This window comes from Schistocerca gregaria, unplaced genomic scaffold, assembly GCF_023897955.1.
Source record: "Schistocerca gregaria isolate iqSchGreg1 unplaced genomic scaffold, iqSchGreg1.2 ptg000169l, whole genome shotgun sequence".
Lineage (NCBI taxonomy): Eukaryota > Metazoa > Arthropoda > Insecta > Orthoptera > Acrididae > Schistocerca > Schistocerca gregaria.
In genome coordinates, this window is record NW_026061724.1 from 9,163,583 (window position 1) to 9,235,671 (window position 72,089).

Consider the following 72,089-nt stretch of genomic DNA (forward strand, 5'->3'; position numbering starts at 1 on the left):
GACGAAGTACCCAAGTGTACCGCTAGGCCGCGCCTCTTTAGCTCAGTGGTAGAGCACTGGTCTAATAAACCAGGGGTTGTAAGTTCCATCCTCACAGGAGAAAGATGAATTTTGGAAATCAGTTGCGCGTCGTGGCCGTATAGCAAACAGTACCTGTGATGACGAACAATTAGCGACAGGCGTTTTTTTAAGATTTACTCTCAGATGTGATTAAGGCGAATGGCGCAGATAAAGCATTTGCCAAAGCGGTACAGCATAAGGTGGGACGAGGCAGTCTGAATTACATTTTATAGATGTATTTCTCACATATCTCAGAGTCTCTCGCGATCTTCGTCGTCGTCGTCGTCGTCGGCGCCGCGTCGGCGCCGCCGCCGCTTCTGCAGAAGTAGCAAATGGCCATCGTAGCAAATGCGGCGAGGGACGGCCTGCCTTCGATTCCGAATGCACAAATTGTGTGGTCTTGTTTCTCAGTCTATATTTGGTCGGTCTTGTCAGAGGTTGAATGTAACGAATGGGTGGGAAAGAGCAAGGGGCAGCGGCTGTGTAGAACGAAAACACAAATCCTCAGGGGTGTGAGCGTTTCGAGATGAGTCGTATACATGTAAATGTTGATCGTCAGTGACCGTGTGGTCTAATGGATAAGGCGTCGGACTTCGGCTCTGAAGATTACAGGTTCGAATGCTGTCACGCTTGTGTTTTTCCAGTTCTGAAAAAGAAACATACCGTTTTAATGTAGCAATTGAGCAGTACGAAACCGTCTGAATGTTGCTGTTGACCATTTTTTGCTTGGAGATGCTCTTGAGCTTGAAACACACACAGCAAGACCGGTGTTAACTAACGAAATGGTCGGCAGAGTGCCGACACCGCGAGTTTTGACTGGCACTTGCACATCTAAAACAACGTCGGAAAGTAACTCGTTCGGCTCCTGAGTCACATAAAGTATGTGTGTTAATTTTGACGCCACTAGCTCTGCTTGTTGTCATGCAATTTCTTTGCCTCTCAGAAATGATTATGACATAAAAGTGAAGTACGTGACGAGTGTGACGTTAGGAAAACATTAGGCAGCATGGAGAGATTCTGTATGGGACCACCCAACCCAAACGAGTACTGTGTGACGTGCTACCCGGCAAGTATTCACCGAGGTAGCCGGCTATCTCAGTCGGTAGAGCGTCAGACTCTTAATCCCAGGGTCGTGGGTTCGAGCCAGACGCTGGGCGGAACGGAATTTTGTTCCGCTGCAGGTGTAAATTACCGTTATCTGATTAACGAGATTTAATGGAAATAGCAACTTTAAACTTTGGCTACGTCTCTGTCAGTCGCAAGGAAACTGTATTTGAAGGTGAAGGTGATTTTGTAGACATGTGTGAAAGACATGTTCTGAAAAGCAAGTGTTGTGGTTTGGAGAGCACATCGGTTACGTGTCAGATGTGTAGCCAAGCAGTAATTTGTCGCCATAGCTGCAAATATTAGCCGGTAATATGAAGTGTTGTCAGCTAAAGTCTGATGGTGCAGACGACCGTAAGGACGAAGTACCCAAGAGTACCGCTAGGCCGCGCCTCTTTAGCTCAGTGGTAGAGCACTGGTCTAATAAACCAGGGGTTGTAAGTTCCATCCTCACAGGAGAAAGATGAATTTTGGAAATCAGTTGCGCGTCGTGGCCGTATAGCAAACAGTACCTGTGATGACGAACAATTAGCGACAGGCGTTTTTTTAAGATTTACTCTCAGATGTGATTAAGGCGAATGGCGCAGATAAAGCATTTGCCAAAGCGGTACAGCATAAGGTGGGACGAGGCAGTCTGAATTACATTTTATAGATGTATTTCTCACATATCTCAGAGTCTCTCGCGATCTTCGTCGTCGTCGTCGTCGTCGGCGCCGCGTCGGCGCCGCCGCCGCTTCTGCAGAAGTAGCAAATGGCCATCGTAGCAAATGCGGCGAGGGACGGCCTGCCTTCGATTCCGAATGCACAAATTGTGTGGTCTTGTTTCTCAGTCTATATTTGGTCGGTCTTGTCAGAGGTTGAATGTAACGAATGGGTGGGAAAGAGCAAGGGGCAGCGGCTGTGTAGAACGAAAACACAAATCCTCAGGGGTGTGAGCGTTTCGAGATGAGTCGTATACATGTAAATGTTGATCGTCAGTGAGCGTGTGGTCTAATGGATAAGGCGTCGGACTTCGTATCTGAAGATTACAGGTTCGAATGCTGTCACGCTTGTGTTTTTCCAGTTCTGAAAAAGAAACATACCGTTTTAATGTAGCAATTGAGCAGTACGAAACCGTCTGAATGTTGCTGTTGACCATTTTTTGCTTGGAGATGCTCTTGAGCTTGAAACACACACAGCAAGACCGGTGTTAACTAACGAAATGGTCGGCAGAGTGCCGACACCGCGAGTTTTGACTGGCACTTGCACATCTAAAACAACGTCGGAAAGTAACTCGTTCGGCTTTTGAGTCACATAAAGTATGTGTGTTAATTTTGACGCCACTAGCTCTGCTTGTTGTCATGCAATTTCTTTGCCTCTCAGAAATGATTATGACATAAAAGTGAAGTACGTGACGAGTGTGACGTTAGGAAAACATTAGGCAGCATGGAGAGATTCTGTATGGGACCACCCAACCAAAACGAGTACTGTGTGACGTGCTACCCGGCAAGTATTCACCGAGGTAGCCGGCTATCTCAGTCGGTAGAGCGTCAGACTCTTAATCCCAGGGTCGTGGGTTCGAGCCAGACGCTGGGCGGAACGGAATTTTGTTCCGCTGCAGGTGTAAATTACCGTTTTTCTGATTAACGAGATTTAATGGAAATAGCAACTTTAAACTTTGCCTACGTCTCTGTCAGTCGCAAGGAAACTGTATTTGAAGGTGAAGGTGATTTTGTAGACATGTGTGAAAGACATGTTCTGAAAAGCAAGTGTTGTGGTTTGGAGAGCACATCGGTTACGTGTCAGATGTGTAGCCAAGCAGTAATTTGTCGCCATAGCTGCAAATATTAGCCGGTAATATGAAGTGTTGTCAGCTAAAGTCTGATGGTGCAGACGACCGTAAGGACGAAGTACCCAAGAGTACCGCTAGGCCGCGCCTCTTTAGCTCAGTGGTAGAGCACTGGTCTAATAAACCAGGGGTTGTAAGTTCCATCCTCACAGGAGAAAGATGAATTTTGGAAATCAGTTGCGCGTCGTGGCCGTATAGCAAACAGTACCTGTGATGACGAACAATTAGCGACAGGCGTTTTTTTAAGATTTACTCTCAGATGTTATTAAGGCGAATGGCGCAGATAAAGCATTTGCCAAAGCGGTACAGCATAAGGTGGGACGAGGCAGTCTGAATTACATTTTATAGATGTATTTCTCACATATCTCAGAGTCTCTCGCGATCGTCGTCGTCGTCGTCGTCGTCGTCGTCGTCGTCGTCGTCGCCGCCGCCGCCGCCGCCGCCGCTTCTGCAGAAGTAGCAAATGGCCATCGTAGCAAATGCGGCGAGGGACGGCCTGCCTTCGATTCCGAATGCACAAATTGTGTGGTCTTGTTTCTCAGTCTATATTTGGTCGGTCTCGTCAGAGGTTGAATGTAACGAATGGGTGGGAAAGAGCAAGGGGCAGCGGCTGTGTAGAACGAAAACACAAATTCTCAGGGGTGTGAGCGTTTCGAGATGAGTCGTATACATGTAAATGTTGATCGTCAGTGACCGTGTGGTCTAATGGATAAGGCGTCGGACTTAGTATCTGAAGATTACAGGTTCGAATGCTGTCACGCTTGTGTTTTTTCAGTTCTGAAAAAGAAACATACCGTTTTAATGTAGCAATTGAGCAGTACGAAACAGTCTGAATGTTGCTGTTGACCATTTTTTGCTTGGAGATGCTCTTGAGCTTGAAACACACACAGCAAGACCGGTGTTAACTAACGAAATGGTCGGCAGAGTGCCGACACCGCGAGTTTTGACTGACACTTGCACATCTAAAACAACGTCGGAAAGTAACTCGTTCGGCTTTTGAGTCACATAAAGTATGTGTGTTAATTTTGACGCCACTAGCTCTGCTTGTTGTCATGCAATTTCTTTGCCTCTCAGAAATGATTATGACATAAAAGTGAAGTACGTGACGAGTGTGACGTTAGGAAAACATTAGGCAGCATGGAGAGATTCTGTATGGGACCACCCAACCAAAACGAGTACTGTGTGACGTGCTACCCGGCAAGTATTCACCGAGGTAGCCGGCTATCTCAGTCGGTAGAGCGTCAGACTCTTAATCCCAGGGTCGTGGGTTCGAGCCAGACGCTGGGCGGAACCGAATTTTGTTCCGCTGCAGGTGTAAATTACCGTTTTTCTGATTAACGAGATTTAATGGAAATAGCAACTTTAAACTTTGCCTACGTCTCTGTCAGTCGCAAGGAAACTGTATTTGAAGGTGAAGGTGATTTTGTAGACATGTGTGAAAGACATGTTCTGAAAAGCAAGTGTTGTGGTTTGGAGAGCACATCGGTTACGTGTCAGATGTGTAGCCAAGCAGTAATTTGTCGCCATAGCTGCAAATATTAGCCGGTAATATGAAGTGTTGTCAGCTAAAGTCTGATGGTGCAGACGACCGTAAGGACGAAGTACCCAAGAGTACCGCTAGGCCGCGCCTCTTTAGCTCAGTGGTAGAGCACTGGTCTAATAAACCAGGGGTTGTAAGTTCCATCCTCACAGGAGAAAGATGAATTTTGGAAATCAGTTGCGCGTCGTGGCCGTATAGCAAACAGTACCTGTGATGACGAACAATTAGCGACAGGCGTTTTTTTAAGATTTACTCTCAGATGTGATTAAGGCGAATGGCGCAGATAAAGCATTTGCCAAAGCGATACAGCATAAGGTGGGACGAGGCAGTCTGAATTACATTTTATAGATGTATTTCTCACATATCTCAGAGTCTCTCGCGATCTTCGTCGTCGTCGTCGTCGTCGTCGTCGCCGCCGCCGCTTCTGCAGAAGTAGCAAATGGCCATCGTAGCAAATGCGGCGAGGGACGGCCTGCCTTCGATTCCGAATGCACAAATTGTGTGGTCTTGTTTCTCAGTCTATATTTGGTCGGTCTTGTCAGAGGTTGAATGTAACGAATGGGTGGGAAAGAGCAAGGGGCAGCGGCTGTGTAGAACGAAAACACAAATCCTCAGGGGTGTGAGCGTTTCGAGATGAGTCGTATACATGTAAATGTTGATCGTCAGTGACCGTGTGGTCTAATGGATAAGGCGTCGGACTTCGTATCTGAAGATTACAGGTTCGAATGCTGTCACGCTTGTGTTTTTCCAGTTCTGAAAAAGAAACATACCGTTTTAATGTAGCAATTGAGCAGTACGAAACCGTCTGAATGTTGCTGTTGACCATTTTTTGCTTGGAGATGCTCTTGAGCTTGAAACACACACAGCAAGACCGGTGTTAACTAACGAAATGGTCGGCAGAGTGCCGACACCGCGAGTTTTGACTGGCACTTGCACATCTAAAACAACGTCGGAAAGTAACTCGTTCGGCTTTTGAGTCACATAAAGTATGTGTGTTAATTTTGACGCCACTAGCTCTGCTTGTTGTCATGCAATTTCTTTGCCTCTCAGAAATGATTATGACATAAAAGTGAAGTACGTGACGAGTGTGACGTTAGGAAAACATTAGGCAGCATGGAGAGATTCTGTATGGGACCACCCAACCCAAACGAGTACTGTGTGACGTGCTACCCGGCAAGTATTCACCGAGGTAGCCGGCTATCTCAGTCGGTAGAGCGTCAGACTCTTAATCCCAGGGTCGTGGGTTCGAGCCAGACGCTGGGCGGAACGGAATTTTGTTCCGCTGCAGGTGTAAATTACCGTTTTTCTGATTAACGAGATTTAATGGAAATAGCAACTTTAAACTTTGCCTACGTCTCTGTCAGTCGCAAGGAAACTGTATTTGAAGGTGAAGGTGATTTTGTAGACATGTGTGAAAGACATGTTCTGAAAAGCAAGTGTTGTGGTTTGGAGAGCACATCGGTTACGTGTCAGATGTGTAGCCAAGCAGTAATTTGTCGCCATAGCTGCAAATATTAGCCGGTAATATGAAGTGTTGTCAGCTAAAGTCTGATGGTGCAGACGACCGTAAGGACGAAGTACCCAAGAGTACCGCTAGGCCGCGCCTCTTTAGCTCAGTGGTAGAGCACTGGTCTAATAAACCAGGGGTTGTAAGTTCCATCCTCACAGGAGAAAGATGAATTTTGGAAATCAGTTGCGCGTCGTGGCCGTATAGCAAACAGTACCTGTGATGACGAACAATTAGCGACAGGCGTTTTTTTAAGATTTACTCTCAGATGTGATTAAGGCGAATGGCGCAGATAAAGCATTTGCCAAAGCGGTACAGCATAAGGTGGGACGAGGCAGTCTGAATTACATTTTATAGATGTATTTCTCACATATCTCAGAGTCTCTCGCGATCTTCGTCGTCGTCGTCGTCGTCGTCGTCGTCGTCGTCGTCGTCGTCGTCGCCGCCGCCGCCGCTTCTGCAGAAGTAGCAAATGGCCATCGTAGCAAATGCGGCGAGGGACGGCCTGCCTTCGATTCCGAATGCACAAATTGTGTGGTCTTGTTTCTCAGTCTATATTTGGTCGGTCTCGTCAGAGGTTGAATGTAACGAATGGGTGGGAAAGAGCAAGGGGCAGCGGCTGTGTAGAACGAAAACACAAATTCTCAGGGGTGTGAGCGTTTCGAGATGAGTCGTATACATGTAAATGTTGATCGTCAGTGACCGTGTGGTCTAATGGATAAGGCGTCGGACTTAGTATCTGAAGATTACAGGTTCGAATGCTGTCACGCTTGTGTTTTTTCAGTTCTGAAAAAGAAACATACCGTTTTAATGTAGCAATTGAGCAGTACGAAACCGTCTGAATGTTGCTGTTGACCATTTTTTGCTTGGAGATGCTCTTGAGCTTGAAACACACACAGCAAGACCGGTGTTAACTAACGAAATGGTCGGCAGAGTGCCGACACCGCGAGTTTTGACTGACACTTGCACATCTAAAACAACGTCGGAAAGTAACTCGTTCGGCTTTTGAGTCACATAAAGTATGTGTGTTAATTTTGACGCCACTAGCTCTGGTTGTTGTCATGCAATTTCTTTGCCTCTCAGAAATGATTATGACATAAAAGTGAAGTACGTGACGAGTGTGACGTTAGGAAAACATTAGGCAGCATGGAGAGATTCTGTATGGGACCACCCAACCAAAACGAGTACTGTGTGACGTGCTACCCGGCAAGTATTCACCGAGGTAGCCGGCTATCTCAGTCGGTAGAGCGTCAGACTCTTAATCCCAGGGTCGTGGGTTCGAGCCAGACGCTGGGCGGAACGGAATTTTGTTCCGCTGCAGGTGTAAATTACCGTTTTTCTGATTAACGAGATTTAATGGAAATAGCAACTTTAAACTTTGCCTACGTCTCTGTCAGTCGCAAGGAAACTGTATTTGAAGGTGAAGGTGATTTTGTAGACATGTGTGAAAGACATGTTCTGAAAAGCAAGTGTTGTGGTTTGGAGAGCACATCGGTTACGTGTCAGATGTGTAGCCAAGCAGTAATTTGTCGCCATAGCTGCAAATATTAGCCGGTAATATGAAGTGTTGTCAGCTAAAGTCTGATGGTGCAGACGACCGTAAGGACGAAGTACCCAAGAGTACCGCTAGGCCGCGCCTCTTTAGCTCAGTGGTAGAGCACTGGTCTAATAAACCAGGGGTTGTAAGTTCCATCCTCACAGGAGAAAGATGAATTTTGGAAATCAGTTGCGCGTCGTGGCCGTATAGCAAACAGTACCTGTGATGACGAACAATTAGCGACAGGCGTTTTTTTAAGATTTACTCTCAGATGTGATTAAGGCGAATGGCGCAGATAAAGCATTTGCCAAAGCGATACAGCATAAGGTGGGACGAGGCAGTCTGAATTACATTTTATAGATGTATTTCTCACATTTCTCAGAGTCTCTCGCGATCTTCGTCGTCGTCGTCGTCGTCGTCGTCGTCGTCGTCGCCGCCGCCGCTTCTGCAGAAGTAGCAAATGGCCATCGTAGCAAATGCGGCGAGGGACGGCCTGCCTTCGATTCCGAATGCACAAATTGTGTGGTCTTGTTTCTCAGTCTATATTTGGTCGGTCTTGTCAGAGGTTGAATGTAACGAATGGGTGGGAAAGAGCAAGGGGCAGCGGCTGTGTAGAACGAAAACACAAATCCTCAGGGGTGTGAGCGTTTCGAGATGAGTCGTATACATGTAAATGTTGATCGTCAGTGACCGTGTGGTGTAATGGATAAGGCGTCGGACTTCGTATCTGAAGATTACAGGTTCGAATGCTGTCACGCTTGTGTTTTTCCAGTTCTGAAAAAGAAACATACCGTTTTAATGTAGCAATTGAGCAGTACGAAACCGTCTGAATGTTGCTGTTGACCATTTTTTGCTTGGAGATGCTCTTGAGCTTGAAACACACACAGCAAGACCGGTGTTAACTAACGAAATGGTCGGCAGAGTGCCGACACCGCGAGTTTTGACTGGCACTTGCACATCTAAAACAACGTCGGAAAGTAACTCGTTCGGCTTTTGAGTCACATAAAGTATGTGTGTTAATTTTGACGCCACTAGCTCTGCTTGTTGTCATGCAATTTCTTTGCCTCTCAGAAATGATTATGACATAAAAGTGAAGTACGTGACGAGTGTGACGTTAGGAAAACATTAGGCAGCATGGAGAGATTCTGTATGGGACCACCCAACCCAAACGAGTACTGTGTGACGTGCTACCCGGCAAGTATTCACCGAGGTAGCCGGCTATCTCAGTCGGTAGAGCGTCAGACTCTTAATCCCAGGGTCGTGGGTTCGAGCCAGACGCTGGGCGGAACGGAATTTTGTTCCGCTGCAGGTGTAAATTACCGTTTTTCTGATTAACGAGATTTATTGGAAATAGCAACTTTAAACTTTGCCTACGTCTCTGTCAGTCGCAAGGAAACTGTATTTGAAGGTGAAGGTGATTTTGTAGACATGTGTGAAAGACATGTTCTGAAAAGCAAGTGTTGTGGTTTGGAGAGCACATCGGTTACGTGTCAGATGTGTAGCCAAGCAGTAATTTGTCGCCATAGCTGCAAATATTAGCCGGTAATATGAAGTGTTGTCAGCTAAAGTCTGATGGTGCAGACGACCGTAAGGACGAAGTACCCAAGAGTACCGCTAGGCCGCGCCTCTTTAGCTCAGTGGTAGAGCACTGGCCTAATAAACCAGGGGTTGTAAGTTCCATCCTCACAGGAGAAAGATGAATTTTGGAAATCAGTTGCGCGTCGTGGCCGTATAGCAAACAGTACCTGTGATGACGAACAATTAGCGACAGGCGTTTTTTTAAGATTTACTCTCAGATGTGATTAAGGCGAATGGCGCAGATAAAGCATTTGCCAAAGCGGTACAGCATAAGGTGGGACGAGGCAGTCTGAATTACATTTTATAGATGTATTTCTCACATATCTCAGAGTCTCTCGCGATCTTCGTCGTCGTCGTCGTCGTCGTCGTCGTCGTCGTCGCCGCCGCCGCTTCTGCAGAAGTAGCAAATGGCCATCGTAGCAAATGCGGCGAGGGACGGCCTGCCTTCGATTCCGAATGCACAAATTGTGTGGTCTTGTTTCTCAGTCTATATTTGGTCGGTCACGTCAGAGGTTGAATGTAACGAATGGGTGGGAAAGAGCAAGGGGCAGCGGCTGTGTAGAACGAAAACACAAATCCTCAGGGGTGTGAGCGTTTCGAGATGAGTCGTATACATGTAAACGTTGGTCGTCAGTGACCGTGTGGCCTAATGGATAAGGCGTCGGACTTCGGCTCTGAAGATTACAGGTTCGAATGCTGTCACGCTTGTGTTTTTCCAGTTCTGAAAAAGAAACATACCGTTTTAATGTAGCAATTGAGCAGTACGAAACCGTCTGAATGTTGCTGTTGACCATTTTTTGCTTGGAGATGCTCTTGAGCTTGAAACACACACAGCAAGACCGGTGTTAACTAACGAAATGGTCGGCAGAGTGCCGACACCGCGAGTTTTGACTGGCACTTGCACATCTAAAACAACGTCGGAAAGTAACTCGTTCGGCTTTTGAGTCACATAAAGTATGTGTGTTAATTTTGACGCCACTAGCTCTGCTTGTTGTCATGCAATTTCTTTGCCTCTCAGAAATGATTATGACATAAAAGTGAAGTACGTGACGAGTGTGACGTTAGGAAAACATTAGGCAGCATGGAGAGATTCTGTATGGGACCACCCAACCCAAACGAGTACTGTGTGACGTGCTACCCGGCAAGTATTCACCGAGGTAGCCGGCTATCTCAGTCGGTAGAGCGTCAGACTCTTAATCCCAGGGTCGTGGGTTCGAGCCAGACGCTGGGCGGAATGGAATTTTGTTCCGCTGCAGGTGTAAATTACCGTTTTTCTGATTAACGAGATTTAATGGAAATAGCAACTTTAAACTTTGCCTACGTCTCTGTCAGTCGCAAGGAAGCTGTATTTGAAGGTGAAGGTGATTTTGTAGACATGTGTGAAAGACATGTTCTGAAAAGCAAGTGTTGTGGTTTGGAGAGCACATCGGTTACGTGTCAGATGTGTAGCCAAGCAGTAATTTGTCGCCATAGCTGCAAATATTAGCCGGTAATATGAAGTGTTGTCAGCTAAAGTCTGATGGTGCAGACGACCGTAAGGACGAAGTACCCAAGAGTACCGCTAGGCCGCGCCTCTTTAGCTCAGTGGTAGAGCACTGGTCTAATAAACCAGGGGTTGTAAGTTCCATCCTCACAGGAGAAAGATGAACTTTGGAAATCAGTTGCGCGTCGTGGCCGTATAGCAAACAGTACCTGTGATGACGAACAATTAGCGACAGGCGTTTTTTTAAGATTTACTCTCAGATGTGATTAAGGCGAATGGCGCAGATAAAGCATTTGCCAAAGCGATACAGCATAAGGTGGGACGAGGCAGTCTGAATTACATTTTATAGATGTATTTCTCACATATCTCAGAGTCTCTCGCGATCTTCGTCGTCGTCGTCGTCGTCGTCGTCGTCGTCGCCGCCGCCGCTTCTGCAGAAGTAGCAAATGGCCATCGTAGCAAATGCGGCGAGGGACGGCCTGCCTTCGATTCCGAATGCACAAATTGTGTGGTCTTGTTTCTCAGTCTATATTTGGTCGGTCTTGTCAGAGGTTGAATGTAACGAATGGGTGGGAAAGAGCAAGGGGCAGCGGCTGTGTAGAACGAAAACACAAATCCTCAGGGGTGTGAGCGTTTCGAGATGAGTCGTATACATGTAAATGTTGGTCGTCAGTGACCGTGTGGCCTAATGGATAAGGCGTCGGACTTCGGCTCTGAAGATTACAGGTTCGAATGCTGTCACGCTTGTGTTTTTCCAGTTCTGAAAAAGAAACATACCGTTTTAATGTAGCAATTGAGCAGTACGAAACCGTCTGAATGTTGCTGTTGACCATTTTTTGCTTGGAGATGCTCTTGAGCTTGAAACACACACAGCAAGACCGGTGTTAACTAACGAAATGGTCGGCAGAGTGCCGACACCGCGAGTTTTGACTGGCACTTGCACATCTAAAACAACGTCGGAAAGTAACTCGTTCGGCTTTTGAGTCACATAAAGTATGTGTGTTAATTTTGACGCCACTAGCTCTGCTTGTTGTCATGCAATTTCTTTGCCTCTCAGAAATGATTATGACATAAAAGTGAAGTACGTGACGAGTGTGACGTTAGGAAAACATTAGGCAGCATGGAGAGATTCTGTATGGGACCACCCAACCCAAACGAGTACTGTGTGACGTGCTACCCGGCAAGTATTCACCGAGGTAGCCGGCTATCTCAGTCGGTAGAGCGTCAGACTCTTAATCCCAGGGTCGTGGGTTCGAGCCAGACGCTGGGCGGAATGGAATTTTGTTCCGCTGCAGGTGTAAATTACCGTTTTTCTGATTAACGAGATTTAATGGAAATAGCAACTTTAAACTTTGCCTACGTCTCTGTCAGTCGCAAGGAAGCTGTATTTGAAGGTGAAGGTGATTTTGTAGACATGTGTGAAAGACATGTTCTGAAAAGCAAGTGTTGTGGTTTGGAGAGCACATCGGTTACGTGTCAGATGTGTAGCCAAGCAGTAATTTGTCGCCATAGCTGCAAATATTAGCCGGTAATATGAAGTGTTGTCAGCTAAAGTCTGATGGTGCAGACGACCGTAAGGACGAAGTACCCAAGAGTACCGCTAGGCCGCGCCTCTTTAGCTCAGTGGTAGAGCACTGGTCTAATAAACCAGGGGTTGTAAGTTCCATCCTCACAGGAGAAAGATGAACTTTGGAAATCAGTTGCGCGTCGTGGCCGTATAGCAAACAGTACCTGTGATGACGAACAATTAGCGACAGGCGTTTTTTTAAGATTTACTCTCAGATGTGATTAAGGCGAATGGCGCAGATAAAGCATTTGCCAAAGCGATACAGCATAAGGTGGGACGAGGCAGTCTGAATTACATTTTATAGATGTATTTCTCACATATCTCAGAGTCTCTCGCGATCTTCGTCGTCGTCGTCGTCGTCGTCGTCGTCGTCGTCGTCGCCGCCGCCGCTTCTGCAGAAGTAGCAAATGGCCATCGTAGCAAATGCGGCGAGGGACGGCCTGCCTTCGATTCCGAATGCACAAATTGTGTGGTCTTGTTTCTCAGTCTATATTTGGTCGGTCTTGTCAGAGGTTGAATGTAACGAATGGGTGGGAAAGAGCAAGGGGCAGCGGCTGTGTAGAACGAAAACACAAATCCTCAGGGGTGTGAGCGTTTCGAGATGAGTCGTATACATGTAAATGTTGATCGTCAGTGACCGTGTGGTCTAATGGATAAGGCGTCGGACTACGTATCTGAAGATTACAGGTTCGAATGCTGTCACGCTTGTGTTTTTCCAGTTCTGAAAAAGAAACATACCGTTTTAATGTAGCAATTGAGCAGTACGAAACCGTCTGAATGTTGCTGTTGACCATTTTTTGCTTGGAGATGCTCTTGAGCTTGAAACACACACAGCAAGACCGGTGTTAACTAACGAAATGGTCGGCAGAGTGCCGACACCGCGAGTTTTGACTGGCACTTGCACATCTAAAACAACGTCGGAAAGTAACTCGTTCGGCTTTTGAGTCACATAAAGTATGTGTGTTAATTTTGACGCCACTAGCTCTGCTTGTTGTCATGCAATTTCTTTGCCTCTCAGAAATGATTATGACATAAAAGTGAAGTACGTGACGAGTGTGACGTTAGGAAAACATTAGGCAGCATGGAGAGATTCTGTATGGGACCACCCAACCCAAACGAGTACTGTGTGACGTGCTACCCGGCAAGTATTCACCGAGGTAGCCGGCTATCTCAGTCGGTAGAGCGTCAGACTCTTAATCCCAGGGTCGTGGGTTCGTGCCAGACGCTGGGCGGAACGGAATTTTGTTCCGCTGCAGGTGTAAATTACCGTTTTTCTGATTAACGAGATTTAATGGAAATAGCAACTTTAAACTTTGCCTACGTCTCTGTCAGTCGCAAGGAAACTGTATTTGAAGGTGAAGGTGATTTTGTAGACATGTGTGAAAGACATGTTCTGAAAAGCAAGTGTTGTGGTTTGGAGAGCACATCGGTTACGTGTCAGATGTGTAGCCAAGCAGTAATTTGTCGCCATAGCTGCAAATATTAGCCGGTAATATGAAGTGTTGTCAGCTAAAGTCTGATGGTGCAGACGACCGTAAGGACGAAGTACCCAAGAGTACCGCTAGGCCGCGCCTCTTTAGCTCAGTGGTAGAGCACTGGTCTAATAAACCAGGGGTTGTAAGTTCCATCCTCACAGGAGAAAGATGAATTTTGGAAATCAGTTGCGCGTCGTGGCCGTATAGCAAACAGTACCTGTGATGACGAACAATTAGCGACAGGCGTTTTTTTAAGATTTACTCTCAGATGTGATTAAGGCGAATGGCGCAGATAAAGCATTTGCCAAAGCGGTACAGCATAAGGTGGGACGAGGCAGTCTGAATTACATTTTATAGATGTATTTCTCACATATCTCAGAGTCTCTCGCGATCTTCGTCGTCGTCGTCGTCGTCGTCGCCGCCGCCGCCGCTTCTGCAGAAGTAGCAAATGGCCATCGTAGCAAATGCGGCGAGGGACGGCCTGCCTTCGATTCCGAATGCACAAATTGTGTGGTCTTGTTTCTCAGTCTATATTTGGTCGGTCACGTCAGAGGTTGAATGTAACGAATGGGTGGGAAAGAGCAAGGGGCAGCGGCTGTGTAGAACGAAAACACAAATCCTCAGGGGTGTGAGCGTTTCGAGATGAGTCGTATACATGTAAACGTTGGTCGTCAGTGACCGTGTGGCCTAATGGATAAGGCGTCGGACTTCGGCCCTGAAGATTACAGGTTCGAATGCTGTCACGCTTGTGTTTTTCCAGTTCTGAAAAAGAAACATACCGTTTTAATGTAGCAATTGAGCAGTACGAAACCGTCTGAATGTTGCTGTTGACCATTTTTTGCTTGGAGATGCTCTTGAGCTTGAAACACACACAGCAAGACCGGTGTTAACTAACGAAATGGTCGGCAGAGTGCCGACACCGCGAGTTTTGACTGGCACTTGCACATCTAAAACAACGTCGGAAAGTAACTCGTTCGGCTTTTGAGTCACATAAAGTATGTGTGTTAATTTTGACGCCACTAGCTCTGCTTGTTGTCATGCAATTTCTTTGCCTCTCAGAAATGATTATGACATAAAAGTGAAGTACGTGACGAGTGTGACGTTAGGAAAACATTAGGCAGCATGGAGAGATTCTGTATGGGACCACCCAACCCAAACGAGTACTGTGTGACGTGCTACCCGGCAAGTATTCACCGAGGTAGCCGGCTATCTCAGTCGGTAGAGCGTCAGACTCTTAATCCCAGGGTCGTGGGTTCGAGCCAGACGCTGGGCGGAATGGAATTTTGTTCCGCTGCAGGTGTAAATTACCGTTTTTCTGATTAACGAGATTTAATGGAAATAGCAACTTTAAACTTTGCCTACGTCTCTGTCAGTCGCAAGGAAGCTGTATTTGAAGGTGAAGGTGATTTTGTAGACATGTGTGAAAGACATGTTCTGAAAAGCAAGTGTTGTGGTTTGGAGAGCACATCGGTTACGTGTCAGATGTGTAGCCAAGCAGTAATTTGTCGCCATAGCTGCAAATATTAGCCGGTAATATGAAGTGTTGTCAGCTAAAGTCTGATGGTGCAGACGACCGTAAGGACGAAGTACCCAAGAGTACCGCTAGGCCGCGCCTCTTTAGCTCAGTGGTAGAGCACTGGTCTAATAAACCAGGGGTTGTAAGTTCCATCCTCACAGGAGAAAGATGAATTTTGGAAATCAGTTGCGCGTCGTGGCCGTATAGCAAACAGTACCTGTGATGACGAACAATTAGCGACAGGCGTTTTTTTAAGATTTACTCTCAGATGTGATTAAGGCGAATGGCGCAGATAAAGCATTTGCCAAAGCGATACAGCATAAGGTGGGACGAGGCAGTCTGAATTACATTTTATAGATGTATTTCTCACATATCTCAGAGTCTCTCGCGATCTTCGTCGTCGTCGTCGTCGTCGTCGCCGCCGCCGCTTCTGCAGAAGTAGCAAATGGCCATCGTAGCAAATGCGGCGAGGGACGGCCTGCCTTCGATTCCGAATGCACAAATTGTGTGGTCTTGTTTCTCAGTCTATATTTGGTCGGTCTTGTCAGAGGTTGAATGTAACGAATGGGTGGGAAAGAGCAAGGGGCAGCGGCTGTGTAGAACGAAAACACAAATCCTCAGGGGTGTGAGCGTTTCGAGATGAGTCGTATACATGTAAATGTTGATCGTCAGTGACCGTGTGGTCTAATGGATAAGGCGTCGGACTTCGTATCTGAAGATTACAGTTTCGAATGCTGTCACGCTTGTGTTTTTCCAGTTCTGAAAAAGAAACATACCGTTTTAATGTAGCAATTGAGCAGTACGAAACCGTCTGAATGTTGTTGTTGACCATTTTTTGCTTGGAGATGCTCTTGAGCTTGAAACACACACAGCAAGACCGGTGTTAACTAACGAAATGGTCGGCAGAGTGCCGACACCGCGAGTTTTGACTGGCACTTGCACATCTAAAACAACGTCGGAAAGTAACTCGTTCGGCTTTTGAGTCACATAAAGTATGTGTGTTAATTTTGACGCCACTAGCTCTGCTTGTTGTCATGCAATTTCTTTGCCTCTCAGAAATGATTATGACATAAAAGTGAAGTACGTGACGAGTGTGACGTTAGGAAAACATTAGGCAGCATGGAGAGATTCTGTATGGGACCACCCAACCCAAACGAGTACTGTGTGACGTGCTACACTAGATCGCGTGTTCGAGGTAGCCGGCTATCTCAGTCGGTAGAGCGTCAGACTCTTAATCCCAGGGTCGTGGGTTCGAGCCAGACGCTGGGCGGAACGGAATTTTGTTCCGCTGCAGGTGTAAATTACCGTTTTTCTGATTAACGAGATTTAATGGAAATAGCAACTTTAAACTTTGCCTACGTCTCTGTCAGTCGCAAGGAAACTGTATTTGAAGGTGAAGGTGATTTTGTAGACATGTGTGAAAGACATGTTCTGAAAAGCAAGTGTTGTGGTTTGGAGAGCACATCGGTTACGTGTCAGATGTGTAGCCAAGCAGTAATTTGTCGCCATAGCTGCAAATATTAGCCGGTAATATGAAGTGTTGTCAGCTAAAGTCTGATGGTGCAGACGACCGTAAGGACGAAGTACCCAAGAGTACCGCTAGGCCGCGCCTCTTTAGCTCAGTGGTAGAGCACTGGTCTAATAAACCAGGGGTTGTAAGTTCCATCCTCACAGGAGAAAGATGAATTTTGGAAATCAGTTGCGCGTCGTGGCCGTATAGCAAACAGTACCTGTGATGACGAACAATTAGCGACAGGCGTTTTTTTAAGATTTACTCTCAGATGTGATTAAGGCGAATGGCGCAGATAAAGCATTTGCCAAAGCGGTACAGCATAAGGTGGGACGAGGCAGTCTGAATTACATTTTATAGATGTATTTCTCACATATCTCAGAGTCTCTCGCGATCTTCGTCGTCGTCGTCGTCGTCGTCGTCGTCGTCGTCGTCGTCGCCGCCGCCGCTTCTGCAGAAGTAGCAAATGGCCATCGTAGCAAATGCGGCGAGGGACGGCCTGCCTTCGATTCCGAATGCACAAATTGTGTGGTCTTGTTTCTCAGTCTATATTTGGTCGGTCTCGTCAGAGGTTGAATGTAACGAATGGGTGGGAAAGAGCAAGGGGCAGCGGCTGTGTAGAACGAAAACACAAATTCTCAGGGGTGTGAGCGTTTCGAGATGAGTCGTATACATGTAAATGTTGATCGTCAGTGACCGTGTGGTCTAATGGATAAGGCGTCGGACTTAGTATCTGAAGATTACAGGTTCGAATGCTGTCACGCTTGTGTTTTTTCAGTTCTGAAAAAGAAACATACCGTTTTAATGTAGCAATTGAGCAGTACGAAACCGTCTGAATGTTGCTGTTGACCATTTTTTGCTTGGAGATGCTCTTGAGCTTGAAACACACACAGCAAGACCGGTGTTAACTAACGAAATGGTCGGCAGAGTGCCGACACCGCGAGTTTTGACTGACACTTGCACATCTAAAACAACGTCGGAAAGTAACTCGTTCGGCTTTTGAGTCACATAAAGTATGTGTGTTAATTTTGACGCCACTAGCTCTGCTTGTTGTCATGCAATTTCTTTGCCTCTCAGAAATGATTATGACATAAAAGTGAAGTACGTGACGAGTGTGACGTTAGGAAAACATTAGGCAGCATGGAGAGATTCTGTATGGGACCACCCAACCAAAACGGGTACTGTGTGACGTGCTACCCGTCAAGTATTCACCGAGGTAGCCGGCTATCTCAGTCGGTAGAGCGTCAGACTCTTAATCCCAGGGTCGTGGGTTCGAGCCAGACGCTGGGCGGAACGGAATTTTGTTCCGCTGCAGGTGTAAATTACCGTTTTTCTGATTAACGAGATTTAATGGAAATAGCAACTTTAAACTTTGCCTACGTCTCTGTCAGTCGCAAGGAAACTGTATTTGAAGGTGAAGGTGATTTTGTAGACATGTGTGAAAGACATGTTCTGAAAAGCAAGTGTTGTGGTTTGGAGAGCACATCGGTTACGTGTCAGATGTGTAGCCAAGCAGTAATTTGTCGCCATAGCTGCAAATATTAGCCGGTAATATGAAGTGTTGTCAGCTAAAGTCTGATGGTGCAGACGACCGTAAGGACGAAGTACCCAAGAGTACCGCTAGGCCGCGCCTCTTTAGCTCAGTGGTAGAGCACTGGTCTAATAAACCAGGGGTTGTAAGTTCCATCCTCACAGGAGAAAGATGAATTTTGGAAATCAGTTGCGCGTCGTGGCCGTATAGCAAACAGTACCTGTGATGACGAACAATTAGCGACAGGCGTTTTTTTAAGATTTACTCTCAGATGTGATTAAGGCGAATGGCGCAGATAAAGCATTTGCCAAAGCGATACAGCATAAGGTGGGACGAGGCAGTCTGAATTACATTTTATAGATGTATTTCTCACATATCTCAGAGTCTCTCGCGATCTTCGTCGTCGTCGTCGTCGTCGTCGTCGTCGTCGTCGTCGTCGTCGTCGTCGTCGCCGCCGCCGCTTCTGCAGAAGTAGCAAATGGCCATCGTAGCAAATGCGGCGAGGGACGGCCTGCCTTCGATTCCGAATGCACAAATTGTGTGGTCTTGTTTCTCAGTCTATATTTGGTCGGTCTTGTCAGAGGTTGAATGTAACGAATGGGTGGGAAAGAGCAAGGGGCAGCGGCTGTGTAGAACGAAAACACAAATCCTCAGGGGTGTGAGCGTTTCGAGATGAGTCGTATACATGTAAATGTTGATCGTCAGTGACCGTGTGGTCTAATGGATAAGGCGTCGGACTTCGTATCTGAAGATTACAGGTTCGAATGCTGTCACGCTTGTGTTTTTCCAGTTCTGAAAAAGAAACATACCGTTTTAATGTAGCAATTGAGCAGTACGAAACCGTCTGAATGTTGCTGTTGACCATTTTTTGCTTGGAGATGCTCTTGAGCTTGAAACACACACAGCAAGACCGGTGTTAACTAACGAAATGGTCGGCAGAGTGCCGACACCGCGAGTTTTGACTGGCACTTGCACATCTAAAACAACGTCGGAAAGTAACTCGTTCGGCTTTTGAGTCACATAAAGTATGTGTGTTAATTTTGACGCCACTAGCTCTGCTTGTTGTCATGCAATTTCTTTGCCTCTCAGAAATGATTATGACATAAAAGTGAAGTACGTGACGAGTGTGACGTTAGGAAAACATTAGGCAGCATGGAGAGATTCTGTATGGGACCACCCAACGCAAACGAGTACTGTGTGACGTGCTACCCGGCAAGTATTCACCGAGGTAGCCGGCTATCTCAGTCGGTAGAGCGTCAGACTCTTAATCCCAGGGTCGTGGGTTCGAGCCAGACGCTGGGCGGAACGGAATTTTGTTCCGCTGCAGGTGTAAATTACCGTTTTTCTGATTAACGAGATTTAATGGAAATAGCAACTTTAAACTTTGCCTACGTCTCTGTCAGTCGCAAGGAAACTGTATTTGAAGGTGAAGGTGATTTTGTAGACATGTGTGAAAGACATGTTCTGAAAAGCAAGTGTTGTGGTTTGGAGAGCACATCGGTTACGTGTCAGATGTGTAGCCAAGCAGTAATTTGTCGCCATAGCTGCAAATATTAGCCGGTAATATGAAGTGTTGTCAGCTAAAGTCTGATGGTGCAGACGACCGTAAGGACGAAGTACCCAAGAGTACCGCTAGGCCGCGCCTCTTTAGCTCAGTGGTAGAGCACTGGTCTAATAAACCAGGGGTTGTAAGTTCCATCCTCACAGGAGAAAGATGAATTTTGGAAATCAGTTGCGCGTCGTGGCCGTATAGCAAACAGTACCTGTGATGACGAACAATTAGCGACAGGCGTTTTTTTAAGATTTACTCTCAGATGTGATTAAGGCGAATGGCGCAGATAAAGCATTTGCCAAAGCGGTACAGCATAAGGTGGGACGAGGCAGTCTGAATTACATTTTATAGATGTATTTCTCACATATCTCAGAGTCTCTCGCGATCTTCGTCGTCGTCGTCGTCGCCGCCGCCGCCGCCGCTTCTGCAGAAGTAGCAAATGGCCATCGTAGCAAATGCGGCGAGGGACGGCCTGCCTTCGATTCCGAATGCACAAATTGTGTGGTCTTGTTTCTCAGTCTATATTTGGTCGGTCTTGTCAGAGGTTGAATGTAACGAACGGGTGGGAAAGAGCAAGGGGCAGCGGCTGTGTAGAACGAAAACACAAATCCTCAGGGGTGTGAGCGTTTCGAGATGAGTCGTATACATGTAAATGTTGATCGTCAGTGACCGTGTGGTCTAATGGATAAGGCGTCGGACTTCGTATCTGAAGATTACAGGTTCGAATGCTGTCACACTTGTGTTTTTCCAGTTCTGAAAAAGAAACATACCGTTTTAATGTAGCAATTGAGCAGTACGAAACCGTCTGAATGTTGCTGTTGACCATTTTTTGCTTGGAGATGCTCTTGAGCTTGAAACACACACAGCAAGACCGGTGTTAACTAACGAAATGGTCGGCAGAGTGCCGACACCGCGAGTTTTGACTGGCACTTGCACATCTAAAACAACGTCGGAAAGTAACTCGTTCGGCTTTTGAGTCACATAAAGTATGTGTGTTAATTTTGACGCCACTAGCTCTGCTTGTTGTCATGCAATTTCTTTGCCTCTCAGAAATGATTATGACATAAAAGTGAAGTACGTGACGAGTGTGACGTTAGGAAAACATTAGGCAGCATGGAGAGATTCTGTATGGGACCACCCAACGCAAACGAGTACTGTGTGACGTGCTACCCGGCAAGTATTCACCGAGGTAGCCGGCTATCTCAGTCGGTAGAGCGTCAGACTCTTAATCCCAGGGTCGTGGGTTCGAGCCAGACGCTGGGCGGAACGGAATTTTGTTCCGCTGCAGGTGTAAATTACCGTTTTTCTGATTAACGAGATTTAATGGAAATAGCAACTTTAAACTTTGCCTACGTCTCTGTCAGTCGCAAGGAAACTGTATTTGAAGGTGAAGGTGATTTTGTAGACATGTGTGAAAGACATGTTCTGAAAAGCAAGTGTTGTGGTTTGGAGAGCACATCGGTTACGTGTCAGATGTGTAGCCAAGCAGTAATTTGTCGCCATAGCTGCAAATATTAGCCGGTAATATGAAGTGTTGTCAGCTAAAGTCTGATGGTGCAGACGACCGTAAGGACGAAGTACCCAAGAGTACCGCTAGGCCGCGCCTCTTTAGCTCAGTGGTAGAGCACTGGTCTAATAAACCAGGGGTTGTAAGTTCCATCCTCACAGGAGAAAGATGAATTTTGGAAATCAGTTGCGCGTCGTGGCCGTATAGCAAACAGTACCTGTGATGACGAACAATTAGCGTCAGGCGTTTTTTTAAGATTTACTCTCAGATGTGATTAAGGCGAATGGCGCAGATAAAGCATTTGCCAAAGCGGTACAGCATAAGGTGGGACGAGGCAGTCTGAATTACATTTTATAGATGTATTTCTCACATATCTCAGAGTCTCTCGCGATCTTCGTCGTCGTCGTCGTCGTCGTCGTCGTCGTCGTCGCCGCCGCCGCTTCTGCAGAAGTAGCAAATGGCCATCGTAGCAAATGCGGCGAGGGACGCCCTGCCTTCGATTCCGAATGCACAAAGTGTGTGGTCTTGTTTCTCAGTCTATATTTGGTCGGTCTCGTCAGAGGTTGAATGTAACGAATGGGTGGGAAAGAGCAAGGGGCAGCGGCTGTGTAGAACGAAAACACAAATCCTCAGGGGTGTGAGCGTTTCGAGATGAGTCGTATACATGTAAACGTTGGTCGTCAGTGACCGTGTGGCCTAATGGATAAGGCGTCGGACTTCGGCTCTGAAGATTACAGGTTCGAATGCTGCGACGCTTCTGTTTTTCCAGTTCTGAAAAAGAAACATACCGTTTTAATGTAGCAATTGAGCAGTACGAAACCGTCTGAATGTTGCTGTTGACCATTTTTTGCTTGGAGATGCTCTTGAGCTTGAAACACACACAGCAAGACCGGTGTTAACTAACGAAATGGTCGGCAGAGTGCCGACACCGCGAGTTTTGACTGGCACTTGCACATCTAAAACAACGTCGGAAAGTAACTCGTTCGGCTTTTGAGTCACATAAAGTATGTGTGTTAATTTTGACGCCACTAGCTCTGCTTGTTGTCATGCAATTTCTTTGCCTCTCAGAAATGATTATGACATAAAAGTGAAGTACGTGACGAGTGTGACGTTAGGAAAACATTAGGCAGCATGGAGAGATTCTGTATGGGACCACCCAACCCAAACGAGTACTGTGTGACGTGCTACCCGGCAAGTATTCACCGAGGTAGCCGGCTATCTCAGTCGGTAGAGCGTCAGACTCTTAATCCCAGGGTCGTGGGTTCGAGCCAGACGCTGGGCGGAACGGAATTTTGTTCCGCTGCAGGTGTAAATTACCGTTTTTCTGATTAACGAGATTTAATGGAAATAGCAACTTTAAACTTTGCCTACGTCTCTGTCAGTCGCAAGGAAACTGTATTTGAAGGTGAAGGTGATTTTGTAGACATGTGTGAAAGACATCTTCTGAAAAGCAAGTGTTGTGGTTTGGAGAGCACATCGGTTACGTGTCAGATGTGTAGCCAAGCAGTAATTTGTCGCCATAGCTGCAAATATTAGCCGGTAATATGAAGTGTTGTCAGCTAAAGTCTGATGGTGCAGACGACCGTAAGGACGAAGTACCCAAGAGTACCGCTAGGCCGCGCCTCTTTAGCTCAGTGGTAGAGCACTGGTCTAATAAACCAGGGGTTGTAAGTTCCATCCTCACAGGAGAAAGATGAATTTTGGAAATCAGTTGCGCGTCGTGGCCGTATAGCAAACAGTACCTGTGATGACGAACAATTAGCGACAGGCGTTTTTTTAAGATTTACTCTCAGATGTGATTAAGGCGAATGGCGCAGATAAAGCATTTGCCAAAGCGGTACAGCATAAGGTGGGACGAGGCAGTCTGAATTACATTTTATAGATGTATTTCTCACATATCTCAGAGTCTCTCGCGATCTTCGTCGTCGTCGTCGTCGTCGTCGTCGTCGTCGTCGTCGCCGCCGCCGCCGCTTCTGCAGAAGTAGCAAATGGCCATCGTAGCAAATGCGGCGAGGGACGGCCTGCCTTCGATTCCGAATGCACAAATTGTGTGGTCTTGTTTCTCAGTCTATATTTGGTCGGTCTTGTCAGAGGTTGAATGTAACGAACGGGTGGGAAAGAGCAAGGGGCAGCGGCTGTGTAGAACGAAAACACAAATCCTCAGGGGTGTGAGCGTTTCGAGATGAGTCGTATACATGTAAATGTTGATCGTCAGTGACCGTGTGGTCTAATGGATAAGGCGTCGGACTTCGTATCTGAAGATTACAGGTTCGAATGCTGTCACACTTGTGTTTTTCCAGTTCTGAAAAAGAAACATACCGTTTTAATGTAGCAATTGAGCAGTACGAAACCGTCTGAATGTTGCTGTTGACCATTTTTTGCTTGGAGATGCTCTTGAGCTTGAAACACACACAGCAAGACCGGTGTTAACTAACGAAATGGTCGGCAGAGTGCCGACACCGCGAGTTTTGACTGGCACTTGCACATCTAAAACAACGTCGGAAAGTAACTCGTTCGGCTTTTGAGTCACATAAAGTATGTGTGTTAATTTTGACGCCACTAGCTCTGCTTGTTGTCATGCAATTTCTTTGCCTCTCAGAAATGATTATGACATAAAAGTGAAGTACGTGACGAGTGTGACGTTAGGAAAACATTAGGCAGCATGGAGAGATTCTGTATGGGACCACCCAACGCAAACGAGTACTGTGTGACGTGCTACCCGGCAAGTATTCACCGAGGTAGCCGGCTATCTCAGTCGGTAGAGCGTCAGACTCTTAATCCCAGGGTCGTGGGTTCGAGCCAGACGCTGGGCGGAACGGAATTTTGTTCCGCTGCAGGTGTAAATTACCGTTTTTCTGATTAACGAGATTTAATGGAAATAGCAACTTTAAACTTTGCCTACGTCTCTGTCAGTCGCAAGGAAACTGTATTTGAAGGTGAAGGTGATTTTGTAGACATGTGTGAAAGACATGTTCTGAAAAGCAAGTGTTGTGGTTTGGAGAGCACATCGGTTACGTGTCAGATGTGTAGCCAAGCAGTAATTTGTCGCCATAGCTGCAAATATTAGCCGGTAATATGAAGTGTTGTCAGCTAAAGTCTGATGGTGCAGACGACCGTAAGGACGAAGTACCCAAGAGTACCGCTAGGCCGCGCCTCTTTAGCTCAGTGGTAGAGCACTGGTCTAATAAACCAGGGGTTGTAAGTTCCATCCTCACAGGAGAAAGATGAATTTTGGAAATCAGTTGCGCGTCGTGGCCGTATAGCAAACAGTACCTGTGATGACGAACAATTAGCGTCAGGCGTTTTTTTAAGATTTACTCTCAGATGTGATTAAGGCGAATGGCGCAGATAAAGCATTTGCCAAAGCGGTACAGCATAAGGTGGGACGAGGCAGTCTGAATTACATTTTATAGATGTATTTCTCACATATCTCAGAGTCTCTCGCGATCTTCGTCGTCGTCGTCGTCGTCGTCGTCGTCGTCGTCGTCGTCGTCGCCGCCGCCGCTTCTGCAGAAGTAGCAAATGGCCATCGTAGCAAATGCGGCGAGGGACGGCCTGCCTTCGATTCCGAATGCACAAAGTGTGTGGTCTTGTTTCTCAGTCTATATTTGGTCGGTCTCGTCAGAGGTTGAATGTAACGAATGGGTGGGAAAGAGCAAGGGGCAGCGGCTGTGTAGAACGAAAACACAAATCCTCAGGGGTGTGAGCGTTTCGAGATGAGTCGTATACATGTAAACGTTGGTCGTCAGTGACCGTGTGGCCTAATGGATAAGGCGTCGGACTTCGGCTCTGAAGATTACAGGTTCGAATGCTGCCACGCTTCTGTTTTTCCAGTTCTGAAAAAGAAACATACCGTTTTAATGTAGCAATTGAGCAGTACGAAACCGTCTGAATGTTGCTGTTGACCATTTTTTGCTTGGAGATGCTCTTGAGCTTGAAACACACACAGCAAGACCGGTGTTAACTAACGAAATGGTCGGCAGAGTGCCGACACCGCGAGTTTTGACTGGCACTTGCACATCTAAAACAACGTCGGAAAGTAACTCGTTCGGCTTTTGAGTCACATAAAGTATGTGTGTTAATTTTGACGCCACTAGCTCTGCTTGTTGTCATGCAATTTCTTTGCCTCTCAGAAATGATTATGACATAAAAGTGAAGTACGTGACGAGTGTGACGTTAGGAAAACATTAGGCAGCATGGAGAGATTCTGTATGGGACCACCCAACCCAAACGAGTACTGTGTGACGTGCTACCCGGCAAGTATTCACCGAGGTAGCCGGCTATCTCAGTCGGTAGAGCGTCAGACTCTTAATCCCAGGGTTGTGGGTTCGAGCCAGACGCTGGGCGGAACGGAATTTTGTTCCGCTGCAGGTGTAAATTACCGTTTTTCTGATTAACGAGATTTAATGGAAATAGCAACTTTAAACTTTGCCTACGTCTCTGTCAGTCGCAAGGAAACTGTATTTGAAGGTGAAGGTGATTTTGTAGACATGTGTGAAAGACATGTTCTGAAAAGCAAGTGTTGTGGTTTGGAGAGCACATCGGTTACGTGTCAGATGTGTAGCCAAGCAGTAATTTGTCGCCATAGCTGCAAATATTAGCCGGTAATATGAAATGTTGTCAGCTAAAGTCTGATGGTGCAGACGACCGTAAGGACGAAGTACCCAAGAGTACCGCTAGGCCGCGCCTCTTTAGCTCAGTGGTAGAGCACTGGTCTAATAAACCAGGGGTTGTAAGTTCCATCCTCACAGGAGAAAGATGAATTTTGGAAATCAGTTGCGCGTCGTGGCCGTATAGCAAACAGTACCTGTGATGACGAACAATTAGCGACAGGCGTTTTTTTAAGATTTACTCTCAGATGTGATTAAGGCGAATGGCGCAGATAAAGCATTTGCCAAAGCGGTACAGCATAAGGTGGGACGAGGCAGTCTGAATTACATTTTATAGATGTATTTCTCACATATCTCAGAGTCTCTCGCGATCTTCGTCGTCGTCGTCGTCGTCGTCGTCGTCGTCGTCGTCGTCGTCGTCGTCGCCGCCGCCGCTTCTGCAGAAGTAGCAAATGGCCATCGTAGCAAATGCGGCGAGGGACGGCCTGCCTTCGATTCCGAATGCACAAATTGTGTGGTCTTGTTTCTCAGTCTATATTTGGTCGGTCTCGTCAGAGGTTGAATGTAACGAATGGGTGGGAAAGAGCAAGGGGCAGCGGCTGTGTAGAACGAAAACACAAATCCTCAGGGGTGTGAGCGTTTCGAGATGAGTCGTATACATGTAAATGTTGATCGTCAGTGACCGTGTGGTCTAATGGGTAAGGCGTCGGACTTAGTATCTGAAGATTACAGGTTCGAATGCTGTCACGCTTGTGTTTTTCCAGTTCTGAAAAAGAAACATACCGTTTTAATGTAGCAATTGAGCAGTACGAAACCGTCTGAATGTTGCTGTTGACCATTTTTTGCTTGGAGATGCTCTTGAGCTTGAAACACACACAGCAAGACCGGTGTTAACTAACGAAATGGTCGGCAGAGTGCCGACACCGCGAGTTTTGACTGGCACTTGCACATCTAAAACAACGTCGGAAAGTAACTCGTTCGGCTTTTGAGTCACATAAAGTATGTGTGTTAATTTTCACGCCACTAGCTCTGCTTGTTGTCATGCAATTTCTTTGCCTCTCAGAAATGATTATGACATAAAAGTGAAGTACGTGACGAGTGTGACGTTAGGAAAACATTAGGCAGCATGGAGAGATTCTGTATGGGACCACCCAACCCAAACGAGTACTGTGTGACGTGCTACCCGGCAAGTATTCACCGAGGTAGCCGGCTATCTCAGTCGGTAGAGCGTCAGACTCTTAATCCCAGGGTCGTGGGTTCGAGCCAGACGCTGGGCGGAACGGAATTTTGTTCCGCTGCAGGTGTAAATTACCGTTTTTCTGATTAACGAGATTTAATGGAAATAGCAACTTTAAACTTTGCCTACGTCTCTGTCAGTCGCAAGGAAACTGTATTTGAAGGTGAAGGTGATTTTGTAGACATGTGTGAAAGACATGTTCTGAAAAGCAAGTGTTGTGGTTTGGAGAGCACATCGGTTACGTGTCAGATGTGTAGCCAAGCAGTAATTTGTCGCCATAGCTGCAAATATTAGCCGGTAATATGAAGTGTTGTCAGCTCAAGTCTGATGGTGCAGACGACCGTAAGGACGAAGTACCCAAGAGTACCGCTAGGCCGCGCCTCTTTAGCTCAGTGGTAGAGCACTGGTCTATTAAACCAGGGGTTGTAAGTTCCATCCTCACAGGAGAAAGATGAATTTTGGAAATCAGTTGCGCGTCGTGGCCGTATAGCAAACAGTACCTGTGATGACGAACAATTAGCGACAGGCGTTTTTTTAAGATTTACTCTCAGATGTGATTAAGGCGAATGGCGCAGATAAAGCATTTGCCAAAGCGATACAGCATAAGGTGGGACGAGGCAGTCTGAATTACATTTTATAGATGTATTTCTCACATATCTCAGAGTTTCTCGCGATCTTCGTCGTCGTCGTCGTCGTCGTCGTCGCCGCCGCCGCCGCCGCTTCTGCAGAAGTAGCAAATGGCCATCGTAGCAAATGCGGCGAGGGACGGCCTGCCTTCGATTCCGAATGCACAAATTGTGTGGTCTTGTTTCTCAGTCTATATTTGGTCGGTCGCGTCAGAGGTTGAATGTAACGAATGGGTGGGAAAGAGCAAGGGGCAGCGGCTGTGTAGAACGAAAACACAAATCCTCAGGGGTGTGAGCGTTTCGAGATGAGTCGTATACATGTAAATGTTGATCGTCAGTGACCGTGTGGTCTAATGGATAAGGCGTCGGACTTAGTATCTGAAGATTACAGGTTCGAATGCTGTCACGCTTGTGTTTTTCCAGTTATGAAAAAGAAACATACCGTTTTAATGTAGCAATTGAGCAGTACGAAACCGTCTGAATGTTGCTGTTGACCATTTTTTGCTTGGAGATGCTCTTGAGCTTGAAACACACACAGCAAGACCGGTGTTAACTAACGAAATGGTCGGCAGAGTGCCGACACCGCGAGTTTTGACTGGCACTTGCACATCTAAAACAACGTCGGAAAGTAACTCGTTCGGCTTTTGAGTCACATAAAGTATGTGTGTTAATTTTGACGCCACTAGCTCTGCTTGTTGTCATGCAATTTCTTTGCCTCTCAGAAATGATTATGACATAAAAGTGAAGTACGTGACGAGTGTGACGTTAGGAAAACATTAGGCAGCATGGAGAGATTCTGTATGGGACCACCCAACGCAAACGAGTACTGTGTGACGTGCTACCCGGCAAGTATTCACCGAGGTAGCCGGCTATCTCAGTCGGTAGAGCGTCAGACTCTTAATCCCAGGATCGTGGGTTCGAGCCAGACGCTGGGCGGAACGGAATTTTGTTCCGCTGCAGGTGTAAATTACCGTTTTTCTGATTAACGAGATTTAATGGAAATAGCAACTTTAAACTTTGCCTACGTCTCTGTCAGTCGCAAGGAAACTGTATTTGAAGGTGAAGGTGATTTTGTAGACATGTGTGAAAGACATGTTCTGAAAAGCAAGTGTTGTGGTTTGGAGAGCACATCGGTTACGTGTCAGATGTGTAGCCAAGCAGTAATTTGTCGCCATAGCTGCAAATATTAGCCGGTAATATGAAGTGTTGTCAGCTCAAGTCTGATGGTGCAGACGACCGTAAGGACGAAGTACCCAAGAGTACCGCTAGGCCGCGCCTCTTTAGCTCAGTGGTAGAGCACTGGTCTATTAAACCAGGGGTTGTAAGTTCCATCCTCACAGGAGAAAGATGAATTTTGGAAATCAGTTGCGCGTCGTGGCCGTATAGCAAACAGTACCTGTGATGACGAACAATTAGCGACAGGCGTTTTTTTAAGATTTACTCTCAGATGTGATTAAGGCGAATGGCGCAGATAAAGCATTTGCCAAAGCGATACAGCATAAGGTGGGACGAGGCAGTCTGAATTACATTTTATAGATGTATTTCTCACATATCTCAGAGTTTCTCGCGATCTTCGTCGTCGTCGTCGTCGTCGCCGCACACTAGATCGCGTGTTTAGCAAATGGCCATCGTAGCAAATGCGGCGAGGGACGGCCTGCCTTCGATTCCGAATGCACAAATTGTGTGGTCTTGTTTCTCAGTCTATATTTGGTCGGTCTCGTCAGAGGTTGAATGTAACGAATGGGTGGGAAAGAGCAAGGGGCAGCGGCTGTGTAGAACGAAAACACAAATCCTCAGGGATGTGAGCGTTTCGAGATGAGTCGTATACATGTAAATGTTGATCGTCAGTGACCGTGTGGTCTAATGGATAAGGCGTCGGACTTAGTATCTGAAGATTACAGGTTCGAATGCTGTCACGCTTGTGTTTTTCCAGTTATGAAAAAGAAACATACCGTTTTAATGTAGCAATTGAGCAGTACGAAACCGTCTGAATGTTGCTGTTGACCATTTTTTGCTTGGAGATGCTCTTGAGCTTGAAACACACACAGCAAGACCGGTGTTAACTAACGAAATGGTCGGCAGAGTGCCGACACCGCGAGTTTTGACTGGCACTTGCACATCTAAAACAACGTCGGAAAGTAACTCGTTCGGCTTTTGAGTCACATAAAGTATGTGTGTTAATTTTGACGCCACTAGCTCTGCTTGTTGTCATGCAATTTCTTTGCCTCTCAGAAATGATTATGACATAAAAGTGAAGTACGTGACGAGTGTGACGTTAGGAAAACATTAGGCAGCATGGAGAGATTCTGTATGGGACCACCCAACCCAAACGAGTACTGTGTGACGTGCTACCCGGCAAGTATTCACCGAGGTAGCCGGCTATCTCAGTCGGTAGAGCGTCAGACTCTTAATCCCAGGGTCGTGGGTTCGAGCCAGACGCTGGGCGGAACGGAATTTTGTTCCGCTGCAGGTGTAAATTACCGTTTTTCTGATTAACGAGATTTAATGGAAATAGCAACTTTAAACTTTGCCTACGTCTCTGTCAGTCGCAAGGAAACTGTATTTGAAGGTGAAGGTGATTTTGTAGACATGTGTGAAAGACATGTTCTGAAAAGCAAGTGTTGTGGTTTGGAGAGCACATCGGTTACGTGTCAGATGTGTAGCCAAGCAGTAATTTGTCGCCATAGCTGCAAATATTAGCCGGTAATATGAAGTGTTGTCAGCTAAAGTCTGATGGTGCAGACGACCGTAAGGACGAAGTACCCAAGAGTACCGCTAGGCCGCGCCTCTTTAGCTCAGTGGTAGAGCACTGGTCTAATAAACCAGGGGTTGTAAGTTCCATCCTCACAGGAGAAAGATGAATTTTGGAAATCAGTTGCGCGTCGTGGCCGTATAGCAAACAGTACCTGTGATGACGAACAATTAGCGTCAGGCGTTTTTTTAAGATTTACTCTCAGATGTGATTAAGGCGAATGGCGCAGATAAAGCATTTGCCAAAGCGATACAGCATAAGGTGGGACGAGGCAGTCTGAATTACATTTTATAGATGTATTTCTCACATATCTCAGAGTTTCTCGCGATCTTCGTCGTCGTCGTCGTCGTCGTCGTCGTCGTCGCCGCCGCCGCTTCTGCAGAAGTAGCAAATGGCCATCGTAGCAAATGCGGCGAGGGACGGCCTGCCTTCGATTCCGAATGCACAAATTGTGTGGTCTTGTTTCTCAGTCTATATTTGGTCGGTCTTGTCAGAGGTTGAATGTAACGAATGGGTGGGAAAGAGCAAGGGGCAGCGGCTGTGTAGAACGAAAACACAAATCCTCAGGGGTGTGAGCGTTTCGAGATGAGTCGTATACATGTAAATGTTGATCGTCAGTGACCGTGTGGTCTAATGGATAAGGCGTCGGACTTAGTATCTGAAGATTACAGGTTCGAATGCTGTCACGCTTGTGTTTTTCCAGTTCTGAAAAAGAAACATACCGTTTTAATGTAGCAATTGAGCAGTACGAAACCGTCTGAATGTTGCTGTTGACCATTTTTTGCTTGGAGATGCTCTTGAGCTTGAAACACACACAGCAAGACCGGTGTTAACTAACGAAATGGTCGGCAGAGTGCCGACACCGCGAGTTTTGACTGGCACTTGCACATCTAAAACAACGTCGGAAAGTAACTCGTTCGGCTTTTGAGTCACATAAAGTATGTGTGTTAATTTTGACGCCACTAGCTCTGCTTGTTGTCATGCAATTTCTTTGCCTCTCAGAAATGATTATGACATAAAAGTGAAGTACGTGACGAGTGTGACGTTAGGAAAACATTAGGCAGCATGGAGAGACTCTGTATGGGACCACCCAACCCAAACGAGTACTGTGTGACGTGCTACCCGGCAAGTATTCACCGAGGTAGCCGGCTATCTCTGTCGGTAGAGCGTCAGACTCTTAATCCCAGGGTCGTGGGTTCGAGCCAGACGCTGGGCGGAACGGAATTTTGTTCCGCTGCAGGTGTAAATTACCGTTTTTCTGATTAACGAGATTTAATGGAAATAGCAACTTTAAACTTTGCCTACGTCTCTGTCAGTCGCAAGGAAACTGTATTTGAAGGTGAAGGTGATTTTGTAGACATGTGTGAAAGACATGTTCTGAAAAGCAAGTGTTGTGGTTTGGAGAGCACATCGGTTACGTGTCAGATGTGTAGCCAAGCAGTAATTTGTCGCCATAGCTGCAAATATTAGCCGGTAATATGAAGTGTTGTCAGCTAAAGTCTGATGGTGCAGACGACCGTAAGGACGAAGTACCCAAGAGTACCGCTAGGCCGCGCCTCTTTAGCTCAGTGGTAGAGCACTGGTCTAATAAACCAGGGGTTGTAAGTTCCATCCTCACAGGAGAAAGATGAATTTTGGAAATCAGTTGCGCGTCGTGGCCGTATAGCAAACAGTACCTGTGATGACGAACAATTAGCGACAGGCGTTTTTTTAAGATTTACTCTCAGATGTGATTAAGGCGAATGGCGCAGATAAAGCATTTGCCAAAGCGATACAGCATAAGGTGGGACGAGGCAGTCTGAATTACATTTTATAGATGTATTTCTCACATATCTCAGAGTTTCTCGCGATCTTCGTCGTCGTCGTCGTCGTCGTCGTCGCCGCCGCCGCTTCTGCAGAAGTAGCAAATGGCCATCGTACCAAATGCGGCGAGGGACGGCCTGCCTTCGATTCCGAATGCACAAATTGTGTGGTCTTGTTTCTCAGTCTATATTTGGTCGGTCTTGTCAGAGGTTGAATGTAACGAATGGGTGGGAAAGAGCAAGGGGCAGCGGCTGTGTAGAACGAAAACACAAATCCTCAGGGGTGTGAGCGTTTCGAGATGAGTCGTATACATGTAAATGTTGATCGTCAGTGACCGTGTGGTCTAATGGATAAGGCGTCGGACTTAGTATCTGAAGATTACAGGTTCGAATGCTGTCACGCTTGTGTTTTTTCAGTTCTGAAAAAGAAACATACCGTTTTAATGTAGCAATTGAGCAGTACGAAACCGTCTGAATGTTGCTGTTGACCATTTTTTGCTTGGAGATGCTCTTGAGCTTGAAACACACACAGCAAGACCGGTGTTAACTAACGAAATGGTCGGCAGAGTGCCGACACCGCGAGTTTTGACTGGCACTTGCACATCTAAAACAACGTCGGAAAGTAACTCGTTCGGCTTTTGAGTCACATAAAGTATGTGTGTTAATTTTGACGCCACTAGCTCTGCTTGTTGTCATGCAATTTCTTTGCCTCTCAGAAATGATTATGACATAAAAGTGAAGTACGTGACGAGTGTGACGTTAGGAAAACATTAGGCAGCATGGAGAGATTCTGTATGGGACCACCCAACGCAAACGAGTACTGTGTGACGTGCTACCCGGCAAGTATTCACCGAGGTAGCCGGCTATCTCAGTCGGTAGAGCGTCAGACTCTTAATCCCAGGGTCGTGGGTTCGAGCCAGACGCTGGGCGGAACGGAATTTTGTTCCGCTGCAGGTGTAAATTACCGTTTTTCTGATTAACGAGATTTAATGGAAATAGCAACTTTAAACTTTGCCTACGTCTCTGTCAGTCGCAAGGAAACTGTATTTGAAGGTGAAGGTGATTTTGTAGACATGTGTGAAAGACATGTTCTGAAAAGCAAGTGTTGTGGTTTGGAGAGCACATCGGTTACGTGTCAGATGTGTAGCCAAGCAGTAATTTGTCGCCATAGCTGCAAATATTAGCCGGTAATATGAAGTGTTGTCAGCTAAAGTCTGATGGTGCAGACGACCGTAAGGACGAAGTACCCAAGAGTACCGCTAGGCCGCGCCTCTTTAGCTCAGTGGTAGAGCACTGGTCTAATAAACCAGGGGTTGTAAGTTCCATCCTCACAGGAGAAAGATGAATTTTGGAAATCAGTTGCGCGTCGTGGCCGTATAGCAAACAGTACCTGTGATGACGAACAATTAGCGACAGGCGTTTTTTTAAGATTTACTCTCAGATGTGATTAAGGCGAATGGCGCAGATAAAGCATTTGCCAAAGCGGTACAGCATAAGGTGGGACGAGGCAGTCTGAATTACATTTTATAGATGTATTTCTCACATATCTCAGAGTCTCTCGCGATCTTCGTCGTCGTCGTCGTCGTCGTCGTCGTCGTCGTCGTCGTCGTCGCCGCCGCCGCTTCTGCAGAAGTAGCAAATGGCCATCGTAGCAAATGCGGCGAGGGACGCCCTGCCTTCGATTCCGAATGCACAAAGTGTGTGGTCTTGTTTCTCAGTCTATATTTGGTCGGTCACGTCAGAGGTTGAATGTAACGAATGGGTGGGAAAGAGCAAGGGGCAGCGGCTGTGTAGAACGAAAACACAAATCCTCAGGGGTGTGAGCGTTTCGAGATGAGTCGTATACATGTAAACGTTGGTCGTCAGTGACCGTGTGGCCTAATGGATAAGGCGTCGGACTTCGGCTCTGAAGATTACAGGTTCGAATGCTGTCACGCTTGTGTTTTTCCAGTTCTGAAAAGGAAACATACCGTTTTAATGTAGCAATTGAGCAGTACGAAACCGTCTGAATGTTGCTGTTGACCATTTTTTGCTTGGAGATGCTCTTGAGCTTGAAACACACACAGCAAGACCGGTGTTAACTAACGAAATGGTCGGCAGAGTGCCGACACCGCGAGTTTTGACTGGCACTTGCACATCTAAAACAACGTCGGAAAGTAACTCGTTCGGCTTTTGAGTCACATAAAGTATGTGTGTTAATTTTGACGCCACTAGCTCTGCTTGTTGTCATGCAATTTCTTTGCCTCTCAGAAATGATTATGACATAAAAGTGAAGTACGTGACGAGTGTGACGTTAGGAAAACATTAGGCAGCATGGAGAGATTCTGTATGGGACCACCCAACCCAAACGAGTACTGTGTGACGTGCTACCCGGCAAGTATTCACCGAGGTAGCCGGCTATCTCAGTCGGTAGAGCGTCAGACTCTTAATCCCAGGGTCGTGGGTTCGAGCCAGACGCTGGGCGGAATGGAATTTTGTTCCGCTGCAGGTGTAAATTACCGTTTATCTGATTAACGAGATTTAATGGAAATAGCAAATTTAAACTTTGCCTACGTCTCTGTCAGTCGCAAGGAAACTGTATTTGAAGGTGAAGGTGATTTTGTAGACATGTGTGAAAGACATGTTCTGAAAAGCAAGTGTTGTGGTTTGGAGAGCACATCGGTTACGTGTCAGATGTGTAGCCAAGCAGTAATTTGTCGCCATAGCTGCAAATATTAGCCGGTAATATGAAGTGTTGTCAGCTAAAGTCTGATGGTGCAGACGACCGTAAGGACGAAGTACCCAAGAGTACCACTAGGCCGCGCATCTTTAGCTCAGTGGTAGAGCACTGGTCTAATAAACCAGGGGTTGTAAGTTCCATCCTCACAGGAGAAAGATGAATTTTGGAAATCAGTTGCGCGTCGTGGCCGTATAGCAAACAGTACCTGTGATGACGAACAATTAGCGACAGGCGTTTTTTTAAGATTTACTCTCAGATGTGATTAAGGCGAATGGCGCAGATAAAGCATTTGCCAAAGCGATACAGCATAAGGTGGGACGAGGCAGTCTGAATTACATTTTATAGATGTATTTCTCACATATCTCAGAGTCTCTCGCGATCTTCGTCGTCGTCGTCGTCGTCGTCGTCGTCGCCGCCGCCGCTTCTGCAGAAGTAGCAAATGGCCATCGTAGCAAATGCGGCGAGGGACGCCCTGCCTTCGATTCCGAATGCACAAAGTGTGTGGTCTTGTTTCTCAGTCTATATTTGGTCGGTCACGTCAGAGGTTGAATGTAACGAATGGGTGGGAAAGAGCAAGGGGCAGCGGCTGTGTAGAACGAAAACACAAATCCTCAGGGGTGTGAGCGTTTCGAGATGAGTCGTATACATGTAAACGTTGGTCGTCAGTGACCGTGTGGCCTAATGGATAAGGCGTCGGACTTCGGCTCTGAAGATTACAGGTTCGAATGCTGTCACGCTTGTGTTTTTCCAGTTCTGAAAAAGAAACATACCGTTTTAATGTAGCAATTGAGCAGTACGAAACCGTCTGAATGTTGCTGTTGACCATTTTTTGCTTGGAGATGCTCTTGAGCTTGAAACACACACAGCAAGACCGGTGTTAACTAACGAAATGGTCGGCAGAGTGCCGACACCGCGAGTTTTGACTGGCACTTGCACATCTAAAACAACGTCGGAAAGTAACTCGTTCGGCTTTTGAGTCACATAAAGTATGTGTGTTAATTTTGACGCCACTAGCTCTGCTTGTTGTCATGCAATTTCTTTGCCTCTCAGAAATGATTATGACATAAAAGTGAAGTACGTGACGAGTGTGACGTTAGGAAAACATTAGGCAGCATGGAGAGATTCTGTATGGGACCACCCAACCCAAACGAGTACTGTGTGACGTGCTACCCGGCAAGTATTCACCGAGGTAGCCGGCTATCTCAGTCGGTAGAGCGTCAGACTCTTAATCCCAGGGTCGTGGGTTCGAGTCAGACGCTGGGCGGAATGGAATTTTGTTCCGCTGCAGGTGTAAATTACCGTTTTTCTGATTAACGAGATTTAATGGAAATAGCAACTTTAAACTTTGCCTACGTCTCTGTCAGTCGCAAGGAAACTGTATTTGAAGGTGAAGGTGATTTTGTAGACATGTGTGAAAGACATGTTCTGAAAAGCAAGTGTTGTGGTTTGGAGAGCACATCGGTTACGTGTCAGATGTGTAGCCAAGCAGTAATTTGTCGCCATAGCTGCAAATATTAGCCGGTAATATGAAGTGTTGTCAGCTAAAGTCTGATGGTGCAGACGACCGTAAGGACGAAGTACCCAAGAGTACCGCTAGGCCGCGCCTCTTTAGCTCAGTGGTAGAGCACTGGTCTAATAAACCAGGGGTTGTAAGTTCCATCCTCACAGGAGAAAGATGAATTTTGGAAATCAGTTGCGCGTCGTGGCCGTATAGCAAACAGTACCTGTGATGACGAACAATTAGCGACAGGCGTTTTTTTAAGATTTACTCTCAGATGTGATTAAGGCGAATGGCGCAGATAAAGCATTTGCCAAAGCGATACAGCATAAGGTGGGACGAGGCAGTCTGAATTACATTTTATAGATGTATTTCTCACATATCTCAGAGTCTCTCGCGATCTTCGTCGTCGTCGTCGTCGTCGTCGTCGTCGTCGTCGTCGCCGCCGCTTCTGCAGAAGTAGCAAATGGCCATCGTAGCAAATGCGGCGAGGGACGCCCTGCCTTCGATTCCGAATGCACAAAGTGTGTGGTCTTGTTTCTCAGTCTATATTTGGTCGGTCACGTCAGAGGTTGAATGTAACGAATGGGTGGGAAAGAGCAAGGGGCAGCGGCTGTGTAGAACGAAAACACAAATCCTCAGGGGTGTGAGCGTTTCGAGATGAGTCGTATACATGTAAACGTTGGTCGTCAGTGACCGTGTGGCCTAATGGATAAGGCGTCGGACTTCGGCTCTGAAGATTACAGGTTCGAATGCTGTCACGCTTGTGTTTTTCCAGTTCTGAAAAAGAAACATACCGTTTTAATGTAGCAATTGAGCAGTACGAAACCGTCTGAATGTTGCTGTTGACCATTTTTTGCTTGGAGATGCTCTTGAGCTTGAAACACACACAGCAAGACCGGTGTTAACTAACGAAATGGTCGGCAGAGTGCCGACACCGCGAGTTTTGACTGGCACTTGCACATCTAAAACAACGTCGGAAAGTAACTCGTTCGGCTTTTGAGTCACATAAAGTATGTGTGTTAATTTTGACGCCACTAGCTCTGCTTGTTGTCATGCAATTTCTTTGCCTCTCAGAAATGATTATGACATAAAAGTGAAGTACGTGACGAGTGTGACGTTAGGAAAACATTAGGCAGCATGGAGAGATTCTGTATGGGACCACCCAACCCAAACGAGTACTGTGTGACGTGCTACCCGGCAAGTATTCACCGAGGTAGCCGGCTATCTCAGTCGGTAGAGCGTCAGACTCTTAATCCCAGGGTCGTGGGTTCGAGCCAGACGCTGGGCGGAATGGAATTTTGTTCCGCTGCAGGTGTAAATTACCGTTTTTCTGATTAACGAGATTTAATGGAAATAGCAACTTTAAACTTTGCCTACGTCTCTGTCAGTCGCAAGGAAACTGTATTTGAAGGTGAAGGTGATTTTGTAGACATGTGTGAAAGACATGTTCTGAAAAGCAAGTGTTGTGGTTTGGAGAGCACATCGGTTACGTGTCAGATGTGTAGCCAAGCAGTAATTTGTCGCCATAGCTGCAAATATTAGCCGGTAATATGAAGTGTTGTCAGCTAAAGTCTGATGGTGCAGACGACCGTAAGGACGAAGTACCCAAGAGTACCGCTAGGCCGCGCCTCTTTAGCTCAGTGGTAGAGCACTGGTCTAATAAACCAGGGGTTGTAAGTTCCATCCTCACAGGAGAAAGATGAATTTTGGAAATCAGTTGCGCGTCGTGGCCGTATAGCAAACAGTACCTGTGATGACGAACAATTAGCGACAGGCGTTTTTTTAAGATTTACTCTCAGATGTGATTAAGGCGAATGGCGCAGATAAAGCATTTGCCAAAGCGATACAGCATAAGGTGGGACGAGGCAGTCTGAATTACATTTTATAGATGTATTTCTCACATATCTCAGAGTCTCTCGCGATCTTCGTCGTCGTCGTCGTCGTCGTCGTCGTCGTCGTCGCCGCCGCCGCTTCTGCAGAAGTAGCAAATGGCCATCGTAGCAAATGCGGCGAGGGACGCCCTGCCTTCGATTCCGAATGCACAAAGTGTGTGGTCTTGTTTCTCAGTCTATATTTGGTCGGTCACGTCAGAGGTTGAATGTAACGAATGGGTGGGAAAGAGCAAGGGGCAGCGGCTGTGTAGAACGAAAACACAAATCCTCAGGGGTGTGAGCGTTTCGAGATGAGTCGTATACATGTAAATGTTGGTCGTCAGTGACCGTGTGGCCTAATGGATAAGGCGTCGGACTTCGGCTCTGAAGATTACAGGTTCGAATGCTGTCACGCTTGTGTTTTTCCAGTTATGAAAAAGAAACATACCGTTTTAATGTAGCAATTGAGCAGTACGAAACCGTCTGAATGTTGCTGTTGACCATTTTTTGCTTGGAGATGCTCTTGAGCTTGAAACACACACAGCAAGACCGGTGTTAACTAACGAAATGGTCGGCAGAGTGCCGACACCGCGAGTTTTGACTGGCACTTGCACATCTAAAACAACGTCGGAAAGTAACTCGTTCGGCTTTTGAGTCACATAAAGTATGTGTGTTAATTTTGACGCCACTAGCTCTGCTTGTTGTCATGCAATTTCTTTGCCTCTCAGAAATGATTATGACATAAAAGTGAAGTACGTGACGAGTGTGACGTTAGGAAAACATTAGGCAGCATGGAGAGATTCTGTATGGGACCACCCAACCCAAACGAGTACTGTGTGACGTGCTACCCGGCAAGTATTCACCGAGGTAGCCGGCTATCTCAGTCGGTAGAGCGTCAGACTCTTAATCCCAGGGTTGTGGGTTCGAGCCAGACGCTGGGCGGAACGGAATTTTGTTCCGCTGCAGGTGTAAATTACCGTTTTTCTGATTAACGAGATTTAATGGAAATAGCAACTTTAAACTTTGCCTACGTCTCTGTCAGTCGCAAGGAAACTGTATTTGAAGGTGAAGGTGATTTTGTAGACATGTGTGAAAGACATGTTCTGAAAAGCAAGTGTTGTGGTTTGGAGAGCACATCGGTTACGTGTCAGATGTGTAGCCAAGCAGTAATTTGTCGCCATAGCTGCAAATATTAGCCGGTAATATGAAGTGTTGTCAGCTAAAGTCTGATGGTGCAGACGACCGTAAGGACGAAGTACCCAAGAGTACCGCTAGGCCGCGCCTCTTTAGCTCAGTGGTAGAGCACTGGTCTAATAAACCAGGGGTTGTAAGTTCCATCCTCACAGGAGAAAGATGAATTTTGGAAATCAGTTGCGCGTCGTGGCCGTATAGCAAACAGTACCTGTGATGACGAACAATTAGCGACAGGCGTTTTTTTAAGATTTACTCTCAGATGTGATTAAGGCGAATGGCGCAGATAAAGCATTTGCCAAAGCGATACAGCATAAGGTGGGACGAGGCAGTCTGAATTACATTTTATAGATGTATTTCTCACATATCTCAGAGTCTCTCGCGATCTTCGTCGTCGTCGTCGTCGTCGTCGCCGCCGCCGCTTCTGCAGAAGTAGCAAATGGCCATCGTAGCAAATGCGGCGAGGGACGGCCTGCCTTCGATTCCGAATGCACAAATTGTGTGGTCTTGTTTCTCAGTCTATATTTGGTCGGTCTTGTCAGAGGTTGAATGTAACGAATGGGTGGGAAAGAGCAAGGGGCAGCGGCTGTGTAGAACGAGAACACAAATCCTCAGGGGTGTGAGCGTTTCGAGATGAGTCGTATACATGTAAATGTTGATCGTCAGTGACCGTGTGGTCTAATGGATAAGGCGTCGGACTTCGTATCTGAAGATTACAGGTTCGAATGCTGTCACGCTTGTGTTTTTCCAGTTCTGAAAAAGAAACATACCGTTTTAATGTAGCAATTGAGCAGTACGAAACCGTCTGAATGTTGCTGTTGACCATTTTTTGCTTGGAGATGCTCTTGAGCTTGAAACACACACAGCAAGACCGGTGTTAACTAACGAAATGGTCGGCAGAGTGCCGACACCGCGAGTTTTGACTGGCACTTGCACATCTAAAACAACGTCGGAGAGTAACTCGTTCGGCTTTTGAGTCACATAAAGTATGTGTGTTAATTTTGACGCCACTAGCTCTGCTTGTTGTCATGCAATTTCTTTGCCTCTCAGAAATGATTATGACATAAAAATGAAGTACGTGACGAGTGTGACGTTAGGAAAACATTAGGCAGCATGGAGAGATTCTGTATGAGACCACCCAACCCAAACGAGTACTGTGTGACGTGCTACCCGGCAAGTATTCACCGAGGTAGCCGGCTATCTCAGTCGGTAGAGCGTCAGACTCTTAATCCCAGGGTCGTGGGTTCGAGCCAGACGCTGGGCGGAACGGAATTTTGTTCCGCTGCAGGTGTAAATTACCGTTTTTCTGATTAACGAGATTTAATGGAAATAGCAACTTTAAACTTTGCCTACGTCTCTGTCAGTCGCAAGGAAACTGTATTTGAAGGTGAAGGTGATTTTGTAGACATGTGTGAAAGACATGTTCTGAAAAGCAAGTGTTGTGGTTTGGAGAGCACATCGGTTACGTGTCAGATGTGTAGCCAAGCAGTAATTTGTCGCCATAGCTGCAAATATTAGCCGGTAATATGAAGTGTTGTCAGCTAAAGTCTGATGGTGCAGACGACCGTAAGGACGAAGTACCCAAGAGTACCGCTAGGCCGCGCCTCTTTAGTTCAGTGGTAGAGCACTGGTCTAATAAACCAGGGGTTGTAAGTTCCATCCTCACAGGAGAAAGATGAATTTTGGAAATCAGTTGCGCGTCGTGGCCGTATAGCAAACAGTACCTGTGATGACGAACAATTAGCGACAGGCGTTTTTTTAAGATTTACTCTCAGATGTGATTAAGGCGAATGGCGCAGATAAAGCATTTGCCAAAGCGGTACAGCATAAGGTGGGACGAGGCAGTCTGAATTACATTTTATAGATGTATTTCTCACATATCTCAGAGTCTCTCGCGATCTTCGTCGTCGTCGTCGTCGTCGTCGTCGCCGTCGCCGCCGCCGCTTCTGCAGAAGTAGCAAATGGCCATCGTAGCAAATGCGGCGAGGGACGCCCTGCCTTCGATTCCGAATGCACAAAGTGTGTGGTCTTGTTTCTCAGTCTATATTTGGTCGGTCACGTCAGAGGTTGAATGTAACGAATGGGTGGGAAAGAGCAAGGGGCAGCGGCTGTGTAGAACGAAAACACAAATCCTCAGGGGTGTGAGCGTTTCGAGATGAGTCGTATACATGTAAACGTTGGTCGTCAGTGACCGTGTGGCCTAATGGATAAGGCGTCGGACTTCGGCTCTGAAGATTACAGGTTCGAATGCTGTCACGCTTGCGTTTTTCCAGTTCTGAAAAAGAAACATACCGTTTTAATGTAGCAATTGAGCAGTACGAAACCGTCTGAATGTTGCTGTTGACCATTTTTTGCTTGGAGATGCTCTTGAGCTTGAAACACACACAGCAAGACCGGTGTTAACTAACGAAATGGTCGGCAGAGTGCCGACACCGCGAGTTTTGACTGGCACTTGCACATCTAAAACAACGTCGGAAAGTAACTCGTTCGGCTTTTGAGTCACATAAAGTATGTGTGTTAATTTTGACGCCACTAGCTCTGCTTGTTGTCATGCAATTTCTTTGCCTCTCAGAAATGATTATGACATAAAAGTGAAGTACGTGACGAGTGTGACGTTAGGAAAACATTAGGCAGCATGGAGAGATTCTGTATGGGACCACCCAACCCAAACGAGTACTGTGTGACGTGCTACCCGGCAAGTATTCACCGAGGTAGCCGGCTATCTCAGTCGGTAGAGCGTCAGACTCTTAATCCCAGGGTTGTGGGTTCGAGGCAGACGCTGGGCGGAACGGAATTTTGTTCCGCTGCAGGTGTAAATTACCGTTTTTCTGATTAACGAGATTTAATGGAAATAGCAACTTTAAACTTTGCCTACGTCTCTGTCAGTCGCAAGGAAACTGTATTTGAAGGTGAAGGTGATTTTGTAGACATGTGTGAAAGACATGTTCTGAAAAGCAAGTGTTGTGGTTTGGAGACCACATCGGTTACGTGTCAGATGTGTAGCCAAGCAGTAATTTGTCGCCATAGCTGCAAATATTAGCCGGTAATATGAAGTGTTGTCAGCTAAAGTCTGATGGTGCAGACGACCGTAAGGACGAAGTACCCAAGAGTACCGCTAGGCCGCGCCTCTTTAGCTCAGTGGTAGAGCACTGGTCTAATAAACCAGGGGTTGTAAGTTCCATCCTCACAGGAGAAAGATGAATTTTGGAAATCAGTTGCGCGTCGTGGCCGTATAGCAAACAGTACCTGTGATGACGAACAATTAGCGACAGGCGTTTTTTTAAGATTTACTCTCAGATGTGATTAAGGCGAATGGCGCAGATAAAGCATTTGCCAAAGCAGTACAGCATAAGGTGGGACGAGGCAGTCTGAATTACATTTTATAGATGTATTTCTCACATATCTCAGAGTCTCTCGCGATCTTCGTCGTCGTCGTCGTCGTCGTCGTCGTCGTCGTCGTCGCCGCCGCCGCTTCTGCAGAAGTAGCAAATGGCCATCGTAGCAAATGCGGCGAGGGACGCCCTGCCTTCGATTCCGAATGCACAAAGTGTGTGGTCTTGTTTCTCAGTCTATATTTGGTCGGTCACGTCAGAGGTTGAATGTAACGAATGGGTGGGAAAGAGCAAGGGGCAGCGGCTGTGTAGAACGAAAACACAAATCCTCAGGGGTGTGAGCGTTTCGAGATGAGTCGTATACATGTAAACGTTGGTCGTCAGTGACCGTGTGGCCTAATGGCTAAGGCGTCGGACTTCGGCTCTGAAGATTACAGGTTCGAATGCTGTCACGCTTGTGTTTTTCCAGTTCTGAAAAAGAAACATACCGTTTTAATGTAGCAATTGAGCAGTACGAAACCGTCTGAATGTTGCTGTTGACCATTTTTTGCTTGGAGATGCTCTTGAGCTTGAAACACACACAGCAAGACCGGTGTTAACTAACGAAATGGTCGGCAGAGTGCCGACACCGCGAGTTTTGACTGGCACTTGCACATCTAAAACAACGTCGGAAAGTAACTCGTTCGGCTTTTGAGTCACATAAAGTATGTGTGTTAATTTTGACGCCACTAGCTCTGCTTGTTGTCATGCAATTTCTTTGCCTCTCAGAAATGATTATGACATAAAAGTGAAGTACGTGACGAGTGTGACGTTAGGAAAACATTAGGCAGCATGGAGAGATTCTGTATGGGACCACCCAACCCAAACGAGTACTGTGTGACGTGCTACCCGGCAAGTATTCACCGAGGTAGCCGGCTATCTCAGTCGGTAGAGCGTCAGACTCTTAATCCCAGGGTTGTGGGTTCGAGCCAGACGCTGGGCGGAACGGAATTTTGTTCCGCTGCAGGTGTAAATTACCGTTTTTCTGATTAACGAGATTTAATGGAAATAGCAACTTTAAACTTTGCCTACGTCTCTGTCAGTCGCAAGGAAACTGTATTTGAAGGTGAAGGTGATTTTGTAGACATGTGTGAAAGACATGTTCTGAAAAGCAAGTGTTGTGGTTTGGAGAGCACATCGGTTACGTGTCAGATGTGTAGCCAAGCAGTAATTTGTCGCCATAGCTGCAAATATTAGCCGGTAATATGAAGTGTTGTCAGCTAAAGTCTGATGGTGCAGACGACCGTAAGGACGAAGTACCCAAGAGTACCGCTAGGCCGCGCCTCTTTAGCTCAGTGGTAGAGCACTGGTCTAATAAACCAGGGGTTGTAAGTTCCATCCTCACAGGAGAAAGATGAATTTTGGAAATCAGTTGCGCGTCGTGGCCGTATAGCAAACAGTACCTGTGATGACGAACAATTAGCGACAGGCGTTTTTTTAAGATTTACTCTCAGATGTGATTAAGGCGAATGGCGCAGATAAAGCATTTGCCAAAGCGGTACAGCATAAGGTGGGACGAGGCAGTCTGAATTACATTTTATAGATGTATTTCTCACATATCTCAGAGTCTCTCGCGATCTTCGTCGTCGTCGTCGTCGTCGTCGTCGTCGTCGTCGCCGCCGTCGCTTCTGCAGAAGTAGCAAATGGCCATCGTAGCAAATGCGGCGAGGGACGGCCTGCCTTCGATTCCGAATGCACAAATTGTGTGGTCTTGTTTCTCAGTCTATATTTGGTCGGTCTCGTCAGAGGTTGAATGTAACGAATGGGTGGGAAAGAGCAAGGGGCAGCGGCTGTGTAGAACGAAAACACAAATCCTCAGGGGTGTGAGCGTTTCGAGATGAGTCGTATACATGTAAATGTTGATCGTCAGTGACCGTGTGGTCTAATGGATAAGGCGTCGGACTTAGTATCTGAAGATTACAGGTTCGAATGCTGTCACGCTTGTGTTTTTCCAGTTATGAAAAAGAAACATACCGTTTTAATGTAGCAATTGAGCAGTACGAAACCGTCTGAATGTTGCTGTTGACCATTTTTTGCTTGGAGATGCTCTTGAGCTTGAAACACACACAGCAAGACCGGTGTTAACTAACGAAATGGTCGGCAGAGTGCCGACACCGCGAGTTTTGACTGGCACTTGCACATCTAAAACAACGTCGGAAAGTAACTCGTTCGGCTTTTGAGTCACATAAAGTATGTGTGTTAATTTTGACGCCACTAGCTCTGCTTGTTGTCATGCAATTTCTTTGCCTCTCAGAAATGATTATGACATAAAAGTGAAGTACGTGACGAGTGTGACGTTAGGAAAACATTAGGCAGCATGGAGAGATTCTGTATGGGACCACCCAACCCAAACGAGTACTGTGTGACGTGCTACCCGGCAAGTATTCACCGAGGTAGCCGGCTATCTCAGTCGGTAGAGCGTCAGACTCTTAATCCCAGGGTCGTGGGTTCGAGCCAGACGCTGGGCGGAACGGAATTTTGTTCCGCTGCAGGTGTAAATTACCGTTTTTCTGATTAACGAGATTTAATGGAAATAGCAACTTTAAACTTTGCCTACGTCTCTGTCAGTCGCAAGGAAACTGTATTTGAAGGTGAAGGTGATTTTGTAGACATGTGTGAAAGACATGTTCTGAAAAGCAAGTGTTGTGGTTTGGAGAGCACATCGGTTACGTGTCAGATGTGTAGCCAAGCAGTAATTTGTCGCCATAGCTGCAAATATTAGCCGGTAATATGAAGTGTTGTCAGCTAAAGTCTGATGGTGCAGACGACCGTAAGGACGAAGTACCCAAGAGTACCGCTAGGCCGCGCCTCTTTAGCTCAGTGGTAGAGCACTGGTCTAATAAACCAGGGGTTGTAAGTTCCATCCTCACAGGAGAAAGATGAATTTTGGAAATCAGTTGCGCGTCGTGGCCGTATAGCAAACAGTACCTGTGATGACGAACAATTAGCGACAGGCGTTTTTTTAAGATTTACTCTCAGATGTGATTAAGGCGAATGGCGCAGATAAAGCATTTGCCAAAGCGGTACAGCATAAGGTGGGACGAGGCAGTCTGAATTACATTTTATAGATGTATTTCTCACATATCTCAGAGTCTCTCGCGATCTTCGTCGTCGTCGTCGTCGTCGTCGTCGTCGTCGTCGCCGCTTCTGCAGAAGTAGCAAATGGCCATCGTAGCAAATGCGGCGAGGGACGGCCTGCCTTCGATTCCGAATGCACAAATTGTGTGGTCTTGTTTCTCAGTCTATATTTGGTCGGTCTCGTCAGAGGTTGAATGTAACGAATGGGTGGGAAAGAGCAAGGGGCAGCGGCTGTGTAGAACGAAAACACAAATCCTCAGGGGTGTGAGCGTTTCGAGATGAGTCGTATACATGTAAATGTTGATCGTCAGTGACCGTGTGGTCTAATGGATAAGGCGTCGGACTTAGTATCTGAAGATTACAGGTTCGAATGCTGTCACGCTTGTGTTTTTCCAGTTATGAAAAAGAAACATACCGTTTTAATGTAGCAATTGAGCAGTACGAAACCGTCTGAATGTTGCTGTTGACCATTTTTTGCTTGGAGATGCTCTTGAGCTTGAAACACACACAGCAAGACCGGTGTTAACTAACGAAATGGTCGGCAGAGTGCCGACACCGCGAGTTTTGACTGGCACTTGCACATCTAAAACAACGTCGGAAAGTAACTCGTTCGGCTTTTGAGTCACATAAAGTATGTGTGTTAATTTTGACGCCACTAGCTCTGCTTGTTGTCATGCAATTTCTTTGCCTCTCAGAAATGATTATGACATAAAAGTGAAGTACGTGACGAGTGTGACGTTAGGAAAACATTAGGCAGCATGGAGAGATTCTGTATGGGACCACCCAACCCAAACGAGTACTGTGTGACGTGCTACCCGGCAAGTATTCACCGAGGTAGCCGGCTATCTCAGTCGGTAGAGCGTCAGACTCTTAATCCCAGGGTCGTGGGTTCGAGCCAGACGCTGGGCGGAACGGAATTTTGTTCCGCTGCAGGTGTAAATTACCGTTTTTCTGATTAACGAGATTTAATGGAAATAGCAACTTTAAACTTTGCCTACGTCTCTGTCAGTCGCAAGGAAACTGTATTTGAAGGTGAAGGTGATTTTGTAGACATGTGTGAAAGACATGTTCTGAAAAGCAAGTGTTGTGGTTTGGAGAGCACATCGGTTACGTGTCAGATGTGTAGCCAAGCAGTAATTTGTCGCCATAGCTGCAAATATTAGCCGGTAATATGAAGTGTTGTCAGCTAAAGTCTGATGGTGCAGACGACCGTAAGGACGAAGTACCCAAGAGTACCGCTAGGCCGCGCCTCTTTAGCTCAGTGGTAGAGCACTGGTCTAATAAACCAGGGGTTGTAAGTTCCATCCTCACAGGAGAAAGATGAATTTTGGAAATCAGTTGCGCGTCGTGGCCGTATAGCAAACAGTACCTGTGATGACGAACAATTAGCGACAGGCGTTTTTTTAAGATTTACTCTCAGATGTGATTAAGGCGAATGGCGCAGATAAAGCATTTGCCAAAGCGGTACAGCATAAGGTGGGACGAGGCAGTCTGAATTACATTTTATAGACGTATTTCTCACATATCTCAGAGTCTCTCGCGATCTTCGTCGTCGTCGTCGTCGTCGTCGTCGTCGTCGTCGCCGCCGCCGCCGCTTCTGCAGAAGTAGCAAATGGCCATCGTAGCAAATGCGGCGAGGGACGCCCTGCCTTCGATTCCGAATGCACAAAGTGTGTGGTCTTGTTTCTCAGTCTATATTTGGTCGGTCACGTCAGAGGTTGAATGTAACGAATGGGTGGGAAAGAGCAAGGGGCAGCGGCTGTGTAGAACGAAAACACAAATCCTCAGGGGTGTGAGCGTTTCGAGATGAGTCGTATACATGTAAATGTTGATCGTCAGTGACCGTGTGGTCTAATGGATAAGGCGTCGGACTTAGTATCTGAAGATTACAGGTTCGAATGCTGTCACGCTTGTGTTTTTCCAGTTATGAAAAAGAAACATACCGTTTTAATGTAGCAATTGAGCAGTACGAAACCGTCTGAATGTTGCTGTTGACCATTTTTTGCTTGGAGATGCTCTTGAGCTTGAAACACACACAGCAAGACCGGTGTTAACTAACGAAATGGTCGGCAGAGTGCCGACACCGCGAGTTTTGACTGGCACTTGCACATCTAAAACAACGTCGGAAAGTAACTCGTTCGGCTTTTGAGTCACATAAAGTATGTGTGTTAATTTTGACGCCACTAGCTCTGCTTGTTGTCATGCAATTTCTTTGCCTCTCAGAAATGATTATGACATAAAAGTGAAGTACGTGACGAGTGTGACGTTAGGAAAACATTAGGCAGCATGGAGAGATTCTGTATGGGACCACCCAACCCAAACGAGTACTGTGTGACGTGCTACCCGGCAAGTATTCACCGAGGTAGCCGGCTATCTCAGTCGGTAGAGCGTCAGACTCTTAATCCCAGGGTCGTGGGTTCGAGCCAGACGCTGGGCGGAACGGAATTTTGTTCCGCTGCAGGTGTAAATTACCGTTTTTCTGATTAACGAGATTTAATGGAAATAGCAACTTTAAACTTTGCCTACGTCTCTGTCAGTCGCAAGGAAACTGTATTTGAAGGTGAAGGTGATTTTGTAGACATGTGTGAAAGACATGTTCTGAAAAGCAAGTGTTGTGGTTTGGAGAGCACATCGGTTACGTGTCAGATGTGTAGCCAAGCAGTAATTTGTCGCCATAGCTGCAAATATTAGCCGGTAATATGAAGTGTTGTCAGCTAAAGTCTGATGGTGCAGACGACCGTAAGGACGAAGTACCCAAGAGTACCGCTAGGCCGCGCCTCTTTTGCTCAGTGGTAGAGCACTGGTCTAATAAACCAGGGGTTGTAAGTTCCATCCTCACAGGAGAAAGATGAATTTTGGAAATCAGTTGCGCGTCGTGGCCGTATAGCAAACAGTACCTGTGATGACGAACAATTAGCGACAGGCGTTTTTTTAAGATTTACTCTCAGATGTGATTAAGGCGAATGGCGCAGATAAAGCATTTGCCAAAGCGGTACAGCATAAGGTGGGACGAGGCAGTCTGAATTACATTTTATAGATGTATTTCTCACATATCTCAGAGTCTCTCGCGATCTTCGTCGTCGTCGTCGTCGTCGTCGTCGTCGTCGTCGTCGTCGCCGCCGCCGCTTCTGCAGAAGTAGCAAATGGCCATCGTAGCAAATGCGGCGAGGGACGCCCTGCCTTCGATTCCGAATGCACAAAGTGTGTGGTCTTGTTTCTCAGTCTATATTTGGTCGGTCACGTCAGAGGTTGAATGTAACGAATGGGTGGGAAAGAGCAAGGGGCAGCGGCTGTGTAGAACGAAAACACAAATCCTCAGGGGTGTGAGCGTTTCGAGATGAGTCGTATACATGTAAACGTTGGTCGTCAGTGACCGTGTGGCCTAATGGATAAGGCGTCGGACTTCGGCTCTGAAGATTACAGGTTCGAATGCTGTCACGCTTGCGTTTTTCCAGTTCTGAAAAAGAAACATACCGTTTTAATGTAGCAATTGAGCAGTACGAAACCGTCTGAATGTTGCTGTTGACCATTTTTTGCTTGGAGATGCTCTTGAGCTTGAAACACACACAGCAAGACCGGTGTTAACTAACGAAATGGTCGGCAGAGTGCCGACACCGCGAGTTTTGACTGGCACTTGCACATCTAAAACAACGTCGGAAAGTAACTCGTTCGGCTTTTGAGTCACATAAAGTATGTGTGTTAATTTTGACGCCACTAGCTCTGCTTGTTGTCATGCAATTTCTTTGCCTCTCAGAAATGATTATGACATAAAAGTGAAGTACGTGACGAGTGTGACGTTAGGAAAACATTAGGCAGCATGGAGAGATTCTGTATGGGACCACCCAACCCAAACGAGTACTGTGTGACGTGCTACCCGGCAAGTATTCACCGAGGTAGCCGGCTATCTCAGTCGGTAGAGCGTCAGACTCTTAATCCCAGGGTTGTGGGTTCGAGGCAGACGCTGGGCGGAACGGAATTTTGTTCCGCTGCAGGTGTAAATTACCGTTTTTCTGATTAACGAGATTTAATGGAAATAGCAACTTTAAACTTTGCCTACGTCTCTGTCAGTCGCAAGGAAACTGTATTTGAAGGTGAAGGTGATTTTGTAGACATGTGTGAAAGACATGTTCTGAAAAGCAAGTGTTGTGGTTTGGAGACCACATCGGTTACGTGTCAGATGTGTAGCCAAGCAGTAATTTGTCGCCATAGCTGCAAATATTAGCCGGTAATATGAAGTGTTGTCAGCTAAAGTCTGATGGTGCAGACGACCGTAAGGACGAAGTACCCAAGAGTACCGCTAGGCCGCGCCTCTTTAGCTCAGTGGTAGAGCACTGGTCTAATAAACCAGGGGTTGTAAGTTCCATCCTCACAGGAGAAAGATGAATTTTGGAAATCAGTTGCGCGTCGTGGCCGTATAGCAAACAGTACCTGTGATGACGAACAATTAGCGACAGGCGTTTTTTTAAGATTTACTCTCAGATGTGATTAAGGCGAATGGCGCAGATAAAGCATTTGCCAAAGCAGTACAGCATAAGGTGGGACGAGGCAGTCTGAATTACATTTTATAGATGTATTTCTCACATATCTCAGAGTCTCTCGCGATCTTCGTCGTCGTCGTCGCCGCCGCCGCTTCTGCAGAAGTAGCAAATGGCCATCGTAGCAAATGCGGCGAGGGACGCCCTGCCTTCGATTCCGAATGCACAAATTGTGTGGTCTTGTTTCTCAGTCTATATTTGGTCGGTCACGTCAGAGGTTGAATGTAACGAATGGGTGGGAAAGAGCAAGGGGCAGCGGCTGTGTAGAACGAAAACACAAATCCTCAGGGGTGTGAGCGTTTCGAGATGAGTCGTATACATGTAAACGTTGGTCGTCAGTGACCGTGTGGCCTAATGGCTAAGGCGTCGGACTTCGGCTCTGAAGATTACAGGTTCGAATGCTGTCACGCTTGTGTTTTTCCAGTTCTGAAAAAGAAACATACCGTTTTAATGTAGCAATTGAGCAGTACGAAACCGTCTGAATGTTGCTGTTGACCATTTTTTGCTTGGAGATGCTCTTGAGCTTGAAACACACACAGCAAGACCGGTGTTAACTAACGAAATGGTCGGCAGAGTGCCGACACCGCGAGTTTTGACTGGCACTTGCACATCTAAAACAACGTCGGAAAGTAACTCGTTCGGCTTTTGAGTCACATAAAGTATGTGTGTTAATTTTGACGCCACTAGCTCTGCTTGTTGTCATGCAATTTCTTTGCCTCTCAGAAATGATTATGACATAAAAGTGAAGTACGTGACGAGTGTGACGTTAGGAAAACATTAGGCAGCATGGAGAGATTCTGTATGGGACCACCCAACCCAAACGAGTACTGTGTGACGTGCTACCCGGCAAGTATTCACCGAGGTAGCCGGCTATCTCAGTCGGTAGAGCGTCAGACTCTTAATCCCAGGGTTGTGGGTTCGAGCCAGACGCTGGGCGGAACGGAATTTTGTTCCGCTGCAGGTGTAAATTACCGTTTTTCTGATTAACGAGATTTAATGGAAATAGCAACTTTAAACTTTGCCTACGTCTCTGTCAGTCGCAAGGAAACTGTATTTGAAGGTGAAGGTGATTTTGTAGACATGTGTGAAAGACATGTTCTGAAAAGCAAGTGTTGTGGTTTGGAGAGCACATCGGTTACGTGTCAGATGTGTAGCCAAGCAGTAATTTGTCGCCATAGCTGCAAATATTAGCCGGTAATATGAAGTGTTGTCAGCTAAAGTCTGATGGTGCAGACGACCGTAAGGACGAAGTACCCAAGAGTACCGCTAGGCCGCGCCTCTTTAGCTCAGTGGTAGAGCACTGGTCTAATAAACCAGGGGTTGTAAGTTCCATCCTCACAGGAGAAAGATGAATTTTGGAAATCAGTTGCGCGTCGTGGCCGTATAGCAAACAGTACCTGTGATGACGAACAATTAGCGACAGGCGTTTTTTTAAGATTTACTCTCAGATGTGATTAAGGCGAATGGCGCAGATAAAGCATTTGCCAAAGCGGTACAGCATAAGGTGGGACGAGGCAGTCTGAATTACATTTTATAGATGTATTTCTCACATATCTCAGAGTCTCTCGCGATCTTCGTCGTCGTCGTCGTCGTCGTCGTCGTCGTCGCCGCCGTCGCTTCTGCAGAAGTAGCAAATGGCCATCGTAGCAAATGCGGCGAGGGACGGCCTGCCTTCGATTCCGAATGCACAAATTGTGTGGTCTTGTTTCTCAGTCTATATTTGGTCGGTCTCGTCAGAGGTTGAATGTAACGAATGGGTGGGAAAGAGCAAGGGGCAGCGGCTGTGTAGAACGAAAACACAAATCCTCAGGGGTGTGAGCGTTTCGAGATGAGTCGTATACATGTAAATGTTGATCGTCAGTGACCGTGTGGTCTAATGGATAAGGCGTCGGACTTAGTATCTGAAGATTACAGGTTCGAATGCTGTCACGCTTGTGTTTTTCCAGTTATGAAAAAGAAACATACCGTTTTAATGTAGCAATTGAGCAGTACGAAACCGTCTGAATGTTGCTGTTGACCATTTTTTGCTTGGAGATGCTCTTGAGCTTGAAACACACACAGCAAGACCGGTGTTAACTAACGAAATGGTCGGCAGAGTGCCGACACCGCGAGTTTTGACTGGCACTTGCACATCTAAAACAACGTCGGAAAGTAACTCGTTCGGCTTTTGAGTCACATAAAGTATGTGTGTTAATTTTGACGCCACTAGCTCTGCTTGTTGTCATGCAATTTCTTTGCCTCTCAGAAATGATTATGACATAAAAGTGAAGTACGTGACGAGTGTGACGTTAGGAAAACATTAGGCAGCATGGAGAGATTCTGTATGGGACCACCCAACCCAAACGAGTACTGTGTGACGTGCTACCCGGCAAGTATTCACCGAGGTAGCCGGCTATCTCAGTCGGTAGAGCGTCAGACTCTTAATCCCAGGGTCGTGGGTTCGAGCCAGACGCTGGGCGGAACGGAATTTTGTTCCGCTGCAGGTGTAAATTACCGTTTTTCTGATTAACGAGATTTAATGGAAATAGCAACTTTAAACTTTGCCTACGTCTCTGTCAGTCGCAAGGAAACTGTATTTGAAGGTGAAGGTGATTTTGTAGACATGTGTGAAAGACATGTTCTGAAAAGCAAGTGTTGTGGTTTGGAGAGCACATCGGTTACGTGTCAGATGTGTAGCCAAGCAGTAATTTGTCGCCATAGCTGCAAATATTAGCCGGTAATATGAAGTGTTGTCAGCTAAAGTCTGATGGTGCAGACGACCGTAAGGACGAAGTACCCAAGAGTACCGCTAGGCCGCGCCTCTTTAGCTCAGTGGTAGAGCACTGGTCTAATAAACCAGGGGTTGTAAGTTCCATCCTCACAGGAGAAAGATGAATTTTGGAAATCAGTTGCGCGTCGTGGCCGTATAGCAAACAGTACCTGTGATGACGAACAATTAGCGACAGGCGTTTTTTTAAGATTTACTCTCAGATGTGATTAAGGCGAATGGCGCAGATAAAGCATTTGCCAAAGCGGTACAGCATAAGGTGGGACGAGGCAGTCTGAATTACATTTTATAGATGTATTTCTCACATATCTCAGAGTCTCTCGCGATCTTCGTCGTCGTCGTCGTCGTCGTCGTCGTCGTCGTCGCCGCTTCTGCAGAAGTAGCAAATGGCCATCGTAGCAAATGCGGCGAGGGACGGCCTGCCTTCGATTCCGAATGCACAAATTGTGTGGTCTTGTTTCTCAGTCTATATTTGGTCGGTCTCGTCAGAGGTTGAATGTAACGAATGGGTGGGAAAGAGCAAGGGGCAGCGGCTGTGTAGAACGAAAACACAAATCCTCAGGGGTGTGAGCGTTTCGAGATGAGTCGTATACATGTAAATGTTGATCGTCAGTGACCGTGTGGTCTAATGGATAAGGCGTCGGACTTAGTATCTGAAGATTACAGGTTCGAATGCTGTCACGCTTGTGTTTTTCCAGTTATGAAAAAGAAACATACCGTTTTAATGTAGCAATTGAGCAGTACGAAACCGTCTGAATGTTGCTGTTGACCATTTTTTGCTTGGAGATGCTCTTGAGCTTGAAACACACACAGCAAGACCGGTGTTAACTAACGAAATGGTCGGCAGAGTGCCGACACCGCGAGTTTTGACTGGCACTTGCACATCTAAAACAACGTCGGAAAGTAACTCGTTCGGCTTTTGAGTCACATAAAGTATGTGTGTTAATTTTGACGCCACTAGCTCTGCTTGTTGTCATGCAATTTCTTTGCCTCTCAGAAATGATTATGACATAAAAGTGAAGTACGTGACGAGTGTGACGTTAGGAAAACATTAGGCAGCATGGAGAGATTCTGTATGGGACCACCCAACCCAAACGAGTACTGTGTGACGTGCTACCCGGCAAGTATTCACCGAGGTAGCCGGCTATCTCAGTCGGTAGAGCGTCAGACTCTTAATCCCAGGGTCGTGGGTTCGAGCCAGACGCTGGGCGGAACGGAATTTTGTTCCGCTGCAGGTGTAAATTACCGTTTTTCTGATTAACGAGATTTAATGGAAATAGCAACTTTAAACTTTGCCTACGTCTCTGTCAGTCGCAAGGAAACTGTATTTGAAGGTGAAGGTGATTTTGTAGACATGTGTGAAAGACATGTTCTGAAAAGCAAGTGTTGTGGTTTGGAGAGCACATCGGTTACGTGTCAGATGTGTAGCCAAGCAGTAATTTGTCGCCATAGCTGCAAATATTAGCCGGTAATATGAAGTGTTGTCAGCTAAAGTCTGATGGTGCAGACGACCGTAAGGACGAAGTACCCAAGAGTACCGCTAGGCCGCGCCTCTTTAGCTCAGTGGTAGAGCACTGGTCTAATAAACCAGGGGTTGTAAGTTCCATCCTCACAGGAGAAAGATGAATTTTGGAAATCAGTTGCGCGTCGTGGCCGTATAGCAAACAGTACCTGTGATGACGAACAATTAGCGACAGGCGTTTTTTTAAGATTTACTCTCAGATGTGATTAAGGCGAATGGCGCAGATAAAGCATTTGCCAAAGCGGTACAGCATAAGGTGGGACGAGGCAGTCTGAATTACATTTTATAGACGTATTTCTCACATATCTCAGAGTCTCTCGCGATCTTCGTCGTCGTCGTCGTCGTCGTCGTCGTCGTCGTCGTCGCCGCCGCCGCCGCCGCTTCTGCAGAAGTAGCAAATGGCCATCGTAGCAAATGCGGCGAGGGACGCCCTGCCTTCGATTCCGAATGCACAAAGTGTGTGGTCTTGTTTCTCAGTCTATATTTGGTCGGTCACGTCAGAGGTTGAATGTAACGAATGGGTGGGAAAGAGCAAGGGGCAGCGGCTGTGTAGAACGAAAACACAAATCCTCAGGGGTGTGAGCGTTTCGAGATGAGTCGTATACATGTAAATGTTGATCGTCAGTGACCGTGTGGTCTAATGGATAAGGCGTCGGACTTAGTATCTGAAGATTACAGGTTCGAATGCTGTCACGCTTGTGTTTTTCCAGTTATGAAAAAGAAACATACCGTTTTAATGTAGCAATTGAGCAGTACGAAACCGTCTGAATGTTGCTGTTGACCATTTTTTGCTTGGAGATGCTCTTGAGCTTGAAACACACACAGCAAGACCGGTGTTAACTAACGAAATGGTCGGCAGAGTGCCGACACCGCGAGTTTTGACTGGCACTTGCACATCTAAAACAACGTCGGAAAGTAACTCGTTCGGCTTTTGAGTCACATAAAGTATGTGTGTTAATTTTGACGCCACTAGCTCTGCTTGTTGTCATGCAATTTCTTTGCCTCTCAGAAATGATTATGACATAAAAGTGAAGTACGTGACGAGTGTGACGTTAGGAAAACATTAGGCAGCATGGAGAGATTCTGTATGGGACCACCCAACCCAAACGAGTACTGTGTGACGTGCTACCCGGCAAGTATTCACCGAGGTAGCCGGCTATCTCAGTCGGTAGAGCGTCAGACTCTTAATCCCAGGGTCGTGGGTTCGAGCCAGACGCTGGGCGGAACGGAATTTTGTTCCGCTGCAGGTGTAAATTACCGTTTTTCTGATTAACGAGATTTAATGGAAATAGCAACTTTAAACTTTGCCTACGTCTCTGTCAGTCGCAAGGAAACTGTATTTGAAGGTGAAGGTGATTTTGTAGACATGTGTGAAAGACATGTTCTGAAAAGCAAGTGTTGTGGTTTGGAGAGCACATCGGTTACGTGTCAGATGTGTAGCCAAGCAGTAATTTGTCGCCATAGCTGCAAATATTAGCCGGTAATATGAAGTGTTGTCAGCTAAAGTCTGATGGTGCAGACGACCGTAAGGACGAAGTACCCAAGAGTACCGCTAGGCCGCGCCTCTTTTGCTCAGTGGTAGAGCACTGGTCTAATAAACCAGGGGTTGTAAGTTCCATCCTCACAGGAGAAAGATGAATTTTGGAAATCAGTTGCGCGTCGTGGCCGTATAGCAAACAGTACCTGTGATGACGAACAATTAGCGACAGGCGTTTTTTTAAGATTTACTCTCAGATGTGATTAAGGCGAATGGCGCAGATAAAGCATTTGCCAAAGCGGTACAGCATAAGGTGGGACGAGGCAGTCTGAATTACATTTTATAGATGTATTTCTCACATATCTCAGAGTCTCTCGCGATCTTCGTCGTCGTCGTCGTCGTCGTCGTCGTCGTCGTCGTCGCCGCCGCCGCTTCTGCAGAAGTAGCAAATGGCCATCGTAGCAAATGCGGCGAGGGACGCCCTGCCTTCGATTCCGAATGCACAAAGTGTGTGGTCTTGTTTCTCAGTCTATATTTGGTCGGTCACGTCAGAGGTTGAATGTAACGAATGGGTGGGAAAGAGCAAGGGGCAGCGGCTGTGTAGAACGAAAACACAAATCCTCAGGGGTGTGAGCGTTTCGAGATGAGTCGTATACATGTAAACGTTGGTCGTCAGTGACCGTGTGGCCTAATGGATAAGGCGTCGGACTTCGGCTCTGAAGATTACAGGTTCGAATGCTGTCACGCTTGTGTTTTTCCAGTTCTGAAAAAGAAACATACCGTTTTAATGTAGCAATTGAGCAGTACGAAACCGTCTGAATGTTGCTGTTGACCATTTTTTGCTTGGAGATGCTCTTGAGCTTGAAACACACACAGCAAGACCGGTGTTAACTAACGAAATGGTCGGCAGAGTGCCGACACCGCGAGTTTTGACTGGCACTTGCACATCTAAAACAACGTCGGAAAGTAACTCGTTCGGCTTTTGAGTCACATAAAGTATGTGTGTTAATTTTGACGCCACTAGCTCTGCTTGTTGTCATGCAATTTCTTTGCCTCTCAGAAATGATTATGACATAAAAGTGAAGTACGTGACGAGTGTGACGTTAGGAAAACATTAGGCAGCATGGAGAGATTCTGTATGGGACCACCCAACCCAAACGAGTACTGTGTGACGTGCTACCCGGCAAGTATTCACCGAGGTAGCCGGCTATCTCAGTCGGTAGAGCGTCAGACTCTTAATCCCAGGGTTGTGGGTTCGAGCCAGACGCTGGGCGGAACGGAATTTTGTTCCGCTGCAGGTGTAAATTACCGTTTTTCTGATTAACGAGATTTAATGGAAATAGCAACTTTAAACTTTGCCTACGTCTCTGTCAGTCGCAAGGAAACTGTATTTGAAGGTGAAGGTGATTTTGTAGACATGTGTGAAAGACATGTTCTGAAAAGCAAGTGTTGTGGTTTGGAGAGCACATCGGTTACGTGTCAGATGTGTAGCCAAGCAGTAATTTGTCGCCATAGCTGCAAATATTAGCCGGTAATATGAAGTGTTGTCAGCTAAAGTCTGATGGTGCAGACGACCGTAAGGACGAAGTACCCAAGAGTACCGCTAGGCCGCGCCTCTTTAGCTCAGTGGTAGAGCACTGGTCTAATAAACCAGGGGTTGTAAGTTCCATCCTCACAGGAGAAAGATGAATTTTGGAAATCAGTTGCGCGTCGTGGCCGTATAGCAAACAGTACCTGTGATGACGAACAATTAGCGACAGGCGTTTTTTTAAGATTTACTCTCAGATGTGATTAAGGCGAATGGCGCAGATAAAGCATTTGCCAAAGCGGTACAGCATAAGGTGGGACGAGGCAGTCTGAATTACATTTTATAGATGTATTTCTCACATATCTCAGAGTCTCTCGCGATCTTCGTCGTCGTCGTCGTCGTCGTCGTCGTCGTCGTCGTCGCCGCTTCTGCAGAAGTAGCAAATGGCCATCGTAGCAAATGCGGCGAGGGACGGCCTGCCTTCGATTCCGAATGCACAAATTGTGTGGTCTTGTTTCTCAGTCTATATTTGGTCGGTCTCGTCAGAGGTTGAATGTAACGAATGGGTGGGAAAGAGCAAGGGGCAGCGGCTGTGTAGAACGAAAACACAAATCCTCAGGGGTGTGAGCGTTTCGAGATGAGTCGTATACATGTAAATGTTGATCGTCAGTGACCGTGTGGTCTAATGGATAAGGCGTCGGACTTCGTATCTGAAGATTACAGGTTCGAATGCTGTCACGCTTGTGTTTTTCCAGTTCTGAAAAAGAAACATACCGTTTTAATGTAGCAATTGAGCAGTACGAAACCGTCTGAATGTTGCTGTTGACCATTTTTTGCTTGGAGATGCTCTTGAGCTTGAAACACACACAGCAAGACCGGTGTTAACTAACGAAATGGTCGGCAGAGTGCCGACACCGCGAGTTTTGACTGGCACTTGCACATCTAAAACAACGTCGGAAAGTAACTCGTTCGGCTTTTGAGTCACATAAAGTATGTGTGTTAATTTTGACGCCACTAGCTCTGCTTGTTGTCATGCAATTTCTTTGCCTCTCAGAAATGATTATGACATAAAAGTGAAGTACGTGACGAGTGTGACGTTAGGAAAACATTAGGCAGCATGGAGAGATTCTGTATGGGACCACCCAACCCAAACGAGTACTGTGTGACGTGCTACCCGGCAAGTATTCACCGAGGTAGCCGGCTATCTCAGTCGGTAGAGCGTCAGACTCTTAATCCCAGGGTCGTGGGTTCGAGCCAGACGCTGGGCGGAACGGAATTTTGTTCCGCTGCAGGTGTAAACTACCGTTTTTCTGATTAACGAGATTTAATGGAAATAGCAACTTTAAACTTTGCCTACGTCTCTGTCAGTCGCAAGGAAACTGTATTTGAAGGTGAAGGTGATTTTGTAGACATGTGTGAAAGACATGTTCTGAAAAGCAAGTGTTGTGGTTTGGAGAGCACATCGGTTACGTGTCAGATGTGTAGCCAAGCAGTAATTTGTCGCCATAGCTGCAAATATTAGCCGGTAATATGAAGTGTTGTCAGCCAAAGTCTGATGGTGCAGACGACCGTAAGGACGAAGTACCCAAGAGTACCGCTAGGCCGCGCCTCTTTAGCTCAGTGGTAGAGCACTGGTCTAATAAACCAGGGGTTGTAAGTTCCATCCTCACAGGAGAAAGATGAATTTTGGAAATCAGTTGCGCGTCGTGGCCGTATAGCAAACAGTACCTGTGATGACGAACAATTAGCGACAGGCGTTTTTTTAAGATTTACTCTCAGATGTGATTAAGGCGAATGGCGCAGATAAAGCATTTGCCAAAGCGGTACAGCATAAGGTGGGACGAGGCAGTCTGAATTACATTTTATAGATGTATTTCTCACATATCTCAGAGTCTCTCGCGATCTTCGTCGTCGTCGTCGTCGTCGTCGTCGTCGTCGTCGCCGCTTCTGCAGAAGTAGCAAATGGCCATCGTAGCAAATGCGGCGAGGGACGGCCTGCCTTCGATTCCGAATGCACAAATTGTGTGGTCTTGTTTCTCAGTCTATATTTGGTCGGTCTCGTCAGAGGTTGAATGTAACGAATGGGTGGGAAAGAGCAAGGGGCAGCGGCTGTGTAGAACGAAAACACAAATCCTCAGGGGTGTGAGCGTTTCGAGATGAGTCGTATACATGTAAATGTTGATCGTCAGTGACCGTGTGGTCTAATGGATAAGGCGTCGGACTTAGTATCTGAAGATTACAGGTTCGAATGCTGTCACGCTTGTGTTTTTCCAGTTATGAAAAAGAAACATACCGTTTTAATGTAGCAATTGAGCAGTACGAAACCGTCTGAATGTTGCTGTTGACCATTTTTTGCTTGGAGATGCTCTTGAGCTTGAAACACACACAGCAAGACCGGTGTTAACTAACGAAATGGTCGGCAGAGTGCCGACACCGCGAGTTTTGACTGGCACTTGCACATCTAAAACAACGTCGGAAAGTAACTCGTTCGGCTTTTGAGTCACATAAAGTATGTGTGTTAATTTTGACGCCACTAGCTCTGCTTGTTGTCATGCAATTTCTTTGCCTCTCAGAAATGATTATGACATAAAAGTGAAGTACGTGACGAGTGTGACGTTAGGAAAACATTAGGCAGCATGGAGAGATTCTGTATGGGACCACCCAACCCAAACGAGTACTGTGTGACGTGCTACCCGGCAAGTATTCACCGAGGTAGCCGGCTATCTCAGTCGGTAGAGCGTCAGACTCTTAATCCCAGGGTCGTGGGTTCGAGCCAGACGCTGGGCGGAACGGAATTTTGTTCCGCTGCAGGTGTAAATTACCGTTTTTCTGATTAACGAGATTTAATGGAAATAGCAACTTTAAACTTTGCCTACGTCTCTGTCAGTCGCAAGGAAACTGTATTTGAAGGTGAAGGTGATTTTGTAGACATGTGTGAAAGACATGTTCTGAAAAGCAAGTGTTGTGGTTTGGAGAGCACATCGGTTACGTGTCAGATGTGTAGCCAAGCAGTAATTTGTCGCCATAGCTGCAAATATTAGCCGGTAATATGAAGTGTTGTCAGCTAAAGTCTGATGGTGCAGACGACCGTAAGGACGAAGTACCCAAGAGTACCGCTAGGCCGCGCCTCTTTAGCTCAGTGGTAGAGCACTGGTCTAATAAACCAGGGGTTGTAAGTTCCATCCTCACAGGAGAAAGATGAATTTTGGAAATCAGTTGCGCGTCGTGGCCGTATAGCAAACAGTACCTGTGATGACGAACAATTAGCGACAGGCGTTTTTTTAAGATTTACTCTCAGATGTGATTAAGGCGAATGGCGCAGATAAAGCATTTGCCAAAGCGGTACAGCATAAGGTGGGACGAGGCAGTCTGAATTACATTTTATAGATGTATTTCTCACATATCTCAGAGTCTCTCGCGATCTTCGTCGTCGTCGTCGTCGTCGTCGTCGTCGTCGTCGCCGCCGCCGCCGCTTCTGCAGAAGTAGCAAATGGCCATCGTAGCAAATGCGGCGAGGGACGCCCTGCCTTCGATTCCGAATGCACAAAGTGTGTGGTCTTGTTTCTCAGTCTATATTTGGTCGGTCACGTCAGAGGTTGAATGTAACGAATGGGTGGGAAAGAGCAAGGGGCAGCGGCTGTGTAGAACGAAAACACAAATCCTCAGGGGTGTGAGCGTTTCGAGATGAGTCGTATACATGTAAATGTTGATCGTCAGTGACCGTGTGGTCTAATGGATAAGGCGTCGGACTTAGTATCTGAAGATTACAGGTTCGAATGCTGTCACGCTTGTGTTTTTCCAGTTATGAAAAAGAAACATACCGTTTTAATGTAGCAATTGAGCAGTACGAAACCGTCTGAATGTTGCTGTTGACCATTTTTTGCTTGGAGATGCTCTTGAGCTTGAAACACACACAGCAAGACCGGTGTTAACTAACGAAATGGTCGGCAGAGTGCCGACACCGCGAGTTTTGACTGGCACTTGCACATCTAAAACAACGTCGGAAAGTAACTCGTTCGGCTTTTGAGTCACATAAAGTATGTGTGTTAATTTTGACGCCACTAGCTCTGCTTGTTGTCATGCAATTTCTTTGCCTCTCAGAAATGATTATGACATAAAAGTGAAGTACGTGACGAGTGTGACGTTAGGAAAACATTAGGCAGCATGGAGAGATTCTGTATGGGACCACCCAACCCAAACGAGTACTGTGTGACGTGCTACCCGGCAAGTATTCACCGAGGTAGCCGGCTATCTCAGTCGGTAGAGCGTCAGACTCTTAATCCCAGGGTCGTGGGTTCGAGCCAGACGCTGGGCGGAACGGAATTTTGTTCCGCTGCAGGTGTAAATTACCGTTTTTCTGATTAACGAGATTTAATGGAAATAGCAACTTTAAACTTTGCCTACGTCTCTGTCAGTCGCAAGGAAACTGTATTTGAAGGTGAAGGTGATTTTGTAGACATGTGTGAAAGACATGTTCTGAAAAGCAAGTGTTGTGGTTTGGAGAGCACATCGGTTACGTGTCAGATGTGTAGCCAAGCAGTAATTTGTCGCCATAGCTGCAAATATTAGCCGGTAATATGAAGTGTTGTCAGCTAAAGTCTGATGGTGCAGACGACCGTAAGGACGAAGTACCCAAGAGTACCGCTAGGCCGCGCCTCTTTAGCTCAGTGGTAGAGCACTGGTCTAATAAACCAGGGGTTGTAAGTTCCATCCTCACAGGAGAAAGATGAATTTTGGAAATCAGTTGCGCGTCGTGGCCGTATAGCAAACAGTACCTGTGATGACGAACAATTAGCGACAGGCGTTTTTTTAAGATTTACTCTCAGATGTGATTAAGGCGAATGGCGCAGATAAAGCATTTGCCAAAGCGGTACAGCATAAGGTGGGACGAGGCAGTCTGAATTACATTTTATAGATGTATTTCTCACATATCTCAGAGTCTCTCGCGATCTTCGTCGTCGTCGTCGTCGTCGTCGTCGTCGTCGCCGCTTCTGCAGAAGTAGCAAATGGCCATCGTAGCAAATGCGGCGAGGGACGGCCTGCCTTCGATTCCGAATGCACAAATTGTGTGGTCTTGTTTCTCAGTCTATATTTGGTCGGTCTCGTCAGAGGTTGAATGTAACGAATGGGTGGGAAAGAGCAAGGGGCAGCGGCTGTGTAGAACGAAAACACAAATCCTCAGGGGTGTGAGCGTTTCGAGATGAGTCGTATACATGTAAATGTTGATCGTCAGTGACCGTGTGGTCTAATGGATAAGGCGTCGGACTTAGTATCTGAAGATTACAGGTTCGAATGCTGTCACGCTTGTGTTTTTCCAGTTATGAAAAAGAAACATACCGTTTTAATGTAGCAATTGAGCAGTACGAAACCGTCTGAATGTTGCTGTTGACCATTTTTTGCTTGGAGATGCTCTTGAGCTTGAAACACACACAGCAAGACCGGTGTTAACTAACGAAATGGTCGGCAGAGTGCCGACACCGCGAGTTTTGACTGGCACTTGCACATCTAAAACAACGTCGGAAAGTAACTCGTTCGGCTTTTGAGTCACATAAAGTATGTGTGTTAATTTTGACGCCACTAGCTCTGCTTGTTGTCATGCAATTTCTTTGCCTCTCAGAAATGATTATGACATAAAAGTGAAGTACGTGACGAGTGTGACGTTAGGAAAACATTAGGCAGCATGGAGAGATTCTGTATGGGACCACCCAACCCAAACGAGTACTGTGTGACGTGCTACCCGGCAAGTATTCACCGAGGTAGCCGGCTATCTCAGTCGGTAGAGCGTCAGACTCTTAATCCCAGGGTCGTGGGTTCGAGCCAGACGCTGGGCGGAACGGAATTTTGTTCCGCTGCAGGTGTAAATTACCGTTTTTCTGATTAACGAGATTTAATGGAAATAGCAACTTTAAACTTTGCCTACGTCTCTGTCAGTCGCAAGGAAACTGTATTTGAAGGTGAAGGTGATTTTGTAGACATGTGTGAAAGACATGTTCTGAAAAGCAAGTGTTGTGGTTTGGAGAGCACATCGGTTACGTGTCAGATGTGTAGCCAAGCAGTAATTTGTCGCCATAGCTGCAAATATTAGCCGGTAATATGAAGTGTTGTCAGCTAAAGTCTGATGGTGCAGACGACCGTAAGGACGAAGTACCCAAGAGTACCGCTAGGCCGCGCCTCTTTAGCTCAGTGGTAGAGCACTGGTCTAATAAACCAGGGGTTGTAAGTTCCATCCTCACAGGAGAAAGATGAATTTTGGAAATCAGTTGCGCGTCGTGGCCGTATAGCAAACAGTACCTGTGATGACGAACAATTAGCGACAGGCGTTTTTTTAAGATTTACTCTCAGATGTGATTAAGGCGAATGGCGCAGATAAAGCATTTGCCAAAGCGGTACAGCATAAGGTGGGACGAGGCAGTCTGAATTACATTTTATAGATGTATTTCTCACATATCTCAGAGTCTCTCGCGATCTTCGTCGTCGTCGTCGTCGTCGTCGTCGTCGTCGTCGTCGTCGTCGTCGTCGTCGTCGTCGTCGCCGCCGCCGCCGCTTCTGCAGAAGTAGCAAATGGCCATCGTAGCAAATGCGGCGAGGGACGCCCTGCCTTCGATTCCGAATGCACAAAGTGTGTGGTCTTGTTTCTCAGTCTATATTTGGTCGGTCACGTCAGAGGTTGAATGTAACGAATGGGTGGGAAAGAGCAAGGGGCAGCGGCTGTGTAGAACGAAAACACAAATCCTCAGGGGTGTGAGCGTTTCGAGATGAGTCGTATACATGTAAATGTTGATCGTCAGTGACCGTGTGGTCTAATGGATAAGGCGTCGGACTTAGTATCTGAAGATTACAGGTTCGAATGCTGTCACGCTTGTGTTTTTCCAGTTATGAAAAAGAAACATACCGTTTTAATGTAGCAATTGAGCAGTACGAAACCGTCTGAATGTTGCTGTTGACCATTTTTTGCTTGGAGATGCTCTTGAGCTTGAAACACACACAGCAAGACCGGTGTTAACTAACGAAATGGTCGGCAGAGTGCCGACACCGCGAGTTTTGACTGGCACTTGCACATCTAAAACAACGTCGGAAAGTAACTCGTTCGGCTTTTGAGTCACATAAAGTATGTGTGTTAATTTTGACGCCACTAGCTCTGCTTGTTGTCATGCAATTTCTTTGCCTCTCAGAAATGATTATGACATAAAAGTGAAGTACGTGACGAGTGTGACGTTAGGAAAACATTAGGCAGCATGGAGAGATTCTGTATGGGACCACCCAACCCAAACGAGTACTGTGTGACGTGCTACCCGGCAAGTATTCACCGAGGTAGCCGGCTATCTCAGTCGGTAGAGCGTCAGACTCTTAATCCCAGGGTCGTGGGTTCGAGCCAGACGCTGGGCGGAACGGAATTTTGTTCCGCTGCAGGTGTAAATTACCGTTTTTCTGATTAACGAGATTTAATGGAAATAGCAACTTTAAACTTTGCCTACGTCTCTGTCAGTCGCAAGGAAACTGTATTTGAAGGTGAAGGTGATTTTGTAGACATGTGTGAAAGACATGTTCTGAAAAGCAAGTGTTGTGGTTTGGAGAGCACATCGGTTACGTGTCAGATGTGTAGCCAAGCAGTAATTTGTCGCCATAGCTGCAAATATTAGCCGGTAATATGAAGTGTTGTCAGCTAAAGTCTGATGGTGCAGACGACCGTAAGGACGAAGTACCCAAGAGTACCGCTAGGCCGCGCCTCTTTTGCTCAGTGGTAGAGCACTGGTCTAATAAACCAGGGGTTGTAAGTTCCATCCTCACAGGAGAAAGATGAATTTTGGAAATCAGTTGCGCGTCGTGGCCGTATAGCAAACAGTACCTGTGATGACGAACAATTAGCGACAGGCGTTTTTTTAAGATTTACTCTCAGATGTGATTAAGGCGAATGGCGCAGATAAAGCATTTGCCAAAGCGGTACAGCATAAGGTGGGACGAGGCAGTCTGAATTACATTTTATAGATGTATTTCTCACATATCTCAGAGTCTCTCGCGATCTTCGTCGTCGTCGTCGTCGTCGTCGTCGTCGTCGTCGTCGTCGTCGTCGCCGCCGCTTCTGCAGAAGTAGCAAATGGCCATCGTAGCAAATGCGGCGAGGGACGCCCTGCCTTCGATTCCGAATGCACAAAGTGTGTGGTCTTGTTTCTCAGTCTATATTTGGTCGGTCACGTCAGAGGTTGAATGTAACGAATGGGTGGGAAAGAGCAAGGGGCAGCGGCTGTGTAGAACGAAAACACAAATCCTCAGGGGTGTGAGCGTTTCGAGATGAGTCGTATACATGTAAACGTTGGTCGTCAGTGACCGTGTGGCCTAATGGATAAGGCGTCGGACTTCGGCTCTGAAGATTACAGGTTCGAATGCTGTCACGCTTGTGTTTTTCCAGTTCTGAAAAAGAAACATACCGTTTTAATGTAGCAATTGAGCAGTACGAAACCGTCTGAATGTTGCTGTTGACCATTTTTTGCTTGGAGATGCTCTTGAGCTTGAAACACACACAGCAAGACCGGTGTTAACTAACGAAATGGTCGGCAGAGTGCCGACACCGCGAGTTTTGACTGGCACTTGCACATCTAAAACAACGTCGGAAAGTAACTCGTTCGGCTTTTGAGTCACATAAAGTATGTGTGTTAATTTTGACGCCACTAGCTCTGCTTGTTGTCATGCAATTTCTTTGCCTCTCAGAAATGATTATGACATAAAAGTGAAGTACGTGACGAGTGTGACGTTAGGAAAACATTAGGCAGCATGGAGAGATTCTGTATGGGACCACCCAACCCAAACGAGTACTGTGTGACGTGCTACCCGGCAAGTATTCACCGAGGTAGCCGGCTATCTCAGTCGGTAGAGCGTCAGACTCTTAATCCCAGGGTTGTGGGTTCGAGCCAGACGCTGGGCGGAACGGAATTTTGTTCCGCTGCAGGTGTAAATTACCGTTTTTCTGATTAACGAGATTTAATGGAAATAGCAACTTTAAACTTTGCCTACGTCTCTGTCAGTCGCAAGGAAACTGTATTTGAAGGTGAAGGTGATTTTGTAGACATGTGTGAAAGACATGTTCTGAAAAGCAAGTGTTGTGGTTTGGAGAGCACATCGGTTACGTGTCAGATGTGTAGCCAAGCAGTAATTTGTCGCCATAGCTGCAAATATTAGCCGGTAATATGAAGTGTTGTCAGCTAAAGTCTGATGGTGCAGACGACCGTAAGGACGAAGTACCCAAGAGTACCGCTAGGCCGCGCCTCTTTAGCTCAGTGGTAGAGCACTGGTCTAATAAACCAGGGGTTGTAAGTTCCATCCTCACAGGAGAAAGATGAATTTTGGAAATCAGTTGCGCGTCGTGGCCGTATAGCAAACAGTACCTGTGATGACGAACAATTAGCGACAGGCGTTTTTTTAAGATTTACTCTCAGATGTGATTAAGGCGAATGGCGCAGATAAAGCATTTGCCAAAGCGGTACAGCATAAGGTGGGACGAGGCAGTCTGAATTACATTTTATAGATGTATTTCTCACATATCTCAGAGTCTCTCGCGATCTTCGTCGTCGTCGTCGTCGTCGTCGTCGTCGTCGTCGCCGCCGCCGCTTCTGCAGAAGTAGCAAATGGCCATCGTAGCAAATGCGGCGAGGGACGGCCTGCCTTCGATTCCGAATGCACAAATTGTGTGGTCTTGTTTCTCAGTCTATATTTGGTCGGTCTCGTCAGAGGTTGAATGTAACGAATGGGTGGGAAAGAGCAAGGGGCAGCGGCTGTGTAGAACGAAAACACAAATCCTCAGGGGTGTGAGCGTTTCGAGATGAGTCGTATACATGTAAATGTTGATCGTCAGTGACCGTGTGGTCTAATGGATAAGGCGTCGGACTTAGTATCTGAAGATTACAGGTTCGAATGCTGTCACGCTTGTGTTTTTCCAGTTATGAAAAAGAAACATACCGTTTTAATGTAGCAATTGAGCAGTACGAAACCGTCTGAATGTTGCTGTTGACCATTTTTTGCTTGGAGATGCTCTTGAGCTTGAAACACACACAGCAAGACCGGTGTTAACTAACGAAATGGTCGGCAGAGTGCCGACACCGCGAGTTTTGACTGGCACTTGCACATCTAAAACAACGTCGGAAAGTAACTCGTTCGGCTTTTGAGTCACATAAAGTATGTGTGTTAATTTTGACGCCACTAGCTCTGCTTGTTGTCATGCAATTTCTTTGCCTCTCAGAAATGATTATGACATAAAAGTGAAGTACGTGACGAGTGTGACGTTAGGAAAACATTAGGCAGCATGGAGAGATTCTGTATGGGACCACCCAACCCAAACGAGTACTGTGTGACGTGCTACCCGGCAAGTATTCACCTAGGTAGCCGGCTATCTCAGTCGGTAGAGCGTCAGACTCTTAATCCCAGGGTCGTGGGTTCGAGCCAGACGCTGGGCGGAACGGAATTTTGTTCCGCTGCAGGTGTAAATTACCGTTTTTCTGATTAACGAGATTTAATGGAAATAGCAACTTTAAACTTTGCCTACGTCTCTGTCAGTCGCAAGGAAACTGTATTTGAAGGTGAAGGTGATTTTGTAGACATGTGTGAAAGACATGTTCTGAAAAGCAAGTGTTGTGGTTTGGAGAGCACATCGGTTACGTGTCAGATGTGTAGCCAAGCAGTAATTTGTCGCCATAGCTGCAAATATTAGCCGGTAATATGAAGTGTTGTCAGCTAAAGTCTGATGGTGCAGACGACCGTAAGGACGAAGTACCCAAGAGTACCGCTAGGCCGCGCCTCTTTAGCTCAGTGGTAGTGCACTGGTCTAATAAACCAGGGGTTGTAAGTTCCATCCTCACAGGAGAAAGATGAATTTTGGAAATCAGTTGCGCGTCGTGGCCGTATAGCAAACAGTACCTGTGATGACGAACAATTAGCGACGGGCGTTTTTTTAAGATTTACTCTCAGATGTGATTAAGGCGAATGGCGCAGATAAAGCATTTGCCAAAGCGGTACAGCATAAGGTGGGACGAGGCAGTCTGAATTACATTTTATAGATGTATTTCTCACATATCTCAGAGTCTCTCGCGATCTTCGTCGTCGTCGTCGTCGTCGTCGTCGCCGCCGCCGCTTCTGCAGAAGTAGCAAATGGCCATCGTAGCAAATGCGGCGAGGGACGCCCTGCCTTCGATTCCGAATGCACAAAGTGTGTGGTCTTGTTTCTCAGTCTATATTTGGTCGGTCACGTCAGAGGTTGAATGTAACGAATGGGTGGGAAAGAGCAAGGGGCAGCGGCTGTGTAGAACGAAAACACAAATCCTCAGGGGTGTGAGCGTTTCGAGATGAGTCGTATACATGTAAACGTTGGTCGTCAGTGACCGTGTGGCCTAATGGATAAGGCGTCGGACTTCGGCTCTGAAGATTACAGGTTCGAATGCTGTCACGCTTGTGTTTTTCCAGTTCTGAAAAAGAAACATACCGTTTTAATGTAGCAATTGAGCAGTACGAAACCGTCTGAATGTTGCTGTTGACCATTTTTTGCTTGGAGATGCTCTTGAGCTTGAAACACACACAGCAAGACCGGTGTTAACTAACGAAATGGTCGGCAGAGTGCCGACACCGCGAGTTTTGACTGGCACTTGCACATCTAAAACAACGTCGGAAAGTAACTCGTTCGGCTTTTGAGTCACATAAAGTATGTGTGTTAATTTTGACGCCACTAGCTCTGCTTGTTGTCATGCAATTTCTTTGCCTCTCAGAAATGATTATGACATAAAAGTGAAGTACGTGACGAGTGTGACGTTAGGAAAACATTAGGCAGCATGGAGAGATTCTGTATGGGACCACCCAACCCAAACGAGTACTGTGTGACGTGCTACCCGGCAAGTATTCACCGAGGTAGCCGGCTATCTCAGTCGGTAGAGCGTCAGACTCTTAATCCCAGGGTCGTGGGTTCGAGCCAGACGCTGGGCGGAACGGAATTTTGTTCCGCTGCAGGTGTAAATTACCGTTTTTCTGATTAACGAGATTTAATGGAAATAGCAACTTTAAACTTTGCCTACGTCTCTGTCAGTCGCAAGGAAACTGTATTTGAAGGTGAAGGTGATTTTGTAGACATGTGTGAAAGACATGTTCTGAAAAGCAAGTGTTGTGGTTTGGAGAGCACATCGGTTACGTGTCAGATGTGTAGCCAAGCAGTAATTTGTCGCCATAGCTGCAAATATTAGCCGGTAATATGAAGTGTTGTCAGCTAAAGTCTGATGGTGCAGACGACCGTAAGGACGAAGTACCCAAGAGTACCGCTAGGCCGCGCCTCTTTAGCTCAGTGGTAGTGCACTGGTCTAATAAACCAGGGGTTGTAAGTTCCATCCTCACAGGAGAAAGATGAATTTTGGAAATCAGTTGCGCGTCGTGGCCGTATAGCAAACAGTACCTGTGATGACGAACAATTAGCGACGGGCGTTTTTTTAAGATTTACTCTCAGATGTGATTAAGGCGAATGGCGCAGATAAAGCATTTGCCAAAGCGGTACAGCATAAGGTGGGACGAGGCAGTCTGAATTACATTTTATAGATGTATTTCTCACATATCTCAGAGTCTCTCGCGATCTTCGTCGTCGTCGTCGTCGTCGTCGTCGTCGCCGCCGCCGCTTCTGCAGAAGTAGCAAATGGCCATCGTAGCAAATGCGGCGAGGGACGCCCTGCCTTCGATTCCGAATGCACAAAGTGTGTGGTCTTGTTTCTCAGTCTATATTTGGTCGGTCACGTCAGAGGTTGAATGTAACGAATGGGTGGGAAAGAGCAAGGGGCAGCGGCTGTGTAGAACGAAAACACAAATCCTCAGGGGTGTGAGCGTTTCGAGATGAGTCGTATACATGTAAACGTTGGTCGTCAGTGACCGTGTGGCCTAATGGATAAGGCGTCGGACTTCGGCTCTGAAGATTACAGGTTCGAATGCTGTCACGCTTGTGTTTTTCCAGTTCTGAAAAAGAAACATACCGTTTTAATGTAGCAATTGAGCAGTACGAAACCGTCTGAATGTTGCTGTTGACCATTTTTTGCTTGGAGATGCTCTTGAGCTTGAAACACACACAGCAAGACCGGTGTTAACTAACGAAATGGTCGGCAGAGTGCCGACACCGCGAGTTTTGACTGGCACTTGCACATCTAAAACAACGTCGGAAAGTAACTCGTTCGGCTTTTGAGTCACATAAAGTATGTGTGTTAATTTTGACGCCACTAGCTCTGCTTGTTGTCATGCAATTTCTTTGCCTCTCAGAAATGATTATGACATAAAAGTGAAGTACGTGACGAGTGTGACGTTAGGAAAACATTAGGCAGCATGGAGAGATTCTGTATGGGACCACCCAACCCAAACGAGTACTGTGTGACGTGCTACCCGGCAAGTATTCACCGAGGTAGCCGGCTATCTCAGTCGGTAGAGCGTCAGACTCTTAATCCCAGGGTTGTGGGTTCGAGGCAGACGCTGGGCGGAACGGAATTTTGTTCCGCTGCAGGTGTAAATTACCGTTTTTCTGATTAACGAGATTTAATGGAAATAGCAACTTTAAACTTTGCCTACGTCTCTGTCAGTCGCAAGGAAACTGTATTTGAAGGTGAAGGTGATTTTGTAGACATGTGTGAAAGACATGTTCTGAAAAGCAAGTGTTGTGGTTTGGAGAGCACATCGGTTACGTGTCAGATGTGTAGCCAAGCAGTAATTTGTCGCCATAGCTGCAAATATTAGCCGGTAATATGAAGTGTTGTCAGCTAAAGTCTGATGGTGCAGACGACCGTAAGGACGAAGTACTCAAGAGTACCGCTAGGCCGCGCCTCTTTAGCTCAGTGGTAGAGCACTGGTCTAATAAACCAGGGGTTGTAAGTTCCATCCTCACAGGAGAAAGATGAATTTTGGAAATCAGTTGCGCGTCGTGGCCGTATAGCAAACAGTACCTGTGATGACGAACAATTAGCGACAGGCGTTTTTTTAAGATTTACTCTCAGATGTGATTAAGGCGAATGGCGCAGATAAAGCATTTGCCAAAGCGGTACAGCATAAGGTGGGACGAGGCAGTCTGAATTACATTTTATAGATGTATTTCTCACATATCTCAGAGTCTCTCGCGATCTTCGTCGTCGTCGTCGTCGTCGTCGTCGTCGCCGCCGCCGCTTCTGCAGAAGTAGCAAATGGCCATCGTAGCAAATGCGGCGAGGGACGGC